The 72,089-nt window shown below is 37.5% G+C and overlaps 1 protein-coding gene and 2 long non-coding RNA genes across 8 annotated transcripts; all 3 read right to left on the bottom strand.

Annotated features, from left to right (window-relative positions):
- Positions 1–36,328: 36,328 nt before the first annotated feature.
- LOC110934075 lies at positions 36,329–38,510 on the bottom strand. Its single transcript, XM_022177269.1, has 2 exons — positions 37,505–38,510; positions 36,329–36,375 (listed from the first exon to the last, which is right to left on the bottom strand). The coding sequence occupies exons 1-2, from the start codon at positions 38,508–38,510 to the stop codon at positions 36,329–36,331; spliced, it is 1,053 nt and encodes a 350-aa protein (XP_022032961.1).
- A 1,246-nt stretch (positions 38,511–39,756) lies between these two features.
- On the bottom strand, positions 39,757–40,600 carry LOC110935193. The gene is made up of 3 exons (XR_002588938.1): positions 40,574–40,600; positions 40,243–40,296; positions 39,757–39,803 (listed from the first exon to the last, which is right to left on the bottom strand). It is a non-coding gene; the product is annotated as an uncharacterized LOC110935193 (long non-coding RNA).
- Positions 40,601–64,052: 23,452 nt separating this feature from the next.
- On the bottom strand, positions 64,053–66,522 carry LOC110937648. 6 transcript variants are annotated; one of them, XR_004871666.1, is made up of 5 exons: positions 66,053–66,522; positions 65,430–65,830; positions 65,280–65,331; positions 64,339–64,884; positions 64,053–64,245 (listed from the first exon to the last, which is right to left on the bottom strand). It is a non-coding gene; the product is annotated as an uncharacterized LOC110937648 (long non-coding RNA). The 6 variants fall into 6 exon arrangements; XR_002590935.2 differs by having other exon boundaries at positions 64,060–64,245; positions 65,430–65,523; positions 65,598–66,518; XR_002590934.2 differs by having other exon boundaries at positions 64,060–64,245; positions 65,280–65,328; positions 65,430–65,523; positions 65,598–66,518.
- Between the last annotated feature and the right edge of the window lie 5,567 nt (positions 66,523–72,089).

Raw genomic sequence — 72,089 nt, 5'->3', positions numbered from 1 at the left:
AATACTACTAAATACCACTCATTGTAAAACGCCAAAAAATTAAAAAAATCAAAGATGACTAATATGCTTTTTGGATATCCATTATTGTTCTTCGTGAAGTTTCACTGAATGGATTGTTAGCTGAAAGGAGTAACTCAGAAAGATTTTACTGCATGAGATGGACAAATCTTAAAGAAAAAGATACTGATGACAATCGAATGTCATTTTGTGTTCTTTGTTCTTGAATAAGGCTTGGATGAGGAAAAGAGATCAATGACACTGAAGAGTGGGATGATTATGAAGATGAAGATCAAGATGAAGAAAAATCGAAAAACCCACCCACACGTCATAGATCTATGTACCCAAACATCCACAAAAATCCACTTCAACAGACGAGCAAGCAAAATAATCAAACCGATGGGTTTGTTAAGTTTTACATAAAACGCCATATATTTAGTGACAGTTCTTGTACTATTAAAGAAGAGAGAGACCGATGACAGTGAAAATTGTGAAGAGAGATCCGATTAGAATTTTTAATTTATATTCTTCGCTTCTATTTTTTTCCCTGTGGTTATAATATAATCTTACAATTGTAAAACGCCAAGATACCACAAACGCCAAAATGTATATAAAAAATAATAGAACAATGAGCCATCTTGTTTAAAAAGCCTTGAAAAACGCCTTTCAGATAGATTTCCTCACCCCCTGGGGTTCCAATGGCACACGATTTGAAAAACGCCATAAACGCCAAAATGTTAATACAATGAAACAATTAAATGCCATTAATTATTGAATTTGGTTAACACCAAAAATAAAACAATAGTGGGAAAAGCGGAACTGGAAAAGCAGAAGATAAAAGGACAAAAAAGCCCCTCCGCCCTTCTCTATGCCGCGTGACACGTGTTGGGCCAGGATGAATTCTCACTGTTCTCACACTTTTGAACGTTTTCTCCTGATCCTGTTTATATATATATATATATATATATATATGTATATGTATATGTATATACATATACATGTACATGTATATGTATATACATGTACATGTACATGTACATGTATATACATATACATATACATGTATATATATGTATATACATATATATGTATATGTATATCTCTATATGTATATATGTATATGTATATATATATATATATATGTGTATATGTATATATATATGTGTGTGTGTGTGTATATATATATATATATGGTAGGGTTCATGCGAAAACCACCTTTATTGCGAGAACCACGAGAACTAATGTGAACAAACAAAATAAACCCACTACACCACCCAAAACCTAAAAAAACATAACCCCCCACCCCCCAAAAACCTAACCCCACCCCCACCCCTCACCTAAGTTAAATGCTAAAAGCTAAACCATATAGCTACCCCCCCCCCCCCAAAAAAAATCTAAAAACACACAATTTTAGTCATAAAAAAATTATTAACGAAAAGTAGCGATTTTTTATAAAAAATATTAAAAAAATTGTGTGCTTTTTAGATTTTTTTAGGTATTTTTGGTTGTGTTCATATTGGTTCTCGCGTTTCTCGCAATAAAGGGTGGTTACTAACGGATCCTTCTCAATATATATATATATATATATATATATATATATATATATATATATATATATATATATATATATATATATATATATATATATATATATATATATATATATATATATATATATATATATATATATATATCAACTTGTAACAAAATTTAAATCCAAGTTCAAATTTAAGTGATGTCCTTTCTCACATGATTACAGATATACATATGCACACATTTAAACAAATGTCTTCACGCAACATGCATGTTTTATGTTTACGTCCAATATATTCATGCTTACGCATAGCTCGTGGAGTTTTGAATTGCCTTATCGGTTGTTTTACATATGCTATAAATTGTAGTTAGTCGTTTCCGAGTGATCACAATTGAAAGATATTTGGCATGAAGATATTGGTTACTCTTCTTCTTATCACTTGTATGGCTATAGGTACTACAAACTTTTTGGCTTGTTATATATATATATATATATATATTATATATTATATATATTATATATATATATATATATTATAGTGGGGATCCTACGAAAAGTGTGTTTTTCCTAGAAAGTCTATGAAGCGATCTGGGCCATCCAATGGGTGTGTTTAAAGGTTGAGATCATCTTGGTGGCATTTTGGTAATATGTGTTTCTTAAAAATAGGATTATTTAATTAATCAGGTGTAGATATGTCATTTAGCTATTTAAATATGGAAATAATTGTCATTCCATAACCACCCCACATTTCTTGTGATTTTCTCTCTCTCTCTCTCCCTTTCTCTCTCTCTCTTCCTTCTATCCTTCATGAAGAAACACATCTAGAAAACACATCGTATTAATCTTCTTGCTAATCTGCTTGCTGTTAAAACACAGCGTCAAGAAATCCTCCAGCATTACCAGAATTGATGGTAAAACACAACGTATGAATCTGCTTGCTGTGAAAACACAACTGTATGAATCTGAATGCCAAAACACAACTGTATAAATCTGCTTGCTGTTAAAACACAACTGTATGAATCTGAATGCTAAAACACAACTGTATGAATCTGCTTGCTGTTAAAACACAACTGTATGAATCTGCTTGCTGTTAAAACATAACTGTATGAATCTGAATACTAAAACACAAATGTATGAATATGCTTGCTGTTAAAACACAACTGTATGAATCTGAATGCTAAAACACAACTGTATGAATCTGTTTGCTGTTAAAACACAACGTCAAGAACATTCTGGTGGTTTCTAGACATAATTAAAAACCGATACAGACCAGATAATAGTAAACAGAAAAAGAAGTGTATTTGCCATATCCGCAATCAAGAATTGTGTTTGAAGCCATAACTATCTATCACGTAAAAAATGATTTACAAATAAGGTTGATCAAGATTGTGAAAGGAACGAATGCGAATTTGATTGATATTTACGTCTGGTAGTAATTCTCAAATCATGGAGAATCAGTTACCATAAAATCGTGCATAGTTAGTTAATGAGATATAAATTCCAAAATTAAAATAAAATGTCAAATTACACAATTGCCCTTTTAGTTAAAATCATTCAATGCCACATGTCACGTTCTAATTGCTTCCTAGACTTTCTAGGAAAATAAGGCTTTCTACCCAACTCCTACTATATATATATATATATATATATATATATTAATTTATAAATAAACAAGCCAAAAAGTTTGTAGTACCTATAGCCATACAAGTGATAAGAAGAAGAGTAACCAATATCTTCATGCCAAATATATATATATATATATATATATATACATAGGGTTATGGATCATCCGATCAAAACAATCTATGGACTAGATTGGCGCGGTGACTTTTTCGTAAATAGCACCAATTTTATTAAGTAGACGCGCTTCATTAAGGGTAAAAAGGTCTTTTACCGCTCAAATTCAAAACGGCAACTAAAATGAGAACACGCCATTCAAAACAAATAAAACACCATTAATACAAAACGCCAAAAATTAGTGATAAAACACGTTGGAGATTTCAGGAAGATGAAACAACACAGTAACTGAAATTCAATTATTAACATTTATTAGAAGAAATTCCCTCCTAAGTGTTTTTCCTTTCGCCCATTCCTTCCCTTTGTACTGGCGTGGAGGCTGCTGAGCTTTCTTCAAGTCGTTCTCCAGATTGGTTAACATTACCGGTTTGTGCATTCTTCATTACCTTAGCCACTTCCACAACTATATTGTGGATATCCTCATTATTTAGATGCATGCTTGTACTAGACCGGGACCTGAAACTATGAGAGGGAGTTCGAGTCCTATAAGAATCTTCCTCTCTCCTTCTGTTATTCTGATTATTTCTAGACCCTTGTTCATCTCTATGTTCAGACATTGTCTCCTTCCTATAGGAATATGAGTATAAAGAGTTACTAGTATGTATGATACATCATTATAATATAACAACTATATACATCACATAGATATATAGATATATATATACGTGTATATATATATGTATATATATAGCACATAGAAAGGCACAACATAGTTTACTTCTTCTAGCGTTACTCAACTGACTATGCAAGTACTTTTCCTGAGAACATGTTATTTGGCCTAGTCTGAGTGTGCTATTTAATCTTTAGAGAACTACTGGTTAAAGCTTAGGCATTCCTGCAATACCTAATTCGCTAAAACCTCGGGCTCTGATACCAACTGTAACACCCACCCCATAACCTGGGTGATTGTGCACAATTGATACACTTACAGCGGAAACAAACTAAACTTTCATTAAAACTTATAATAGTCTGAGTACAACACTTTATTTATTTACAAACTTTTGGCAACTAAGAACTCCTTGATCTTCTAAAACTCCACAACTGTCAAGTAGTTCCTATAGCTTTCCTCATGACTCACCTGAGATAAGTATACTCAAAACGACGTCAGATATATACTGGTGAGCTCATACTATACAATTTTTATAAAGACAGACCACAATTTACATTATATGCATACACAATATGGGCATGTGACCACATTATAGTCAGGTTGGGCCTCATTGAACCTTATAGGTCACGTTTGACTTGTCACAAGCCACCGTACAAGAGACATACTGGTCCTCCAGCTGTGTCCCCCTACGGCCGTCACATAGGTATGAGTGTGTGTCGCTGGACCTTATAAGCACGAAGTGCCTGTGGGTACAACACCTTATTACCCTTCCCAGAGTAACACACCTCATTAAGCATAATAGGATCCCATATACCCCTACTGACACATGCATACTGCAGCATTCTCATTATTACCAATTATGGACGAGTATACTATCACAGTTTAAAAGACAAGTATGATGACTCACCTGATTAGCAATTGCTTAACTGCCGCTAGTACGACTGGGTTATGTCTCAAGGTCCTGACACAATTACATAATCCTAGGTTAGGTAATGGTACACCTAACTAGTCATTATCATGGTTGGATATTGGTTAACCCTACCTTGTTTAAGCATGGGTGATCAGTCCATGCCTAACTAAGGCTAGGCTACCCAATACCCGCCCCTGACAATAACCCTAGTACCTAAAAATAATACTAACACTACTACTACTAATGTATTATTACTAATAATAAAACTAATATTAACTACTAAAATAAATAATAAATAACTAAACATAAACTTAAACGAGAGCATACCTTAAAACTATCTACGGCACGTTGATGTAGAGTTTCCCTACTCCTGCTCCTACTCGTGCTCCAAGAACGACTACTAACAACACCCAACGGGGTATCGTATACTCGGGATTCTCAATACTAGAGCGTTCCCGTTAAAATTTTGGTGTATATAAAATCCTACAATTTAACTCCTATATATATGTGAAGCAAGCAAGCACCTCAATGGCTTTCTGGGCGATGTGGGACAATTGACGTGCTAGCTAGCTAGCTTAGTTATATTAATTTAGCTGTTTCTCTCCTTTTTCTTGTATAACTTTTAAAATGTGACGTTTTATAAAACGACGAATATGTCATTAGAACGAGCATATTTTTATCTACGTTTTAACCTAAGTTTCATTAAAAACGGAGTAAGGTAAAAAAAAAACAATATATTTAATTATTAATTGTAAGTCCCGTTAACCGGATCTTTCAATGATATCAAACAATCACCAAGTTTGTGCGGAATCCAAACTTGGTGAGATTCAAGAACAAACACGAAAATTAGAAAATACGAAGAATAAAGAACAATACCGAATCACCTTTAAACACTTGCACACGATTCTATTACTATGAATTAGCAAAACCGTCTAGTACAAGTGCTCACAACTACCAATCAATCGCCTCCCTCTCTAGAGAAATTGTAACAATGAGGTTCCAAGAAGTTCAACCCTAAAACAAGTTAAAAACTTGTTTATATACATAGACAAGCCCACTTCCCACATGGGCTCCCCTTGGGCCTGCTTGGCCCACATGGCCTAAAGCTTGGATCAAGTGACCTATAAAGGTCCAAAACCTAAATAACTAACCCGGTAAGACCCAGTTCGTAACCATATCCCGTTGTGTTAATTTGATGCGCCAGTCTCACACTTTAGGGCCTAAGAATCTCCCCCTAGACTGATGCCATCAAATTGTCTTCATAACATGAATTCTGGAACGTCTTCAACGTCGTCTATGGTTATCGCTATGCTGCAGATGTTGTGGAAGTTTTTGACTTCAGAACTCTCAGCACTGGGTCTCTTTCTTCAGATCTTGTGGTTAGCTTCATACTAGGATCACGATCAGCATCTTCTTGAAAGTCTTTGTTAAAAAGAATGTGAGAGGAGGATTCTCAGTAGCTCTTTTCTTCTTCAGTCTTTTTCTTTCAAGTAGGTTCACAGGTACTTCTTCAAATGTACTTTCATTGTCAGATGGCATTTCGTATCCGGTTCTTCTGACTCAGGTACATCTTGTTGTTTTGATACTTTAGGCTTCTTCAGCAACTAACAGCATCTCAGTCTTCATCAACCCCTGTTCTTGATTGAAATCAAGTTCTGCACATGCTCACAAACTCATAAGCAAACATTTCTTATGCAACAGGGAGAGTACCATATGAATACTAGGTACATCCAAGTACTTGTACTCGAATTTCACAATTTAAATTCTTTCAACTTTTGATGATCAGTCAAATCTTCAAGAACGGTTACATTTTTAATTTTAAGAAAAAACAAATAAGCACTCTATTTTTGGATTTTTGATTTTATAGAAAAACAAGACACTATTTTTGTATTTTTGAATTTTTCTAATTTTTTTTATTTTTTATTTTTAGAACTAAAAACAAATAAAAACTCAAAATATAAACAACTCCCAAGGGCACCGTACAAGAGGATGTTTGCGCAAGATCAAAAGGTCAAGTCTAACCGATATCATTGTTTAGAGTCAATGACGACTGAAAAGTCTAAGACAGTGAAAAACAAATATCGCAAGATTGAACCTTCTGATCAGGATTGGAATGCAGCCAAACGTAGAAATCAAAATCAACAAAAAGATTTTTCAAAAAATCAATCTAAAGCGTTTGGTCATTACAACTCTAAATGGTCGAATAAGCATTGGAAACCTAAAGCTAAGGCCACGCATTCCAATTCGTCTCATACATCTCATCAAAATTCTGCCGTTGAAAATCCTTCGAAATTTTTAAATAAAGACAATTTGGTATGGCAGAGAGTAACTTACGTTGATGCACAAGGGAAACCCAGATCCACTATGGGCTGGGTTCCTAAATCTAACTGATCCCGCTATTCGTGCAGGAACAGCTGTGGAGGACTACCGTGCGCCTCTGGTACATGGATAGTGGCTGTTCCAGGCATATGACGAGAGACTTGTCTCAACTGGTCAATGTAAAAGAATTTGACGGGGGATATGTCTCTTTTGCGGGAGGAGAATCTGGAAAAATCACGTTGAAGGGAACAGTGAAAAACGGCGTTTTAAGCTTCGAAAATGTGAATTATGTCCCAGAACTGAAACATAATTTGCTGAGCATCTCACAAATTTGTGACCGAGGAAATTCAGTTCATTTTACAAAGAAAGGATGCTATGTATTGAAGCCAGGGATCGTTATTCTTGAAGATTGGTTTTTGATGACAGCTGAGAGACGGGGAAATGCGTATGTCATTGATATGAACAAGAAGCCGTGTAAAGAAATTACTTGTCTATTTTTGAAGATATCAGAACATGATGGTTTATTGTGGCATCGTCGCCTTGGACATGTGAATATGAAGAATCTGAATCGACTTGCCAAAGGTCAACTGGTCCGTGATCTGCCAATCAAAGACTTTATGTTGGTAGAAAAGTGCGTTGCTTGTGCTAAGGGAAAAGCTCATCGGAAACCTCATAAATCCAAGCCTACACCCTCAACTAAAGCTGTGCTAGAATTACTTCATATGGATCTGTTTGGTCTAGTGAACGTGTTAAGTATTGACAAGAAGGCGTATTGTCTAGTGATAGTCGATGACTACTCACGCTACACCTGGGTGTACTTTCTAAGTCACAAGAGTGAGGTTGCGGACTTGATCAAACAATTTATTACTTTGGTGGAAAATTAAGCTAGTACGAAAGTGAAGGCTATTCGATCAGACAATGGGACGGAATTCAAAAATGTTACCATGGATACATTCTGTGCAGAAAAGGGAATTGATCAACAGTACAGTGCACCACGAACTCCACAACAAAATGGAGTGGCTGAAAGACGAAATCGTACTCTTATAGAGGCTGCGCGTACTATGCTGGCTGACTCAAAGCTTCCTAGTTTCTTCTGGGCTGAAGCTGTTAGCACGGCCTGTTACGTCCAGAATCATGCTTTAGTAAACAAACGTCATATGAAAACTCCATATGAGATTCTGGAAGGACGTAAACCTTCGGTTTCACACTTTCGTATCTTTGGTTGCCCATGTGTGTTACTACTTATGGACACCAATGGAAAGTTTGAAGTCAAAGGGGATGACTGTTACTTTGTTGGAAACGCTAAAGGTTCAGCCTATAAAGTATACAACAAGGTAACTAAAAAGGTCATTGAGTCGTGCAACATTGAATGGCTAGAAGAAAATGCTACTGATGCTAGAGTTGGACCAGATTGGTTATATGATTATGCTGCATTATTTAAATCATTTAACATGTTGTCAAGTGTCCCTACAACTGCAGGCATGTCTACTCCAAAACAACCGTTGTCATTTGGTGACACTGAAGAAGAAGAACAAGCTGAAGGAAGATCAAGAAATCATACCATTGACCCACCGGGAATGGTTTTCACTCGACATTCTATGCCTCAGCAAACGTCCCATCAATCCCCTGAAGGTGCTTCAACAGGTGGTACTGTATCTAATGGTTCAGGATCTGCACTATTTCCTGAATCCATTCCTGAAGATTGCATTGTTACCACTCCATTCGTTCATCATACTGCAGCATCTAATGAGGGGGAGTCTAGCAACACCACTGCTGATAATCAAGATGCTTCTCCTGAAGACGAGACCGTACCTGACCTGGCAATACCTACAAGTGTCCAACGGAATCACCCTATAGAGAATGTGATTGGTGCTGTAAATGCAGGAGTTTTAACCAGGAGCCAATCAGGAACCATCAATACATGCTTATATTCTTGCTACATTTCACAAATCGAACCTAAAACTGTTGATATAGCTTTGCAGGAACCAGGCTGGGTAAATGCTATGCACGAAGAGCTGAACCAGTTTGAGAAACTTGGAGTATGGAAACTTGTCAAGTTGCCAAAGGGAAAGCGCAAACTTGGAACTAGATGGGTGGTTCGAAACAAGCAAGATTCTGCAGGGGTTATAGTTCGAAATAAAGCAAGGCTGGTGGTTCAAGGTTTTCGACAAATAGAGGGTCTGGGTTATGATGAAGTATATGCTCCGGTTGCCCGACTTGAAGCCATCCGGATCTTCTTAGCTTACGCGTCATATATGGGGTTCACTGTATATCAGATGGATGTCAAGACAGCGTTTCTATATGGAGATGTGAAGGAAGAAATTTTTGTTGAGCAGCCACCAGGTTTCGTGCATCCACATCATCCAGAATATGCCTACAAGCTAGACAAGGCATTGTATGGATTACACCAAGCACCACGAGCTTGGTATGCTACACTAACTGAACATCTTTTGGCTCATGGGTACACACGTGGCACGATCGACCAGACTCTGTTTATCAAGAAAGTGGGCAAGGATCAAATCTTGGTTCAAATTTATGTCGATGATATTATCTTCGGATCTACAAGTGAGGAGCTCTGCAAGGAGTTTGAGAGAGTTATGAAAAAGAAGTTTGAAATGAGTGCACTTGGGGAAATGACACTATTTTTGGGTCTACAAGTCAAACAGAATTCTCAAGGCATTCTTATTCATCAAGGGAAGTATGTGGATGATGTGCTAGCCAAATTCAAGTTTTCAGACGCCAAATCAGCTGAAACACCAATGGCAGAGAGACCGTTATTGACTGAAGATGAAGAAGGATCTCCTGTTGATCAACGTCAGTATAGGTCTATGATCGGGTCGTTGATGTATCTGACAGCTAGCCGTCCGGATATCATGTTTGCTGTCTACAACTGCGCAAGATATCAGGCTAATCCTAAAACTTCTCATCTTACTGCTGTTAAACGAATCTTTCGGTACCTTAAAGGCCGACCTCGGTTTGGTCTGTGGTATCCGAGGGATTCCAATTTTGACTTGTTTGTGTTTTCTGATAGCAACTTTGGAGGTACTGATAGTGACAGGAAATCTACATCAACTGGATGCCAATTTCTGGGTGACAGGCTCATTTCTTGGCAATGCAAGAAACAACAAACGGTGTCGATTTCTACAGCTGAAGCTGAATACGTTGCCGCTTCTGCATCTTGCTCCCAAGTGTTGTGGATGCAACATCAATTGCAGGATTACGGTTTGACTTATCTCAATACTACTATTTACTGCGATAATGATGCTGCAATACAAATAGTTAGAAATCCTGTTTTCACTCCAAAACCAAGCACATAGACATAAAAGTTCATTTCATTAGAGACTGCTTCGACAGAGGTCTTATTACACTTGAGCAAATCGACACAGATGCAAATGCTGCCGATTTGTTCACCAAACCTATCAGCAGCTCAAAATTCAAAGTGCTTGTGGATTTTCTGAAAATGATCCGTTTCACTGACTGAGCATGTTTTTGTTTCGTAGGTAAATTTGTTCATAAAGTTTTCTATTCTTAGGTAGTTTTTATTTATGCTCAAATTTAGGGGGAGAAAATTTTGAAAAATACAAAAACAATAAAAAATTTGAAAAATACAAAAACAATAAAAAATTTGAAAAATACAAAAACAATAAAAAATTTAAAAAATACAAAAAGATGCTTTGAATGACATGGGAGATGATATGAATTTTCACATTATGGTCAAGGGCTGACTCATGTAAGACCAGTATCGAAACAGTTTGACTCTAGTATTGATGTGTTGGTAGGCTCTATTCTTAGGATTGGAAACATTGGATGTTTCTGTTCAGAACTAGAATAGTACATGACCCCGGGAAAGAAAATCACTTGGAATTAGCTCATGTCTATTTGAATGTCTGTATGTTGTCCCGATACACACAATTTTGGTCTGACTCTGAAATCTTCTCTGAAAAAGTCATGTACCTCCTCTGCTGCATCCAGATACATGCTGACCTGGAGGTGCTAGGCAACGCAGCTTCTGCTGCATCCAGATAAATGCTGACCTAGCTGTACGTTGTTGCGCTGTAGATCTAAACACCCGAAAGAGGCCCTCAAGTGCCCAAAAGAAACCCCAAGAAACCTATATCAAATTGAGAAAAACTCATTTGATCTGTACATTATACCATCTCTGCTTAAGATCTATTCTGTTCTTTTCTTAATCTATTCCCAGTTAAGTTTTCAGAGATTTGGATTGGACTTGTGAAATATGTGGTAGGGAAGCTACTTGCATGATAGAGTGTGCTGTTTATACTTCCGGGATTTGATTAGTATTTGCTTGGGTGTTCATTGTTAAGAAATCAAAACGTGATAAAATTTGTTACAGGCAGCTATATGGAAAAGGTCTAGGGAGATGAGTTTAGGTAGACAAATATACTGGCAATCGTCTAGATCATTCGGTAGTAGATCAGTGTTGATAAGTGAAGTTAAGCCCAAAACCTCGTGATTTGATCCCTGAGTAATTTTGTTTATTTCCTAATTTATTTTTGTAAATAATAGTTTTTATTATTTATTTTTGTTTTAGGTTTTTGCATTCGTAAATTATGCTCAGAAAGTTTAATGGGTTGTTGAAATTATAACTGATTTTTAAAGGAGATTTTTATTCAAAATTAATTTATCAAAGAAAATCCTTTAAAATTGTTTAAGCCCAAATGTTTGGTCTCGGCCCAAAGTCAAAAGGCCCAGTTCACTAAGGTTTAAGGTATAAAATACAGGTCTCGAGTCGAGACCTCATTTCTCACTCGAGACCATTTGATATTCTCTCTCAAAAGTTCCGGCAAATCGCTATAGTTTCCGACGTGTTCTCCGGTTTCGGTTCATCATATTCAGTTTCCGGTCTCAATTCATCGGTTTTTAAAGGTATTTTGATGATTTGTTTGAAGTTTTGCAGGTGTTATGAAGATCTGATGATGTTTTGATGAAGATTTGAAGATGATCAAGAACCCTAGTTTTAAATATATTTTGGTCTTCAAATAAATCATAGGGTGTTATGGGGTTTTGATCCAAAAAGTTGAGAAGATGAAGTGTTTATGGGGTCTCGACTCAGATAACACATAAGGACTCAAGACCAGTAGTTACGAGTCGCAATCTCATGGTCTCGACTCGAGAACTCGAGGTCTCGACTCATGGTCTCGACTCGAGAACTCATAGTCTCGACTCATGGTCTCGACTCTATAACTCATGGTTTCGACTCGAGAACTCATGGTCTCGACTCATGGTCTCGAGTCTACAATAACAGTCTTGAGTCTAGATTTATTATCTGAGTCATGATGCTGTTGTTTGGTTCTGACTGTTGTTTTTAAAGTTTGAGATTTCTAATAAACTTGTGTTTCATGCAGAATATGGATTTGAAGTTTATCTCAACACATAATCAAGCAGGATACTTAGCACCACCTCCGGAGAAGCATAAGAAGGTGTATACTTCATTGATGAAAGGTCTCAACAGCTTCCGTATTGTTCACGCATTACGAGAGAATCCAGTTATCTACGAAAATCTTATTCAAGAATTTTGGAAAAATGTAAGAATTGAAGTTGTTGAAGGAAAGGGAGTTATTGTTGCTGACATTCAAAAGAAGGTTGTTACTGTGACAGAGTAGATGATTCGAGAAGTATTACAGTTCAATGACCAAGAGACAGATTCAATTGAACTTCCAGCTGGCACAGTTGAAGCAACATTGCCTAGACTGAGTTATGAAGGGAAGTATCCACCTCTGGTTAAGAAGTTTGTGCATCCTTATTGGCGTCTTTTATTGCACATGTTTATCTTGTGTATGACAGAGAACCGAGGAGGCACAGATCAGTTGAACATTACTAAGTCTGCTGCTCTTGTCTGTGTGATAACAAATGAGCCTTTCAATTATTCAAAGTATATTTTGGAAGCGATGAAGAGAAATGTGATTGGAGTCAGAAAGGACAAGTTTCTTATGTATCCAAGGTTTTTGCAAATGATTTTTAATGCTCGCTATCCAGAGTTGGAGAGATTTGGAAACACATTGGAATTGAAGCCTATGGGTCCAACTTGTTTTGGTGCTCTCACTCCAAAGAGGGGTACTGAAAAGAAATTTGAAGGATTAATTCCGTTAGAGAAATTTGCTCAATTTGCAGAGACTGAAGATGTTGCTGCTAATCCAGTAATAGTGCAACCTGTTCCAGTGAATGATGCGCCTGCAAATGCTATTGTTGCTGAAGAACATGATATTCAAAGGGGTGTTGAAGATGAGCCTGAGACAGAGTTTTTAACAATTGATTCTGACGATGAAGGTATTGAGATTATGTGTGATTCTGGGGAAGATGAAGAGCTTCCTCCTGAAGCTGAAGCTGATACTGCTGTTTCTGCTGTTCCACCTGTGATTTCTGCTGAAAGTTTGGCTTTGCTATTAAAGTCTGTAACTGACAAGATGGGAAATCCTCCTTTTGATCTTTCAGTTTCAAGTGAAGAGCCTCGTGAGAACCCAAAGGATCCTGATTCCCTTCCCTTGAAGCGGAAAAGGAGGGATCCTCGACTCGGAATGTATGTTAAGCAAAACAAAGATCAATCCATGAATATTGCTGAGGATGATGATGGTCTGTATGACTTCGATTTTGAGAAAAATGTCACTGATTCCACCACCGTTACTGAAGATATCTTTGAGTTTGATGCTGACACTCAAAGAAATGATATGGATACCACCACTGTTGATGTTCAAGTTACAACTGTTGATACTGATTCTGTTGATATTATGTCACTTGGTGTTTCTGAATCTGCAGGTCCTTCTAAAATTGTTCATGACTTACCTAGCAGTTCAAGTGGTAAGAGACCTGAAGAACCATTGAGGATGCCTTTTGATGATGACTCAAGTGATGATGATGAGTTTATTAGTATGAGAGAGATGAAGAAAAGATTGATTGTACTTGAGCAAGATTCAATTCACAAAGATGCCAAGATTATTCAACTTGAAGACATGATAGTGAAGAAAGATCAACAGATTGAACAGCTTCAAGGAGACGTTAGTTTGTTGTTCAGTACGGTTTATGATTTACGAGGAAAGTTGGAAAAGAAGTCTGGACAATAGTTTTCTGATCCAACTGATGTTGAAAACAGAAGAAAAGCTTTCGCTAAGGATGATGCTGAGAGAAGTGCTGCTATGGAGCAATATTTCAAAAGAGTTACTAATCCAGAGGCAGACAAAGAGAAGGCTGAAAGAATTAAAAAGAAAAGGGAGTTTGTAATTTTGAAGAACAAGAATCTAAATCCAGATGATGATGATGCTCATGCAACTCATCATTTAATGGATGTTGGTGAAACTCTCTATGATAAGGTTGGAAATCGTTCTGGTGTAGTTAGCTGGGGATTCGATCATGATCGCAAAAGATGGTGGATAAAGAGAAAAGTTGGTCCTGTCGAGTGGTACAAACATCCAGTCCAGTTTTAGTCTTTCACTAAAGTTGATTTGACAAATTTGTCTAAAGCACCTTATGTAGATAATAAGCCTGGAGGTCCTGGATATATATTTTTCGAAAGATTGAAGAGAGAGGTTCTTCGTAACTTTCCTTCGATGCGCATGACAGAGTCTTTTGTTAAACCAGCTAAAGGAATTAGAGATCCATACACAAACAAGCGTATGAAGATTGTGCATTGGCCTGTAACTGATAAAGAAAAGACGATTCCATTGGTGAAAAAGATTCCAAAAGGTGCTTTGAAGTCCTTACATTTCTGGGCTTATGATGAGCGTCTAGGACAGGCAGTGTTTGTTTGTGATGATGATGGGAATTATCGATTGGTTGATCAAGTTGATTTGCTGAATCTTGCTCTTGAAGACCTGGAGGTGTTAGCTCGAAATGAAATACGAGCTACTGAAAAATATGAAGAGATTGCAAAGGGATGGACTGCTGCTGTTGTTTCAGCTATTCATATTCGCACTAAAGGTTTTGTTGGTCTCAAGGATCGGTTGGGTGGTGATAGTGAAAGTTAAAGTCTCAAGCATCTCCATGCATAAACCTAGGGGGAGATTGTTGGAACCTTAAGGTTTATGCATAGAGTAATACAATAGTTCAGGGTTGATTTTGTAAATGTTTAACTAGTATTTGGGTCGATATTATGTATGGGTTGGGTTGTTTGGCTGGTTGTCGCATGGGCCTAGGTTAAGAGTCCATATGTTAGTATTTAAGCAAACCTCAACCCTTTGGTTGAGGTTGATCAGTTTGTTGCGACTAGAAGGCCAGCCGAAATCATCAAGAAGTCTTGTATTAGTCATTGTTCAACTTTGAATGCAAGATATTCTGGTTTGTGTTTGATCATTATTGTTTTGTTTATCTTTTGTTGCGACTGTTTTTCGTCTTCACCGTTTATCATCGGATCACGATATTGTGTTCGGATTTTCGACACCGCTCAACCGTCACCATCTTGCATTTACAGGACCACCGTTCACATCCTCTATCATCAACGTTTATCATCCTGTGTTTCATGATCATCTCCGTCCACCAACCTGAAACTACCGGTCACCTTCATCATCCTCATCACCGTCCAACTTTCCGGTGACCGTCCTACTTTTCGTCGACTTCAACTCCCCGGTGACCATCAACCTTCCGGCTAGTATCTAGTGGCGGCTGAGTTAAGATATTAGGGTTTTGGATATTCGGGTTAACGAAGAAGACGACGTACAGTTATGCTTTCAATGGTATTTTAGGTTTTAATATAATAATTATAATAATCATAAGGTAATCATTGCATAATCATTAATTATATAATAATAATAATAATAATAATAATAATAATAATAATAAATATTTCGTTTAATAAAAAAAGGGTTTTTTTTATAAATAAAAAAGGGGGGTTTGTTTGTGTGTGATAAAGTTTTTGACAGGTTTTGAGGTGCGGTTCAGAAAGCGGGTTCATTCGCGTACAAAGGGTTTGAGTTGGCAAGTACACGGGTTCTTGTTTGGTTTGTGTTTTGAGGAGAAGAACATAAGTATCAACCACCCGCTGAAATTATGGCATTCATATTTCACAAACCTGTGGTTCAAGAAATGACTGTTGAAGATACACTTTCTGCTTTCTGTACTCCTGAGTGTAGACAAAGAGTTGAAGTTTATAGAATACACAACGTTGAGCTAATTCAAGATTATCAAGATATCAAAAATAAAAACTTTACTTTATCAAAAAACGAAAAACTTTATAAAGAAAAGATTGAAGCTTAGCGAAAAGCCATCGTCAAACTCAAGGATGATGTAAGTGTGAAATCAAGTCAACTCTTTTATGTTCAGGAGAAACTTTGCACTGTAACTAAGGAACTGGAAGATATCAGAGATAGATATCAAATAAATGAGCTTAATATTAAGAAATTTAATTCTTCCAGCAAATTAGTCAAAAACTTGTGTGATCAACAGCTCGCGTACAAGGAAAAGAAAGGGCGTGGTTTGGGTTATAATCAGACTCCTCCTCCCTACAATGATAATTTTACTTATTTACCAATGACTGAGGAGGAGATGATAAATGAAAGTAAAATGACTTATGGTCCCACAAACAATAAGTCATCATCTACTGACAGACCAATTGAGAAGCAGAGGTCTACTCAAACAAATTTTGTTTCTAAAGGCTCAATTGATCCTAACACTTCGTCTTCATGTGCAGATAAATGTTCCGAAGTAAAGTGTGGAGATGTTATTGGGAGTGAACCAGTTGTTCATTCTAATATTTCTGAAAATTATTTTGAACAAACTGAATCTGCTATTGCTTTTGGTCGGTCTTTGTTTGCGTCGTTTTCTGCTTATGTGTCGTCAAGTGAGCCTGATGTTTGGGGCAAAACTGATGATGTTTGTGTTGAAATCTTGAACAATAATTCTGGTGATGAATTTTTGTCTGTTAATGTTTGTGGTTGCGATGCTTCTAATTCTTCAGTTGATGATAGTGTTACAGGTGATGTCCCACAGGGTACATTCAGTGAAACCACTGAAACTTATTCTCAAGAAAATCAAGAATGTCCTGATTCTTCTTCTGAATCGGTCTCAATGGACGTCCCTAATGTTGAATCTAGTGGGACCCCATTGGAAACCATGGCTGAAAGCAAATCTCAAGAAGATTCACATGATACATGTGTTGACGAAACATGTGTTGATGAAATTTCAATTTGTTCTAAAATTGAAACTGAATCAGAGTTTGTTAAAGAAGAAAAAGTGGTTGAAATAAATGAACAGTCACAACAAAACATTTCTGAAAAGGAAGTTAAAACTAAAACAAAACCAGTTTTTCGAAATGATCATGATAATAACAAGAAGGATGAATCTCATCATCCGTCTACATCTCACGTTTGTGCCAGTTCTGATCAACAGGTACAGAAGAACTCAGAAAAGGCACATGGAACACAAGCAAAGCAATCTAAACAAGCTCATTCATCAAAATCTATCAAGATTGTTGCTAGCTCTCAGAATCTCCATACATTGAAACGACAGATATGTTTCAACTGTGGAATTCCTGGACACATTGCTCGAAATTGTGTTCATCGCCCAAACGTGCAACAAAACGTTAATACTCACTCTTGTGCTGATGTTTGTGAGCCGGTTCACAACACATAGAAGGAGCCAAAACGAGTAGATCAAACTTAGGGATATAAGAAGTCTGCTCATCAAGGACAATCACAATCTCGTAAGGCTCGTGGCAAGGTGAAGAAAAGCTCCAATCAGGGAGAAAAGACGAAGAATGGTGCTCAGAGATCGTCAGAGAAGATGATCGGAACAAGAAATGATCAGAGATGGACGTTGACTAAGAACACAAATTGTCACACCCCCAAAATACCACCTAGGGATTGTCCCTGCTAGGCGTGTGACATACCAACAGTGAGCCACTAATTACATTGAACCCATACAAGTTTCTAAATAAAATTCTCAATTATTAATGAAAAATACCATCAACAAGTTTAAATGAAATCCATCGTGTTCAGCGGAAGCAAATAGTAAACCAAAGTTAAATTGTTTCAAAACCAATATATAATATCAATAATTCAATCACATGAATCCCTCCAGTCGACCCATGACCACTCCAGCTACTCCAGATAGCAAGTTCCAATCCAAGACATTTAAGGACCTGCGAGCATGCAACAAGTATATTAGACAACGCTGGTGAGTTCATAGTTTTACGAAAACGTTGGTTACCAAGTGTTTAGTTAATCCATTGAATTTAAACCCGAAAGTAATGTTGATAATATCTCGATACTGAACAAGACGGCTCCTGATGTATGTTTTGCCCTTTCCCCAGTGCTCCTATCAAAGCACTGGGCCCGACTAGGTAATTAGTTCACAACTGTCCTCCCCGGTACGGCGTGAGGGTGCCAAACCTAAGTAGCGCTACCAACTAATACCCCGCTACCACCCACGATAGCAAAAGATGGGACTTAAGAGATAGAGAGTGAGAATATTATCCAACATTCCAGTTTTACCCAAAAGATTCATCCCTCCCCGGGATACCCACTGACTGTCCCAAACCACCGGGACGCATGCTCAAAAGTAATGAACTCACCTTGATTTGCTCGGCAGAGTGTGTCACTTGTTTTAAATATTTAAATTGACCGCATCCTATTATTGATTCCATATAACATTAGGCTCGTGTTCAAGCATCGTCACATATATAATTATATAACACGTAGCGCATAAGAATCATGTATTAATCATACCGTATTTAGACGTTACCTATTTAACACATGAGTCATTACATATCTAATACATCATATTCGGTCATAACACATTCACAACTTAAGTGTGCAGTCCACTCTGGGCTCATGTGGCCCAACAGATGGAATCCATTAGTGTCATGTGTGATCAAAAGTTAATTCAAAAATCTAGTGTTCATGTGCATGAAACAATTAGTGGGACCATGCTAGTAGTGTGCAATCCATATGTTGTTTGATTTCTCAAAATAAAATACAAATGAAAAGAATTCAGACATTGAATGTGGATGGCCCCACTGTACTATTCTTGATCAGCTTTCCTCTGTGAGACATGTATGTAACAATCATTCATAATATAAATCACATTATCCTCCATTGAGTTGTAACTTATGCATGCACAGTGGTACATTTCCTAACAAACTTTTCAAGTGGCAACATACTCATTTAGATTAAACAGATAAGACAAACAATATTTTACCCATAATATTTTGAACAACCCAACACATTTTTGTTGTACCCTGTGCTTATAAACTTGTACATCTCCATTAAAAAGAAAACCCAGCTTCTAAACACTGTGAATCCTCATTTATCAGTCATTGTTTTGATTACTATCAACTAACTATTTAAGCAAGTCATATAAACATCGAGTATGTGAATGTCAAATAGAAGCAGAGGCATAATCTCCATTTAATCAACATCAATTATGTCATCGAGTAATACTCATCATAGAATTACGATTTTTTCCAATCTTTAGGACCTATCACCCCTTCGAATTACCAAAAATCTAGATTAAGTCTATATCAACAATTAAATATCATAATACGTCTGACCCAAACACTCATACGACCACCATCTACTGATAACATATCATTGTCTTAGCAATAGTTGGTTTGCATGGGCTCTATTCCATATAAACACATCTTGTTTCAATGCACAATCACTATCCATGTCATACAAAAACATCCTAACATATAGAATCATCGAGTGGCAATAGCCATGCAAATTTTCATGTTATTACACATAGATAAACATATCAATCAAGACTAAATAGCATGCTAGTACTAACCAAGAGGGGCTCGAATAGGGATGATAATGCTTCGAATAATTCTTCTGCCACCGCTAGTTTGAGAGAGGGGGGTAGGGTTTGTTTTTGGTTTGAGATATTGATAAGTAATCATACGTAAATCCCTACTATATATATGTATATACTAGCCCAAATAATCGGCCCAACTCTAACTATATTTTTTTTTGACAATTAACTCTAACTGTATATGTGTTTATACTGAAGTCAAAAGCCGGCCCCCAGCACATGTGGTATTTGGGCTTCAGGAGTGCGGACTCACATAGGCCGGCCCAATTCTTAAACCCTTGATTGGGCTCGAACAGTTCAACCTAGGATAACCTATGCGTGTGTGTGTTTCGAGTAGGTGTGCGGCCCAATATGCATCATGTAGCTCGCGGCCTAAATAGTTTAGTCCCTTAAATTACTAAACGACACCTAGAAACGTTTAACGATTCCTTGCAGTTAATCAGTCAAACACACGTACACATACTCAAAAACGTTATACATTTAGCAATTACATTTCAGTCACAAGTGTTCATCAATTTACATCATCGCAAGGGACCTGAAAGAGGAGTAATAAGAAAAACAGGATCACGTGACTAAGAGGCACTGACCATGGAAATTCGAGTTGTCACATCATCCCCAACTTGAAAAAAATTTCGTCCCGAAATTTGACAAGTAATCCAAAACGACAAGATGTTAACTCAGGATGACTGTGGATTTTCCGCGGGTACCACATCATCCCCAACATGAAAGGGAATTTCGTCCCGAAATTCACTGGTTGCGTCAGATTTAGGTTGGTCGGTTGGGAATAAGTGATGGCACTTGAGCCTCATCAGATTCTCGCGTTCCCACGTGAACTCCGGTCCACGTCTTGAGTTCCAACGAACTCTCACGATTGGAATTCAACTAGGTTAACGAACCTTGACTTCCTGGTCCATGTGTTCGATTAATTCCTCCAATAAAGGTATCACACGTGTTTTATCAGACAACCATTGCCTTAAATCCGAAACATAAATGATATCGCGCACGTTACCCGATTCATCGGGTAACTCGAGTTTGTAGGTTGCGCCACCGATTCTTTCCCGGACTGTTGAATGGTACATCGTGACGTCAGTTAAGCTCGCCGTGCTTCCCAAGCATTCCACACCCTCCCAGGGTGAGACTTTCAACACGATACGATCGCCTACAGCGATCTTCCAACATTTCCTAATCTTAACAGCTCTCCTGACGGTCACTCGTTGCCGCCAAACGATTTCCGATCCAAGCAATCTTCCCAAGAGTTTCGAGTTGTAAGTAGACCAGTGACGAAATCCATGGTAGTCTATTCTCATTTCCACATATGTGTTTCTGATTGCTGACATAAACCAAAAGGTTTCTGATGTTCCACCTTGACTTTCGCACAAGTCAAACGTCGTTCACATGCTTCGCTGCGCAGGCCTTCAAGTGCAGTTGTCAGTACGAGATCCTTAGATCCAAATACATTCCATCAAAATCCAGATGACTAGAATATCATGGCCGATGCGCTTCTCTCCACACAAGTCCCCTTGGATTGCTGTACAGTGGAATCCGTAGTCGTTCCATGAAGTAGCGAATATCGTCCAACTTGTTAGAAGTTGCTCCTCCATGCCCCGCATGGGTCCAAATTGAAAATTCTCTTCCTTCAGCCTTTCGGTGTAAACAGGACGAATCTAATTGGGTATGCTAGAGTCGATAGTGAGTTACAAAGCTCGTACTTGTTCAGGTTTCACAGTCGTAATCATCCAATAGCTCCATCCAGCGATGTCGTTACGTGTTTAGCTCCTTCGAAACAAGGTTATACGGGAGGCCCTTGTGATCGGTCTAAGTAGTGCATTCGGTACCGTCCAAGTAATGCCTCCAACTTAAATCCAAGGCCCACGGTTTCCACCGCAGGTTGTGTGTTGTGCAGTCCCTCGTTGTAACTCCATTACGTACGCCATCACTCTCTCGTGTTTGCATCGGTGTGTAACTGGGACTCTGATTCGAACCGTCATGGTATACCACTAGATCGCCCGTACTCTTAGGTAAAGACGATGCTTAGTGCATTCCAGAGTTGGGATTTAAAAGCTTAAAAGACGTCCTCCTGTTTTGTCTTCCACAAACACAACACCTTGCTGTGCTAAAGAGATTTAGGCTGCACGATCTTCGAAAATCCTGTGATGAATCTGTGATGGTGCCTAGTGAGGCCAAGAAATTGTTGTATCCTTGGAGGGATCTTTAGTGTGGATCAGTTTCTAACAAAATGGATCTTAGCGAGATTCACGTGTATTCCCACTTCATTGTTTTTATGACCAAAATGTCCTCTCGAATCCAGAAGTTACCTTTTAACAAGACTTCGCGCGGTGTGACTTCTCCCTCAGGAGCTCTAGAATAGGATACATATGCCGCCCATGTTGTTCCTTCCTCCTGGCAATAATTCAAAACATCATCAACAACACGGTCGATTCTTGTGGTCCATAAAGCTGCTGGTGTGATGATTAGCTCGAAGGTCTTGGAATACATCGTCGAAATGGCCGCACTGTGCTTGGTATGCCGTTGCAGGCACATTCTCCCCTTAGACTACCTTCTGACAATAGCTCGCTTGTTATTCAATCCTCGAATGGAAGCTCGACCCCCGCAACTGGTCGTCAGGTTGTCAATATATGGTCGTGATAAACGGTTCTCAACTGTCGCCTTATTGAGTTCTTGAAAATCAGTACACATACGAAAAGGCTTATCTTCACGGATATAACTTGGGCTCCCCAACGCGAAAAGCTAGGTCCGACAAAACTCATGTTCAACAATTCCTACAGTTGATTAGACAGCTCTTGCAACCTTCCCGGTGCAAGACAGTAAGAGTGCTTGTAGTCAGGGTTACTTCTAGCGCGAGATCAGACTGAGATTTCGCCTAACAGTTGTGGAAGTAAACCCGAAAGTCCCTTGGGTAGCACACCGAAAGGAATCACGAATGATTGGTGGATCCTCCATCCTCTGTTTCCTTAGCCCTAACATCAGTAACGGTTATTAGTATAGCGGAGCAATCCCTCCGTAGACACTTCTGGCCTTCATAGCTAAAATGGCGCTAATCTTTGCACCACTCTGACGCTTTAGAACAAATAACGATTCTCCACACAAAATCTTCTCCTCACTGGTGTATCTGCGCGATCTCTGGATAGCCAATCCACACTAATTACTGTATTGCAACCATCAGGGGTAGTAGAAGGAAGGTTGACATCGAACACTTGTCTCACAAGGTCGAGTTTTCATCCCAGAGGACATATGAGGTTTCATTTGACTTGCCATCTGTTGCTGCCACAACAAGTTTGGTTTCAAGAAACATCAGGGCAAACAGATCAGAGACGAAGCGAATAGCTACCCCTCCAAGCTATCGTGTTGCTATTACGCCTGGTATAGCCTATGCCAATACTAAATGTCCTTCCATGAGCTTCATTTCCAGTTTTTGTTTTCATCACGAGAATTTCTAGTACTGTCGTCGTTCCCTTGGTTGTTGTCACCTTGACTTAACACAGTCAATCCTTGCCGAGGTCACCTTCGTTTCCATACTGTAAGCTACGATCACGAGTACCTTGATGTTGTCGCGACTGTTGCCTCTAATATTGTTGCCTGTAACGGTGTCCTGCGTCCTTTCACTAACAAGGTCCATCTTTTCACATTCCTTGCCACGTCCTAAGGCACTACTCATGGTGTGGGCGGTTACACATTCCGCTCTACTGTCAATCGTCATCGATTTTGTCCCGATCGGTTCGTAAGAGTCGACTCCCATGAGTCGCTGGCTGGGCTTAAGGATTCGATTGGAGTCAAATCGCTGTTGTTCGTTGCCGGTAACTAGGGTCGTTCAAATGCTGAAGTCGGTAAGGTACTACGTTTACCCTCTTGTCCATCGTTCTTGCAAGTTGACTGGGTAATACATGATATGTCGCGAGAGTGTTGCAAAAGTGATCGCACTTCGGGATTTAAGACGTCAATACGTTAAGTTCCAGCAAACGAAGAAAAGTGAGAAAGGTATAGACCAATCATTGTCGTTGTAACATCCAACTCAAGGATGTTCGTACAAGCACCTAACATTCTACACAGTTCGCTAGGCGTTCAAATGGGTGTCCAGGTACGACTCGATAGCATCGAGGTTCGAAAGGATTCAGAGAGGAGTGAAAAGATCACGTTCAAGTAGGAGACAATCACTACCACGACTCCTATAGACTGTTGTATTTCACATCGATCAAATAACAGAACGGAACCCCTTTTTCACTTGTTAGGCCTCACTAGGACTCGCATGCACCCCACATTATTATTATGTGTGCACCCACAATAATATTGTGATTTGCATGCTCATCTCAGCTCCTCCTAACTCATGTCAAATGGTTCCTCAAACTCGAGTAGCAAATAAAGAGCATCACGAAATGTAAGTCATGAATGTTTAGGGAAATACCACCCTATCAGTCACATAACACATGCAAGTAATACATGAATTCATACTGTTGTGCTAAATGTGCAATCACATGCAATATCATATGTAAGTGTTCACTAGTTATGCAATATCGAGTTACAAGTAACTCTTTGTGGTAATCCAAGTGAAGCAGCCACTACAACTGTTGAACCTACAGGTTTACAGTTGGGCAGTGGTTTCATTAATAAGACTTCCTTGGAGGCGATTCCTTACATAGCACCTCTGCCAACCACCAGTGGATTTATATATCCAACTGGCATCATCAAAAGGTTGTCAAGTGTTGAAGGAAGAAGACCCCAGTACCAAGAAAAAGGGGCATCAGTGGTTAATGTTTGGAATAAATTCCCTACATCTGCCACTGATAAAACCACTGTTAGTGGGAAATCAGATGATCCCATTAAATTGGGTGATGATTTAAAGTACCAGAAATTGACGGATCGTGTTGAAAAACTTGATAACTCTATTGCAGAGCTCAAAAATATGCTCCAGCAGTTGTTACAGGTACAAAAGGTACAATCCACTGTTGTTCCACCTCAAGCACCTGCTCTACAACAAGCACCTGCTACAAATGAGCTCTGGAATCTCTTTCAACCTTATCTCCATCATCAGGCACACCTGGCAGATCAGCAACATGAAAAACATGTTCAACAGCTGAGAAATGCTATGGAGTCTAGGTTCAAAGACACTCAGGCTGATCTAAAGGCTCTCAAAACTCAGATCCTGCACACCACTGGCACTGCTCCTCCACCAGTATTTTTCATTGATCATCTCCCTGAAGATAATGCCAAAAAGGGGGAGAAAATTCAAGAATGGAGAAGAAAGGGAATAACTGATGGTCTTTACCTTGCACCAGAAAATTCAAATATGACCAAGCAGATCCCTTTGCCAGATGGTAGTAAGAAAATTGATGAGACTACAAATGCACTTGCAGAAGCACTTGCTTGTGTAAAAAGGGATAGAGAGGCCAAAAAGAAAGCCAAGGTGGATTATCCGGATCAGGGTACTTCAGGGTCAAGAGATGATGAAAATCTTTTTGATGAAAAGAAGAAGTCTACTAGAAAAGTAAGGCTACCCAAATCCATTCCGGTCAGGCGTTCAAAGTCTGTTCAAAAACCACCTCCCAAAACAGGTGTTGTAACCTCTTTTGTATCAACTGATGTTGGTACCTCAGTAGTTTCAACATCTGCTCCCACTTCAACACACACCACCTCAACACACACTTCATCTACTTCTTTACCACCATCACCACCAAAATCACAATCACCTCCTGTCAAAAGGCAGAAGACAGCAGATGTTAAAACATCTGTTGTAAAGACAACAGTGGTTGGAACACCAGTTGTTTCAACAGCTGTTAGTCTATCACAAACCGCTGCCACTACAACCATCTTTCCATCCAAAACATCATCAGTCCCTCCTCAAATAAAGAGGAGGAGGCTAACTCCTAAAGATGATGTCACTTCACCACCCCAAACATCTTCAAAACCTTTAGCTCTTGTCAATATACCAAAACCAGTTCCACTTTCTTCTGTTCCAATGCACAAACCTTTACCTCCTGCAGGTGTTCAATTTCCTTTTGAACTAGAAGTTGTCAGAGAAGAGATAAAATCCTTCTATACTGAGGATGACCCTGCCAAAAGGAGTTTGCCCTCAATCAAAGGATATCCATGGCCCAAAAACATTGATAAATATTTGAAAATAAAGGCCAAACAAGCAGAGGATATCTCACAAAGAAACTCACAAGGGAAATCTGACAAAGAAGTTTCAAGATACTACCAATATCTGCTTACACAAGTCAATTCCCTGGAACGTTTTGCAAAGAATGTTAGTCAACAAATTTCTGAAAGAGCAGCTGAAACTCTAAAGAAAGACTACATTGAAAGCATCATGTTTTACAAGAAATACAAAGAAGAGAGACACATGTACAAAGAGTGGACTATCCCAGAGCTTGAAGCTGAATCAGCCAGAATTCAAGTTATGATAAAAAGGAAAGTCACTCACACTCCTCCTGATTGGGCAAAGTTCAAAAAGAATGTACCTGAAAAGCAGTTGGAACTGAAAAGAATGAAAGAAGAATTGGTTGTTGCTGAATTTGGCACCAAAAGACAAGTAGCTAGATGGAAGGAAGATTTGGTCAGGTCAACCTACAGAAGGTTGGAGGAATTAAGGAAGAAAGATCCTAAAATCCCTCAAAAACCTGACTACCCTGAAGCAGCGGTTTCAAAAGGACCATCAAAGCTGCAAATCAGGAGATCCACTGCTCCAGCTGGTACTGCCTTTTACAAAAGAAGGAGTCAAAGCCAGCTAGGTGCTGAAACAGTTCAAGATATTCTTACTGGCAATGCTGTTGTAAAAGAAGGCCTGTTAAGAACGTTGAAAGAAGAACTTGAACAAGAAAATTCTGCTCCCACTGCTCAACCAGTGATGAACCGGCCAGCCTCTCCAAATACTTCTGCAAATAAGCATCTCCCAAGAAACCCACCAGGCTCAAAAATACAAAAGTGGGTAACTGACAAACAGACCCGCGTATTGACTTTGCTTAGGTCTGGTGGAGAAGTGAAGATAATATCAAGGGAACAAGCTCTTGGCCTGAGTCTTGAAGATTTGCAGGATCTCCTTGATCTTCCACTTAGCAGGGATGATGAAGATACAGATGCCCTTAGCTTTGAATTGCAATTTAAAGGCCAGATAAGGGAGCTGTTGATGAGGCAATAAAATATCCACAATAATGAAGAGTTTTGGCATTTTCTGTTCCAGGGGGAGATTGTTGGGATTGAACCCTATCAGAGGAACAGATAATGTAAAGCCAAAACTGGATCAGCTCAGTGGATTCAAAATAAGCAGATCCTTATATACATATCTCTCCCCTTGAAAGTGATTACAACAACTGATGACCTCCTATCTGCTGATCTTACTAACTGCTGCCAATAACTGCTGCTCAATTAAAGATCTGATGAAGACTCAAGTCCTGCTGATTCAATCTACTGCCTTGAGTCAAGCACTGCTGATCCGGACAAGTGCTGCTGGGTTCACAGCAGTAGAAGGTTGCAGCAGTTGTTCTATAGTCTGTTATGTAATAGAATGTAATAGCAGTAGTTAACACAAGCAGTGTCTGTATAGATCAGAGGTTAGAGTTTGTTAGGAGGTTAGATGTCACTTTCATGGTGACGTCAGCTAAAGATGCTCAGTAGTTTGCAAGTGCTTATAAATGGTATAGTACTTTGTACTGTTCTATTAGCTCTTCACATCATTCGTCTTCTTTGCACGAACAAACTACTGAGCTCGGGCTGAGGGGGAGTTTGCATTCATACATCATCATTGTAATCGTGTTTGAAATAAATTCAATCATTCGGTTCTTTGTGTAAAGATGTTTGATTAAAAGTATTACTCTCATTTGATTGTATACAAAGTTTGTGTTCATCTTAATTTCCGCTGCACACTCATTCATTTCCATCTTATTTTACAAACAAAAGTACAATCAAAAGGAAACTCAGATCCAACATATCCCGATGTGAGGAAACTAACCTCGCCCTTAACTGGGAAAAATGCCATTTCATGGTAACAGAGGGAATAGTACTCGGTCATAAAATCTCAAGCGAAGGTATGGAAGTTGATCGATCAAAAATAGAAACTATTTCTCGATTACCTCCACCATCCTCCGTTAGAGCAATCAGAAGTTTCTTAGGGCATGCCGGATTTTATAGAAGGTTTATCAAGGACTTTTCAAAAATTTCAAGACCTCTAACAAAATTACTTGAAAAAGATGCACCTTTCATCTTTGACAAGGATTGCAATCAAGCATTTCTAACCCTCAAGGAAATGCTAGTCAATGCACCTATCATGATAGCGCCTGATTGGAAATTTCCTTTCAAAATCATGTGTGATGCAAGTGACTTTGCTGTTGGAGCAGTCTTGGGACAAAGAAAAGAAAAGCATTTCCACCCAATTTATTATGCTAGTAAAACACTTAACGATGCACAAGAAAATTACACAACTACAGAAAAAGAGTTACTAGCTGTGGTATTTGCTTTTGATAATTTCCGTTCTTACCTTGTTCTTTCTAAAACTGTAGTCTATACAGATCATGTAGCTATCCGATACCTCTTCAAGAAACAAGACGCGAAACCCCGTTTGATCAGATGGATTCTACTCCTCCAAGAGTTCGACATTGAAATCAAAGACAAAAGAGGAGCAGAAAACACTGGTGCAGATCATCTTTCACGCCTAGAAGACCCAGCTTTGGAGGCAACAAGGGACGAGCAGATCAACGAAAAATTTCCCACAGAATCCTTGGAAATGATGGAGAACAGACAAGAACCATGGTATGCCGACTATGCTAATTATTTAGCTAGCGGTATAGTCACCAAAGGATGGCCGCATCATCAAAGAAAGAAATTCTTTGCTGATGTAAAGCATTACTTTTGGGAAGACCCTTATCTTTTCAAAATGTGTGCCGACCAACTCATCCGAAGGTGTGTCCATGGTAACGAAGCACGAAGAATTCTCCGTCATTGTCATGAAGGTCCATACGGAGGACATCATGGTGCCGCTAGACCGCACGAAAGGTATTTGATTCAGGATTTTATTGGCCAACCATTTACAAAGATGCACAAGATCTTGTAAAGACATGTGATGCTTGCCAAAGATTAGGTAATATTTCTTCCAAAAACGAAATGCCTCAAAACGGCATTCTAGTTTGTGAAATCTTTGATGTGTGGGGACTCGATTTCATGGGACCCTTCCCACCGTCAAAAGGAAACAAATATATACTTGTGGCAGTCGATTACTTGTCTAAATGGGCAGAGGCCGAAGCTCTTCCAACAAACGATGGAAGAGTAGTGGTAAAATTTCTGAAAAAAATTATTCTCTCGTTTTGGAACACCAAAAGCTTTGATAAGTGATAGGGGTACCCATTTTTGCAATCATCAACTCGAAAAAATCTTAACAAGGTATGGGGTCTATCACCGGGTCTCAACAACATATCACCCTCAAACAAATGGACAAGCCGAAGTGACTAACCGAGGTTTAAAACGAATACTTGAAAAAACCGTAGGGTTAAATAAAAAGGAATTGGCTGATAAATTAGATGATGCTTTATGGGCTTTTTGAACTGCTTATAAAACCACTATAGGCACAACCCCATATAAGCTTGTCTATGGAAAAAGTTGTCACTTGCCAGTAGAAATAGCTCACAGGGCCTACTGGGCAATAAAAAACGTAAACTTAGACTTAGAAACTGCAGGTAAAAATCGATTCTGTCAAATGAATGAATTAGACGAATTAAGGAATTATGCATACTCTAACTCCGAAATTTATAAGGAAAGAATGAAAAATTTACACGATAAATATATTAAGCCTAATGAATTTCGGGTAGGAGACCAAGTTCTGTTGTTTAATTCACGACTTCGATTATTTCCTGGTAAACTAAAATCTAGGTGGTCAGGACCTTTTTCCGTCACCCATGTTTTTCCTCACGGTGCAGTAGAAATTAAAGCTCGAAATGGTATTCCATTTAAAGTCAATGGCCAACGGCTAAAACTCTACCGCGGATCCATTGAGGATGAAGAGGAGGAGATCTCGCTTCAAACAATTAACGAATGAAAAGCACCCACATCATACCCGATATGTTACAAACAAGCGAGTATACATCGAAACCGGTAAGTCTTCTAACCATGTCTTCGGAAAAATGGGCACTCACATGAGCACAAAAAAAAATTTCAAACTTTTGCTCGGCACGAGGCCGTGTCCGCTAGACACGGGGCCGTGTCCGCTGGACACGGGGCCGTGTCGACGCAACTGTCGGGATAAAACCCTCATTTCATAACAGTTACCTCATTCCACACGCCCCGTTTTGCCGAAAACGCTCTGGTTCAAGGCGATTTTCCGCAGATTTCTGACGTTACCTCCACGTTTAACAACATCAAGGTATGATTCTATCATCATTAGTAGTTAGATTAGTTACTTGCATGTAGTTAAACATCAAAAATTTGGGGAAAAATCTAGGGTTCTTCAAGTTCATCCGGATCGAACTCCAAATTTTTGATATAATCTGTTAGTATTAGTTTAGATTAGTGTAATGGGAAGTAAATACACTTGAATTGTTGATAGATTTGCCCGATTTATCACTAAAACCTCAAACTCTTGTTTTTGAACCGAAAAAGATGAAATTGAAGGGGTAAACGGGTTGTTTTGGGAAAAACGGCACTTGGGGTTTCATTTTCGGGGGAAACCGCACCTACTTGGCCAAAAATTTTCGGATTTCTGGGACCGGGACGAAAAATGAAGTTTTTGGGTTACAGACGTCTGGACACGGGGTCGTGCCCGCTGAACACGGGGCCGTGTCCAGCCCACTGTTTGCAGTTCTTTCAAAATCTCACTGTTTCGTGCTAACTTTTGGTGTATTCTTTCAGATGGCAAAGTTCACAAGGTTCAATGCAAGTGAGCTCGATGCTAGGGCAAGATACGAGTTACTTCAAACAAGGCCCGAGGAGTACCCCAGACGAGCATGCACGGACCTGTTAACCTTGGTAAACCAGCTGGACCGATTCAACAACATCGTTACGGGACCACTAGGGGTTGCATTAAACACTCGGCTTCGGTCGGTGCATCGATGCACCATGGAGTTCTATAGTACTTTTACCTTCACTTCAAGGTGTGACCCGTTCGACAATGAAGGGGTTGCATTTCGGTGTGGCGGGACGAGGTACTCGATCTCTATGGCACAGTTTGGAGCTATAGTGGGACTGTACGGGGAAGAGGAATCGGGAAATGAGGAAAATACCGGGGGATTACGAGATTTGGATGAAAATGAACGTCAAGCCGCATGGGCCCAAATAGATGAAGGAATCTACAACGCTAGCAGCACTAAGAGTACTAAGCTGAGGGATCCACTGTATCACTACATTCACAGGCTCCTCGCCTACTCTCTTAACCAACGTCACGACAGTAGTGGCGTTGTAGGGTTGAAAGATTTGGTTGTCCTTCACTGTATCCACAACTGAAAGCCTCTCGATGTTCCATATCTCCTGCTACGAAACATGCATCTCAACCGCCTTGCTCGTGCTCCAACACCTATCTTCTTTGGAGGATGGGTGTACCGCCTCTTCAAGCACTTCACGCGCATCCCTAGGTCCTTTGAAAGAAGCCCATGGTCGGGACGAGTTGACTATCACATTTTCCGAGCCATGAACTTACTTTATGAGGCGGAAGACGGGTCAGTGAGCTTCCAAAGGACGCAAGGCCATGCATGGAACCCGCAGGAGGCCCTAGTTCTTCACGCACCACCTCCTCACTACCAGTATCAACCCCATGGTGATCCGGGTCAATCCTCCTCACAAGGAGGCGGTTTTCCTAACTTTCAAAGATTACATGATCTTTTGCAGGAAAACCTCATGTGTACCAGGAACACCTACAACCTTGCCAACAATACATACCACTGGGTCGGAGCTGTCGAACGAAACATCAACGATATACAAGACGATATCGGCAGCATTCGGGAGTATATGGCGGGTCAGGGGGATGGAGGTGATGACAGCGACGAGGACATGGACTAGGGGATTGAAGGAGCAGGAGCAGGTTGATAGCGAGCCCACAGGTTAAAGTCCCTTTATCTATCGAACAGTTTGTGGCCTGCGTGCCAAGTGTTGAACAATTTACTTCCCTTGACTACTTTTATTTTCCGCTTTATTTTTCTTTTACTTTATGCTTGGAACAATTAACTATGGTAATGTAGGATGTTTGTGTTGCTTGGTGTGGTATTTAGTGATGAAACAGGTACAAACCGAGGCTTAGAGTGCTAAGCCTTAGCACTCATAAGGCCAGGATGGAAAAACCGGAGGAAGGAACCTATTTTTCAGGGTTACAGACTGTCCACACGGGGACGTGTCCAGCCGACACGCCCCCGTGCTCACCTCCCAGACCTGCTATTTGGTTACTTTCCTGCAGATTTTTGCCAGACACGGGGCCGTGTCTAGCCAACACGCCCCCGTGTCTACCTTCTGTAAGTTTTCATTACTGGCAGTTCACCACGGGGTCGTGTCTAATGGACACGGGGCCGTGTCCAGGCTGCCAGTAACAGAAATTTTTGCTCTTAAACACCATGTTACACATTCAATCAACCTAAAAATTTATTTTTGGGACACATTGAGGACAATGTGTAATTTAAGTGTGGGGGGGATGCTAAAACCTCGAAATTTTGCAAGTCCAAATAACAAGCCTTACACAAAACTCTATTGGAACCGCTAATCATCCCAAATTTTTTTCAAAAAAAAAAATTTTCATTTTTTTTACTTGTCCAAAGTTTAAGTTGGGAATTCTAAGATTAATAAGGTTATATTTTTGCAAGTTTACAACCGATAGCGTCGTGATAAAAAGAACTAACATAAGAAAATTATGAAACGGCATGACAAGCTTAGTTAAAATTCGATTATATATACTTGATCACATAGAAAAACCCATTCCCACAAAAAATGAGTTTTGAGCCTTTGTTGAGCATACAAATACATATCTTTAGACTAAATGCTCATTTTTCGTTTCTTGTGTGAATAGCCGATTGGTTCTTACGACTCTAGAACTTGCCACGACGATTCATTCCCGGTCCTTACCAACTTAAACCCAAGTAAGTAAATGATGGAGGCATTAGGACTAACCCTTTTTCTTTCAAAACCATTATTTGTATTTTTCTTTTCACCTACCCAAAAACTCCCCCTAGTTAACCCCTTTGAGCCTAAACCTTTCATTTCTTTACCCTAAAACCCTTTTACCCACCAAAACCCTTTTTATTTTTATCCTTTATTTTAGTAACAACCTCGGTTTTCGTGTGATTGAAAAAAAAACCCAATGAAGTTAAAGATAAACAAACAAAGCTCTTAAAACAAAAGCTTGTTTGAAGAAATACTTCATTAAGAATAAAAAGTCACTAAAACAAAATGTTTTACGAAAACTGACGCTTTTTACGCTTTTCGCCCTTTTCTACTAACCACTAACCCAACTACCCACCTTTAGCCCAAGCCTTTACCCAAAAAGTCCTCTTGATATTTACAAAGGTAACAAGTTAAAAAGGAGGAGGATTGATTGCTTGGCAAGCCTATGGTAGGGATAAGTTCCACGCCGCTCTCGAGTGATTCACTAAAAATACACCTTCGGCCGAGTGTGAGTGATTTCTCCCGTGAGGTATGTGAACTTGTATATAAATGGAATTTAAAAAAAAAGGCATGCTATGCCCAAATAAGTAATTTTTTCCTATGAAACGTTCTAAATAAATCATAACGAATAGGATTGTAAATAAATAAAAATAAAACCAAAAAGATCTTGGATTCCCGACACTCTATGACAAGCCAAAACCTTCTCTTCTACCCATTCCATTTGGGAGTGTAAGCCACATATTAAAGAGTTTTGCTTGAGGACAAGCAAAAATTCAAGTGTGGGGGTATTTGATGTGTGTAAAATGCAACATATAAATTACATCAAATGAGGCATAAAACTAACCCTTTTTAAGTACTAATGTTGGAAAAAGAGTGTTTTTGTCTTCCTTTTGTATTTTCAGGATTAAATGAGCTCAAATTCACAAAAGAAGCAAAAAGACAGCTAAATCTAACATAAATACAAGAAAAGGAACATAAGTGGATTGCCCGACCCCTCAACAGCATCCTCCCTAGCAAAATAGAGAAGGCAGAAGACTGAACACGCCCCGTGCTCAGCCAGCACGGGGCCGTGCCCAAGAAGCAGCAGAAAAGACAAACCCATAGAAGCTTCTATTGCCCACCACGGGGCCGTGCCCAGTGAACACGGGGGCGTGGCGAAAGTACAGCAGGCGCATTAATTGTAATTGCGAATTATAATTAATGGAGAGAGAGAGTCTCAGCCTCCACTCATCCGTTGGCACACCACCTCTCTCACATTTCATCCACCACCCACCACCATCACAACACCATCATCCACCACCATCATCCATTGTCCATCATAGAGTGTGTGAGTCATCTCGGGATCCAAGATTGATCGTAAGAGTTCTTGACCAAGGCCATGTTTGCCTAAGTCTCTTACATCACTTGGTGAAGACAAGTGTTTAGTATAATACTTTTTATTTTCAATCTATTGCACTTTTTATTTGGTTTTGTATTAATGACTTTAATAACTAGTTGCTTATGTTGAAGGTGATCTTTCCTTATCGTTTATCCGTGGTGTCTTGGCATTATTTTACTGTCTATATAAAATAAAAGATTTTCACCATTCATATCTCCACAGTCTATATGGAAGTATGTTGGCTACCTGGTCGGGGGTTAAGAGAACGGTTTGGTAAGGGTCTTGCCCTTGTTCAGCATTTAGAGGTCCTGCAAGGGACCTGGGTCAAATTAGTAGGATCTCCTTCAATGCCCATAGGTATTGGATGGCGGGGATCCAAACTCTTTGATCCCCTCATAAGTTAACTACTATTAATACTATAACCCGGCTATTTAGGACTGTATCCCTGCTGACTCAGACTACTTAGTCGAGGGTAACGTCACCTCCAAAAGAGGGGCCTACCATAATTTGCATTAATAACTTAATTCATTATCTTTCAATAATCCGACCCTTTAGGATTGTATTCTTGCTGACTCAAACTACTGGGTTGAGGGTAACGTCGCCTTCAAAAGAGGGGCCTACTACAATAACTAAGATAATCTCTTAAACAAGTGCAAAAGTGCGAAAATAATCAAAGGTTATACTAATACACGAGTCGGATCCAAGTGATTCATCTTGTCTATCTGTTTTTATTTTTATTTTATTTTCAGCATTTAGTTAGTTTTTATTTTCTTAGTTTAAAAATCTTTTCTAACATTTTGATTTGGTTAGACGTTGAGGATAAACCGGTACTAAAAGCTCTTGTGTCCTTGGACGACCTCGGTATCTTACCAACACTATACTACGTCCACGATGGGTGCACTTGCCCATATGTGTGTTTAGTGTTTAGTGTTAGTAAATATCGTGTTTTATAAATTTAAAACTTGGCTAAAAGTGTAAAAAAGGGCTTAAAATATACATCTAAAATATATACACACTAGCACGCATCAGCTGGCGTGATAGCTATTATTGTAGGCGAATTTGATGAGTGGTAGATGAGTGTCCCAACTTCCACCAAAATCAATTACACAAGCCCGAAGCATATCTTCTGATGTCTGAATAGTCCGTTCACTCTGCCCATCCGTCTGAGGATGATATGCAGTGCTTAGATTAAGCTTGGTTCCTAATTCTTGTTGGAAACTTTGCCAGAATTTAGATGTGAAACGACTATCTCTGTCTGATATGATCGATACAGGCACCCCATGTCGCGAGACTATTTCTTTGATGTAAATTTGAGCTAGCTTGTTCATCTTATAGTCCTCACGAATTGACACGAAGTGTGCAGACTTGGTCAGTCTGTCCACTACCACCCAAATAGTATCATAACTGTGACTTGACCTTGGGAGCTTCGTGATAAAATCCATGGTGATTTTCTCCCATTTCCATTCTAGAATCTCTGGTTGTTGCAAGTATCCAGAGGGTTTTTGATGTTCTGCCTTCACCTTATGGCATGTAAGGCACATTTCCACATAATGGGTAACAGATCGCTTCATTCCCGGCCACCAATAATCTCTCCTTAAATCCTTATACATCTTGTCACTGCTAGGGTGAATGGAATACTTAGACTTATGAGCTTCCTCTAAGATTGTATCCTGCAGTCTTCCAAAATTAGGAACCCATATCCTATTGTTGAACCTAAGGATATTCTCATTTCCCATTGCCAATTGCTTCAGTCTCCCTATCATTCTTTCTTTTACAATATGATTCTCTTTTAAGGCTTCTTGTTGTATATTCTTAACTTGATCTAAGAGACTAGTTTTAACCTCTATTCTGGTTGCACGAATTCTTATTGGTTGAGGTTTCTCTTTTCTACTTAGAGCATCTGCTACTATGTTTGCCTTACCTGGATGGTATTGGATCTCACAGTCGTAATCACTTAATAACTCCATCCATTGTCTCTGACGCATATTGAGCTCCTTCTGCTCAAATATGTGTTTTAAACTTTTATGGTCACTATAGATAGTGCACTTTGTACCGTAAAGATAGTGCCTTCAAATTTTCAATGCGAGCACTATGGCACCAAGTTCCAAATAATGGGTTGTGTAGTTCCGTTCATGAATCTTCAACTGTCTAGAGGCGTAGGCAATCAGTTTGCCTCTTTGCATGAGTACACATCCCATACCATAGTGAGATGCATCACATTAGACGGTAAAATCTTTCGTTCCCTCAGGAAGTGACAATATTGGGGTGCTACATAACTTATGCTTTAACGCGTTAAAGGCTTCTTCTTGTTTAGGTCCCCAATTAAACTTAGAGGCTTTCTGGGTTAGTGTGGTTAATGGTGTTGCAATCTTTGAGAAGTCTTGAATAAACCTTCTATAGTATCCTGCTAACCCCAGAAATCTTCTGATTTCAGTGGGATTCTTCGGCACTTCCCATTTCTTGATGGCCTCGATCTTTGCAGGGTCAACTTGTATTCCACATTCATTTATCACGTTGCCTAGGAATTGCACGTCACGTATCCAAAATTCACACTTATAGAACTTCACATAGAGTTTTTCTTTCTTGAGCAATTCAATGACTGCTCTCAGGTGTTGTTCATGTTCTACCTCGTTCTTAGAGTAGATAAGGATATTGTCAATAAAAACATCACAAACTTATCAAGGTAAGGTTTACAAACCCTGTTCATGAGGTCCATGAACACTGCAGGTGCGTTGGTTAATCCAAATGGCATTACCAAAAATTCATAATGACCATACCTAGTCCTGAAGGCAGTCTTAGGTATGTCTTCTGGTGCAACTTTCACTTGGTAGTATCCAGACCTCAAGTCTATTTTAGAGAAATAGCTTGCCCCTTGTAATTGATCATACAAGTCGTCGATCCTGGGCAAAGGGTATGTATTCTTTATAGTGGCTTTATTCAAGTCTCTATAATCGATGCACATGCGCATCGTCCCATCTTTCTTCTTGACAAACAAGATGGGTGCTCCCCATGGTGACGAACTAGGTTGGATAAACCCCTTGTCAAGAAACTCTTGTAGTTGCTTCTTGAGTTCTTGCATTTCTATCGGGGCTAGTCTGTACGGCGACTTAGCAATCGGTGATGTACCGGGAACTAGGTCAATGCGAAACTCAACCTGTCTATCCGATGGTAGTCCTGGGAGCTCATCGGGAAACACTTTGGGGTATTCTCGTACTACTGGCATGTCCTCGACCTTCTGCTTTTCTGTAGTGTTTACAACATATGCTAGAAAGGCAACATACCCTTTCCTTAGGCATTTATGTGCTTGTGCTATCGTGATGAGGTTCTTAGTCTTATCAGTACGGTCTCCCGATACAGTTAGTTGTTTGCCATTGGGTAATCGGAGTCGGACGATCCTTTTGTCACATATAACTTCCGCATGATATGGTGTCAACCAGTCCATTCCTATGACTATGTCGAATTCTCCAAGTTCCATAGGCATTAGGTCTATAGGGATAACATGGTTCTTTAAGCTTATTTTACAATTCTTAACTATGTCAACTATCTCTCTTTGACTTCCATTAGCCATTTCTACTGTAAAGGTATGATATAGGGTTTGGGACGCCTGGTTCAAGTAAGGTCTAAAGGTAGTCGACACTAGACTTCTATTTGCACCGGTATCAAATAACACACGCGCATATACATCATTTACGAGATACGTACCCGTGATAACGTCTGCATTGGTCTTGGCTTCTTCCGTGGTGAGTACAAATGCCTGCCCTTTTGGCTGATTTGGTTGTGTCCTATCATTTCTTTTAAGTTCGGGACATTCAGATCTCATGTGGTTAGGGTCTCCACATTTGAAACACTTCTTCTTTTCCTTGCATTCTTGAAGAGCATGACCCGTCTTTTTACAATTTGGACAAGGAAAACGACATTCCCCTGTATGAAAGCGTTTGCAATTTTGACATTGAGGAAATGTTTTAGGCCTTTTAAAGTTGTTATTCCGGGTGTCCCCCTTTCTTTCTTCCCACTTCCTTTTTGGTGCGGGAGATTCAGCCTGCCGTAGAATCATCTCGGCAGCCATGACGGCGCCAGCCTCAACAGTTTCTGCAAAAGTCTTTGGGGATTTGGATTTGATAAACACCCTCATTTCAGAGGGTAGACCCCAAATAAACCTATTGATGAGTTGTTCCTCGGTCAATGCTAAATAAGAAACCAGTCGAGATATGTCGTTGAAACGAGAAACATACTCTCGATAGGTTTTATTTCCAATTTTTAACTGAAAGAATTCCACTTCCAGTTGCTCAGTCTCACTGGGATGACAATGCTTAGCAAGAAACTTATGAATAAACTCCTCCTATTTCATCTCCTTAACCTTTTCTTTTCCCTCTGTTCGGACCACAATGTTCCACCAGTGAAGGGCTTCAGCTTCAAACATATGTACGGTGAACCGTACTTTGTTGCGGTCATCACACTCACATATGTCTAATACTGACTCCCTTCTATTGAGCCAGTCTTGAGCTTCTAGTGCTCCCTTTCTTCTGTCAAAGGACTGAGGTTTACATGACATGAAATGCTTATAAGTACATTCCTTTGATTTGGAATATTCACCTTTTCCTTCTAGTGGCATGGTTGCAATAGTGTTTTTCCTTTCGCACATTCCTTCCCTTTGTACTAGCGTGGAGGCTGCTGAGCTTTCTTCATGTCGTTCTCCAGATTGGTTAACGTTACCGGTTTGTGCATTCTTCATTACCTTAGCCACTTCCACAGCTATATTGTGGATATCCTCATTATTTAGACGCATGCTTGTACTAGACCGGGACCTGAAACTATGAAAGGGAGTTCGAGTCCTATAAGAATCTTCCTCTCTCCTTCTGTTATTCTGATTATTTCTAGACCCTTGTTCATCTCTATGTTCAGACATTGTCTCCTTCCTATAGGAATATGAGTATAAAGAGTTACTAGTATGTACGATACATCATTATAATATAACAACTATATACATCACATAGAGATATATATATACGTGTATATATATATATATGTATATATATAGCACATTGAAAGGCACAACATAGTTTACTTCTTCTAGCGTCACTCAACTGACTATGCAAGTACTTTTCCTGAGAACATGTTATTTGGCCTAGTCTGAGTGTGCTATTTAATCTTTAGAGAACTACTGGTTAAAGCTTAGGCATTCCTGCAATACCTAATGCGCTAAAACCTCGGGCTCTGATACCAACTGTAACACCCACCCCGTAACCTGGGTGATTGTGCACAATTGATACACTTACAGCGGAAACAAACTAAACTTTCATTAAAACTTATAATAGTCTGAGTTCAACAATTTATTTATTTACAAACTTTTGGCAACTAAGAACTCCTTGATCTTCTAAAACTCCACAACTGTCAAGTAGTTCCTATAGCTTTCCTCATGACTCACCTGAGATAAGTATACTCAAAACGACGTCAGATATATACTGGTGAGCTCATACTATACAATTTTTATAAAGACAAACCACAGTTTACATTATATGCATACACAATATGGGCATGTGACCACATTATAGTCAGGTTGGGCCTCATTGAACCTTATAGGTCACGTTTGACTTGTCACAAGCCACCGTACAAGAGACATACTGGTCCTCCAGCTGTGTCCCCCTACGGCCGTCACATAGGTATAAGTGTGTGTCGCTGGACCTTATAAGCACGAAGTGCCTGTGGGTACAACACCTTATTACCCTTCCCAGAGTGACACACCTCATTAAGCATAATAGGATCCCATATACCCCTACTGACACATGCATACTGCGGCATTCTCATTATTACCAGTTATGGACGAGTATACTATCACAGTTTAAAAGACAAGTATGATGACTCACCTGGTTAGCAATTGCTTAACTGCCGCTAGTACGACTGGGTTATGTCTCAAGGTCCTGACACAATTACATAATCCTAGGTTAGGTAATGGTACACCTAACTAGTCATTATCATGGTTGGATATTGGTTAACCCTACCTTGTTTAAGCATGGGTGATCAGTCCATGCCTAACTAAGGCTAGGCTACCCAATACCCGCCCCTGACAATAACCCTAGTACCTAAAAATAATACTAACACTACTACTACTAATATATTATTACTAATAATAAAACTAATATTAACTACTAAAAATAAATAATAAATAACGAAACATAAACTTAAACGAGAGTATACCTTAAAACTATCTACGGCACGTTGATGTAGAGTTTCCCTACTCCTGCTCCTACTCGTGCTCCAAAAACGACTACTAACAACACCCAACGGGGTATCGTATACTCGGGATTCTCAATACTAGAGCGTTCCCGTTAAAATTTTGGTGTATCTAAAATCCTACAATTTAACTCCTATATATATGTGAAGCAAGCAAGCACCTCAATGGCTTTCTGGGCGATGTGGGACAATTGACGTGCTAGCTAGCTAGCTTAGTTATATTAATTCAGCTGCTTCACTCGTTTTTCTTGTATTTTTAAAATATGACGTTTTATAAAACGACGAATATGTCATTAGAACGAGCATATTTTTATCTACGTTTTAACCTAGTTTCATTAAAAACAGAGTAAGGTAAAAAAAATAATATATTTAATTATTAATATTAACGATCTCCTATATTAGTCAAGGTTTGTCAAGATATTTCACCTTTCACACAATCATCTTACTCGTTTAACAATATATGAAATATAAATTACATATTTCACACATTTATAACCAGCACATTAAGGTTCGGGGTATCACAAACCAAAATACCAAAAATGGCAACCATCGTTTCATGGAGATACACTCTGAGAATCAGAAGATTCGTCATACGTTTTGACAACAGAATGAGGGTGTATGTTAGGACAATCAAAGCAATTTTGAGAAAGTGCTGAACACAGATAAACTGCATCTTATGATTTAGCACCTTCGAACGATGCTAGATCCAGCGTTGTGAATACATTCAAGTATAGGATGCAACAAAGAAGAAACGAGATTATGGCATTATACGCCAATGAACAAGATGATGATGATGAGTCCGAGGAGAGTGATGAACAAAGCGATGGTTACATCTCTGATGTAACACCATCCATAGAAGACTATTAGTTTTGTTTGATTTCATCTTAGTTGTACTCTTTTAAATTACTAATGAATTTAAAAACGCCATGAATGTCACACCCCTTTCTGCGGCGGAAGCACGAGGTGTGATCATGAAAGGTTCTCATTGCATACGAAAGGTAAACATACTACATGCTCATGAAAATAACTTCAAATACCATAATTTGAAATCATAAGTTAGCGTTTACATCGCGAGTTAACATAAAACATTGTCTTAAAAGGTTTACACTTTATTTAAAGACAAACACAAGCGACATCCACGAGCATAAGTGAGACCACGCGCACATCCATCCTAGTTACCTGAAATACATGTGAGTTTTGGAAAAACGTCAACATAATGTTGGTGTGAATTCATGCCGTTTTGTTTTGCACTTTTGTATACTTTGTATGAAAACATATTTTGTGAATAAATCGAGTTTTCATAAAATCCAGTTTCATGTGTACACCACGTACTCATGTATGATTCAAATTCTTCTAGAGTACCCCACGTACTCAAGTATAATCCATGCTTTTCTCGAGTACCCCACGTACTCAAGTATTCATCAAGTTTTAGAATGGTATGAGTTTTTATGTAAATTAAGTATTCCTGTATGTATCAGGATTGTTAATGGGTTGCAAGGCCATTAACATGTGACACGACATAGGAAGTCACCAAACCTTAGGCATTTAATTGGTATATTCTGAGACACAAAAGCACTACTCGATACTCGCCCTCATCGAGAGTGTGGCTGCCCGGCACCCGTTAGATCTAACCTTTTGTTCTGCGGTCTAGGTATATTGTTGATTAATGGTGCTTCTGTACCCTATTCGTGACACGATTCCTCGCATCATTTTTCATAGCGCATCCTACTTGGTACTCGTTTCTCACCAAGCGCGCTTCCCGTATTCTTATATCACATCACACTTGGTACTCGTTTCTCACCAAGTGTGTTTTCTTGTATTCTTATATCGCTACACACTTGGTACTCGTTCTCACCAAGTGTGCGTTTTATTATCATACCATTTGTTATACATAAAAATCTTTGTAACATGTATTTCACCCCCGAGGTTATAAAACTGAAAACAGTTAAGAGAAAAAGGGGGAGCATGAACTCACAACTTTGCGTTCCTTGCGTCGTAAACTTCACCGGATTTGCTTAATTAACGTCGTAACCTATACGCGTTTGCTTAACGTTAGTCACTAGACTTGCGTTGCACAACTACAGTCACTCTCTTTTGTGTATATTTTCTTGTGTTAAAAATATTTTATATTTTTAACTAAATGTCTTACTTATATTATTTCCTCACAAATAAATATAAGTCTTTTGTGTTTTGCACTTTGCACCCGAATTATGTGTCTTGTATATTGTATGTGTATTTTCATGTTTATACTCCTCATGAGTATTTAGTGTATTTTTACGTCTCAATACGCTAGCACGTATAACACATACTATATACACTTAGCACAAAAGTTGGTGATAAAATAATATATATTTTTCTCTCAAAAATATACATACTTATATCCATTTTTATTCTTGAAGAAATCCTCATTTCTTATCTCCAAAAATTAGAGAAACCTTGGTAATACTCTTAAATACGTTTTTAGGGAATAAGTTTCTCAAAAAAAAACTTATATTTTTTTTCTAAGTGTCAAAATTTATAAAAATTTTGACAGAGTTTCCCCTAAAAATGGAGGTTTCCCATGTTTTCAAAACATGTGTTTATTTTCTTTTAAATCGTCATCAATCATCAACAACAATTATCAACAATAATCGTCAACAATAATCACTAATTTCTCCATTTCATGAACTTGAATATTTACAAAAATGTGTAGTAACTTACTAGCACATTTAGTAAGTCTCGTTATCTTTAAAAATAATTTTAGTTTCTTAAAAACTTTATTTTTAAAGAATATGAAGTCTCACAACTTCTAGTCGAGATTCGCAAAAATATTTCTTTGTTAAATTTTTCTTGTGACACAAGTGTCCACACACTTGTTTATTTACTAAAAACGCTTTTAGTTCGGATAAGATCCGGGTTTTAACAACACTAATATTTTTGCTTGGTTCTTCCGAAAAACCACTTGTAGATCTTTAGATCTACTAGTTTAGAACTCCATTTTGTAAGAAAAATCGTTTTTACACAAGTTCATGTTTATGTTTGAAAGGGTTCATCATCTAATAATTTTACGACTTAACATAAGGCTAGTTCATGTTCCAAGAACATGATCTAGCGTGGTTTGATGACGATCCCTTCCAACACTAGCAATCCACAACAATAAATAATCATAACAAAATTAGTTTCAAAAGTTTTACACTAACATTCATCCATTGACCACCATTTTTATTATTTTTAGTAGACTTTTAGTTTTGGTCTCTAGTGTTCATAATTTTTATCCAACAAATCTCTTATTAACCACTTTAGACAAGATTAATAGGATGTTTTAGAGCATTTACTACTAGCTCGAGGCTAGGGAAGAAACTAGACGAAAAATGGGTGGTTAAAAGCGTTATGGTGAGGTCCTTGGCAAACCGTAAGCACCGGGTCTCCTCGTATATGATCCTTCACCTTTGGTTGTATGTAAAATGCCTTGATCAATATTGAAAGATGGTGGAATGATGGTTGTGGTGTTCGGCCGTAGGCAAGACAAGAGGGAAGGAAAACAATTTTGGTTAAGTGTTTGAATAAATGAAAGTGGTGATCCCTCATGCATACATATAATACATGTCTTTTAATTATCCATTGTATAAAATGTAGGGAAGATATTAGGCAAACCTTAATTAAATAATCAAAATTGTATGGGTGGTTTCCCCTAAGGGAACCGAACGGTGGTGGGGGTGGGATTTTCAAATGGGATTTCAACCATTTAGTTAGTGGTATTTAGTTTAGTTAGGAAATAAAAATTAGTTACTAGTGTGTTGTAATTTATAACGGGTGTTAGGGTATTCGGGGACCCTAACTAGCTCAGAAAAAGAAACACAATGTTATTGACATTATTTTTATGTTCCGGAATAAGCCCGGTTGTTCGGTTAGACACCGTTTCGTTGAAGTGCTAATTTACGCTTTTTAGTGTCTTTTAAGTACCCTTCTTGTACCCTTTCAATTCCCAACACCTAGGGAAATATTCTGGATAATAAAACGACATTTTTGCATAATATTTCAGTGCCAAAATGCTGAATTATTGCTGAATTATATAAATTGTGTACTTAAAGTGCGTTTCGGGTGCTTTTTGGTGCTTATTTTTGCTTTCACAATGTCTATAAATTAAACCCTTATATGTATCCTTGGGTTTTAATGTATTCTTGTCGTAGGACCTACACCTAGGCCTCCATTCTAATGTCTGACTGCTTTCTGCAGTTCTGTTGACACATTGTGTCTTACCGGTGAGTTTTCTTAGTATTTTTGACGCAACGCTCTTGTTTATGCATGAAGCAGTATTTTGTAGTATACAACGTGCATGAATTCACTTGTTTAACATGTGTTCAGACATTGCTGACAATTAAGCACATAATTGTAGTCATTAAATAATAATTAAAGTGTACGGAAGTTACCGGTTTTGTGCCAGTTGTCACAGTCTCCCCCCGTTAAAAGAATTTCGTCCCGAAATTCAGGTTGAACTAACTCTCGCAGGAGTCTTCTTGAATAGGTGGGGATACTTTTCTTTGAACTGGTCTTCACCTTCCCATGTGTACTCGGGTCCGTGCTTAGAGTTCCAACGTACTTTGACAAGCTTCACACTGCTCCTCCTGGTCTTGTTGACCTTCCAGTCGGTAACCTCAAAGGGTTGTTCTGTAAATCGGAGGGCTTCATCAATATGCACTTCATCCATCGGGATGATCACGTTTTCTTGTGTTGGACTCTTCTTCAGGTTGGATACATGAAACGTATCATGTACTCCACTAAGTTCTTCCGGTAACTCCAGCTTGTATGCCACGGTACCAATTCTTTTCAATATCCTGAATGGTCCGATGTATCGTGGGTTCAGCTTTCCACGCTTTCCAAATCTGACTACGCCCTTCCAAGGTGAGACTTTTAACAACACTTTGTCTCCCACCTCTACTGATTTTCTTTTTGGATCAGCGTAGCTCTTTTGTCGATCTCGAGCCGCCTTAATGCGCTCTCGGATCTGCGCAATCTTGTCGGTTGTCTCTTGTACAAGTTCAGGACCAACCATACGTTTATCTCCGACATCTGCCCAACATAAGGGCGATCGACACTTGCGGCCATACAGAGCTTCGAACGGCGCGGCCTTTATGCTCGTATGATAACTGTTATTGTAGGAAAACTCAACTAAGGGTAGGTGAGTATCCCAGCTGCCGCCTAGATCCATGACACATGCACGAAGCATATCTTCTAACGTTTGTATAGTCCGTTCGCTCTGGCCGTCTGTTTGCGGATGGAATGCCGTGCTTAGATCTAACTGAGATCCAAAGGCTTCCTGAAATGATTGCCAGATTCTTGAGACAAAGCGTCCATCTCTGTCTGAAATGATTGAGATAGGCACTCCATGACGTGCCACAATTTCTCTTAAGTATATTTCTGCAAGCTTTCCAGTGCTATCCTTCTCTCGGATTGGCAGGAAATGCGCAGACTTCGTCAACCGATCAATTATTACCCATATCATGTCGTGCCCTCTCGGGGTCCTGGTTAATTTCGTTATGAAGTCCATCGAGATTTGTTCCCACTTCCACACGGGAATCTCTGGTTGTTGTAGTAGGCCGGACGGTTTTTGATATTCGGCCTTAACCTTAGCACAGGTTAGGCATTTTCCAACATAGACAGCAACATCGCTTTTGAGTCTCGGCCACCAATAGTACTCTTTCAAGTCTTGATACATCTTGTCCGATCCTGGGTGGATCGAATATCTCGATTTGTGGGCTTCATTAAGGATGACTTCTCGTATGCCACCATAGAGTGGAACCCAAATACGCTTCTTGAAGTATAAGGCTCCCTCTTCATTTGGTGCCATGTACTTCAATGCACCTCGGAGGTATTCAGCTTTACGGTTCTCTCCTTTAAGAGCTTCTTGTTGTGCATCACGAATGCGTGCAGTGAGGTTCGTTCGAATGGTCATTTCTAACGCTCGAACTCTTAGGGTCTTACCCCTTTCTTTTCGACTTAATGCGTCTGCTACAACGTTTGCCTTTCCTGGGTGGTACTTAATCTCACAGTCGTAATCATTTAGCAGCTCGACCCATCGCCGCTGGCGCATATTCAATTCCTTCTGATCAAATATGTGTTGCAGGCTTTTGTGATCTGTGAAGATTGTACATCGAGTACCATATAGATAGTGCCGCCAGATTTTCAAGGCGAATACCACTGCGCCCAGCTCCAGGTCATGAGTGGTATAGTTTCTTTCGTGCACCTTCAGTTGCCTTGAAGCGTAAGCGATGACTTTTTGGCGTTGCATGAGCACGCAAACCAAGCCTTGTCGCGAAGCGTCGCAGTATACCACGAAGTCCTCCGTGCCTTCGGGTAGTGACAATATCGGTGCATCGCATAGCTTGCTTTTGAGTAGCTGAAAAGCTTCCTCTTGTTTAACACCCCAGTCATACTTCTTGTCTTTCTGCGTAAGGGCAGTTAGCGGCTGAGCTATTTTCGAGAAATTCTCGATGAATCTCCTATAGTAGCCCGCTAAGCCCAAAAATTGCCGAACTTCAGTCGGGGTTTTGGGAGCTTCCCAATTCTTTATTGCTTCAATCTTGGAAGGGTCTACATGAATGCCCTTCTCATTCACAATGTGACCAAGAAATTGTACTTCGCGAATCCAGAATTCGCATTTCGAGAACTTTGCATAAAGTTTCTCCTTTTTCAGTAGTTCCAAGATGGTTCTGAGGTGTTGCTCGTGTTCTTCCTTCGTTCGCGAGTAAATCAGGATATCATCGATAAATACAATCACGAATTTATCGAGATATGGTTTACATACGCGGTTCATCAGATCCATAAAGACTGCTGGTGCATTCGTCAGCCCGAATGGCATCACAAGAAACTCGTAATGCCCATAGCGCGTTCTGAATGCAGTCTTTGGTACGCTCTCCTCTTGGATTCTCAGCTGGTGGTATCCAGACCGAAGGTCGATCTTGGAATAATAGCTTGACCTTTGTAACTGGTCAAACAAGTCGTCAATCCTCGGTAGTGGGTACCGATTCTTGATCGTTAGCTTGTTCAGTTCCCTGTAATCGATACACATCCGCATGGTTCCATCCTTTTTCTTCACGAACAAAACTGGAGCTCCCCATGGCGAGAAGCTTGGCCTTATGAATCCTTTATCCAACAACTCCTGGAGTTGTGTAGATAGTTCTTGCATTTCGGATGGCGCAAGTCTATACGGTGCCTTGGCTACAGGAGCAGCTCCCGGAACCAAGTCTATACGGAATTCGACTTGTCGTTGCGGAGGTAGTCCTGGCAGATCCTCAGGGAACACATCAGGAAATTCCTTCGCCACAGGAATATCTTCGAGTTTCGGCTCCACGGCCTTCTTATCTATAACGTGTGCTAGGAAGGCAACACATCCTTTCCTTAAGCACTTCTGTGCCTTCATGCAACTGATGATCCGAAGAGGCGCGTCTCGCTTTTCTCCATGTACGATGAGAGTTTCATCATTCGCCAAAGGGATGCGAATGATCTTCTCATGACAAATAACTTCAGCTTTGTTCTTGGATAGCCAGTCCATTCCGACTACTACATCAAAGCTACCCAATTGAATAGGTAAGAGGTCGATGCTAAACTTTCGCTCACCAAGTTCGAGTGTGCAGTTTCTAACAACTTCGCCCGATTCAACAAGTTTTCCATTGGCTAATTCTATGGAATATGGAACTTCTAATCTACTAGATTCTATTCCGAGTATGCGTTTAAATTCCACAGACATGAAGCTATAATCGGCGCCAGTGTCAAATAATATGGATGAAAAGTGATTGTTAATGAGAAACGTACCGGTGACCACGTTAGGGTCCTCGCGTGCGTTCTTTGCTCCAATCACAAATGCCCGAGCCTGAGCATTGTCTTTCTTTGGGCAGTCTCTCATGAAATGATCGTTGCTTCCACACTTGAAGCATCCTTGGTTCTGCCCTTTCCCGTTATCATTCTTGTTACCAGCACCGTTTCCATTTTGATTCTTTCCCTTACTCCAACAGTCTTCTGTTCGATGACCCAATCTACCACACTTGTCGCACCTTGGAATGCGACAAGCTCCATCATGATGATACTTGCATTTTTGGCACTTAGGCATGGTGCCTTGGTATCCTTTGGCCGAAGTCTTTGCCTCCTTAGAGGGGTTGGTGTCACGTTTCTTGTTGGAACCCTTGTTGTTGCGAGTTACTTGATTCAGGTTCGCATGTTTCCTTTTCTTGTCACCGGACGACTCGGCATGCGTCACGGTCTTTTCAGTGGGGTTCAGCGATAATTTCTCCATACGAACACAATCTTCAGTAAGGCTGACAGCCAGAGTTACAGCCTCGGTGATTGTTTGGGGTTTAGCTGAAGTTACCATGCCACGAAATTCTGGGGCCAGACCCCAAATGTAGCGTTCAACGCGCTTAAATTCCGGGGTTACCATGTAAGGAATCACCCTAGACAAGTCATGGAACCTTCGAGTATACCCAGTGATATCAGCACCATCCATAGTCAAGTGCCAGAACTCTGTCTCTAACCTCTGGAGTTCGGCACGAGAGCAGTACTTCTCTCTCATCTTCTCCTTCAATTCATCCCAAGTCATGCCGTACGCAGCCTCATCACCCAGCGTTTGAACTTGCAAATTCCACCATGTTAGTGCTTCGTCGACAAACAGCCCAGTAGCAAAAGTGACTTGCTGATCTGCGGTACACTTGCTCATGCGGATTGTGGCTTCAGTCTTTTCCGTCCAACGCACAAAGGCTACTGCTCCTCCAGTGCCATCGTAGTTCATAGGTTTGCAGTCGAGGAACTGCTTGAAGGTGCAGCCTGTAATTAACCCAACCAATTCACTTATGAGCAATCGAAGAAATAATGAAACAAAGACCGTTCAAAAATTTCTTCATGCTTAGTAAATTGTTCTAAGGTTACCTTGAACTGCGTTTCCACCGGACCAATCTCCATGTCCGTTACGCCTGGCACTGCTTGGCCCTCCACTGTCTTGGGTACGGTTCGCCTCGTACTGGGCGATAGCAGCAGAGATTCTCTCTTCCAGTAGAGCGTTCAGCTCTTCAGCAGTTCTTGGCAGTGGGGGAGGAGGAGGTTGATCATCATTGCGAGCATTCACAGCTTTCCTGGGTGCCATGTTCTGGCAGAACATAACGCGACAGGGTTAAATATTTGCTTGATATTGTCACCCTAGTCATTAATAGCATATATATTCACAGGTATATATACCACATAAGTGACATCAAACAATTTTTACTCCAGCAGAGTACATAGTAGGCTTGCACTGAAGGATTCTATACGTGACGAGACTTGCTGTGGTTTTTGTGCACTGAATTCCATAATTATGTATGCATCCATAATTATGTAACTCCTTGCACAGTCCACACAGTTCGTTTCATCCTCGTATCTCTTCCTTCAGATGGGCCATCGTTGCAGGCAAAGTCACGTATACCTGTGACATTCTACATCTAGTATATGCTAATTATCACACATAATTGCAAGTAATTTCTCAGTTAAAGACAAGTGCTACTCCTGTGCACCCTCAGTCTCGTTGTGTCTTTTCTAGACTCGTGTAGTCAGTTTCAGGTAGTGGATGTCGCGGGACGTTTTATGCAATGAAAACTCTTTGAAAATTGTTTTCGTGATAGGATCCTAGAGATTGTAGACTAGACTCGAGAAGGAATCCTGGTTCACTACAACCTGGCTCTGATACCAATCTGTCACACCCCTTTCTGCGGCGGAAGCACGAGGTGTGATCATGAAAGGTTCTCATTGCATACGAAAGGTAAACATACTACATGCTCATGAAAATAACTTCAAATACCATAATTTGAAATCATAAGTTAGCGTTTACATCGCGAGTTAACATAAAACATTGTCTTAAAAGGTTTACACTTTATTTAAAGACAAACACAAGCGACATCCACGAGCATAAGTGAGACCACGCGCACATCCATCCTAGTTACCTGAAATACATGTGAGTTTTGGAAAAACGTCAACATAATGTTGGTGTGAATTCATGCCGTTTTGTTTTGCACTTTTGTATACTTTGTATGAAAACATATTTTGTGAATAAATCGAGTTTTCATAAAATCCAGTTTCATGTGTACACCACGTACTCATGTATGATTCAAATTCTTCTAGAGTACCCCACGTACTCAAGTATAATCCATGCTTTTCTCGAGTACCCCACGTACTCAAGTATTCATCAAGTTTTAGAATGGTATGAGTTTTTATGTAAATTAAGTATTCCTGTATGTATCAGGATTGTTAATGGGTTGCAAGGCCATTAACATGTGACACGACATAGGAAGTCACCAAACCTTAGGCATTTAATTGGTATATTCTGAGACACAAAAGCACTACTCGATACTCGCCCTCATCGAGAGTGTGGCTGCCCGGCACCCGTTAGATCTAACCTTTTGTTCTGCGGTCTAGGTATATTGTTGATTAATGGTGCTTCTGTACCCTATTCGTGACACGATTCCTCGCATCATTTTTCATAGCGCATCCTACTTGGTACTCGTTTCTCACCAAGCGCGCTTCCCGTATTCTTATATCACATCACACTTGGTACTCGTTTCTCACCAAGTGTGTTTTCTTGTATTCTTATATCGCTACACACTTGGTACTCGTTCTCACCAAGTGTGCGTTTTATTATCATACCATTTGTTATACATAAAAATCTTTGTAACATGTATTTCACCCCCGAGGTTATAAAACTGAAAACAGTTAAGAGAAAAAGGGGGAGCATGAACTCACAACTTTGCGTTCCTTGCGTCGTAAACTTCACCGGATTTGCTTAATTAACATCGTAACCTATACGCGTTTGCTTAACGTTAGTCACTAGACTTGCGTTGCACAACTACAGTCACTCTCTTTTGTGTATATTTTCTTGTGTTAAAAATATTTTATATTTTTAACTAAATGTCTTACTTATATTATTTCCTCACAAATAAATATAAGTCTTTTGTGTTTTGCACTTTGCACCCGAATTATGTGTCTTGTATATTGTATGTGTATTTTCATGTTTATACTCCTCATGAGTATTTAGTGTATTTTTACGTCTCAATACGCTAGCACGTATAACACATACTATATACACTTAGCACAAAAGTTGGTGATAAAATAATATATATTTTTCTCTCAAAAATATACATACTTATATCCATTTTTATTCTTGAAGAAATCCTCATTTCTTATCTCCAAAAATTAGAGAAACCTTGGTAATACTCTTAAATACGTTTTTAGGGAATAAGTTTCTCAAAAAAAAACTTATATTTTTTTCTAAGTGTCAAAATTTATAAAAATTTTGACAGAGTTTCCCCTAAAAATGGAGGTTTCCCATGTTTTCAAAACATGTGTTTATTTTCTTTTAAATCGTCATCAATCATCAACAACAATTATCAACAATAATCGTCAACAATAATCACTAATTTCTCCATTTCATGAACTTGAATATTTACAAAAATGTGTAGTAACTTACTAGCACATTTAGTAAGTCTCGTTATCTTTAAAAATAATTTTAGTTTCTTAAAAACTTTATTTTTAAAGAATATGAAGTCTCACAACTTCTAGTCGAGATTCGCAAAAATATTTCTTTGTTAAATTTTTCTTGTGACACAAGTGTCCACACACTTGTTTATTTACTAAAAACGCTTTTAGTTCGGATAAGATCCGGGTTTTAACAACACTAATATTTTTGCTTGGTTCTTCCGAAAAACCACTTGTAGATCTTTAGATCTACTAGTTTAGAACTCCATTTTGTAAGAAAAATCGTTTTTACACAAGTTCATGTTTATGTTTGAAAGGGTTCATCATCTAATAATTTTACGACTTAACATAAGGCTAGTTCATGTTCCAAGAACATGATCTAGCGTGGTTTGATGACGATCCCTTCCAACACTAGCAATCCACAACAATAAATAATCATAACAAAATTAGTTTCAAAAGTTTTACACTAACATTCATCCATTGACCACCATTTTTATTATTTTTAGTAGACTTTTAGTTTTGGTCTCTAGTGTTCATAATTTTTATCCAACAAATCTCTTATTAACCACTTTAGACAAGATTAATAGGATGTTTTAGAGCATTTACTACTAGCTCGAGGCTAGGGAAGAAACTAGACGAAAAATGGGTGGTTAAAAGCGTTATGGTGAGGTCCTTGGCAAACCGTAAGCACCGGGTCTCCTCGTATATGATCCTTCACCTTTGGTTGTATGTAAAATGCCTTGATCAATATTGAAAGATGGTGGAATGATGGTTGTGGTGTTCGGCCGTAGGCAAGACAAGAGGGAAGGAAAACAATTTTGGTTAAGTGTTTGAATAAATGAAAGTGGTGATCCCTCATGCGTACATATAATACATGTCTTTTAATTATCCATTGTATAAAATGTAGGGAAGATATTAGGCAAACCTTAATTAAATAATCAAAATTGTATGGGTGGTTTCCCCTAAGGGAACCGAACGGTGGTGGGGGTGGGATTTTCAAATGGGATTTCAACCATTTAGTTAGTGGTATTTAGTTTAGTTAGGAAATAAAAATTAGTTACTAGTGTGTTGTAATTTATAACGGGTGTTAGGGTATTCGGGGACCCTAACTAGCTCAGAAAAAGAAACACAATGTTATTGACATTATTTTTATGTTCCGGAATAAGCCCGGTTGTTCGGTTAGACACCGTTTCGTTGAAGTGCTAATTTACGCTTTTTAGTGTCTTTTAAGTACCCTTCTTGTACCCTTTCAATTCCCAACACCTAGGGAAATATTCTGGATAATAAAACGACATTTTTGCATAATATTTCAGTGCCAAAATGCTGAATTATTGCTGAATTATATAAATTGTGTACTTAAAGTGCGTTTCGGGTGCTTTTTGGTGCTTATTTTTGCTTTCACAATGTCTATAAATTAAACCCTTATATGTATCCTTGGGTTTTAATGTATTCTTGTCGTAGGACCTACACCTAGGCCTCCATTCTAATGTCTGACTGCTTTCTGCAGTTCTGTTGACACATTGTGTCTTACCGGTGAGTTTTCTTAGTATTTTTGACGCAACGCTCTTGTTTATGCATGAAGCAGTATTTTGTAGTATACAACGTGCATGAATTCACTTGTTTAACATGTGTTCAGACATTGCTGACAATTAAGCACATAATTGTAGTCATTAAATAATAATTAAAGTGTACGGAAGTTACCGGTTTTGTGCCAGTTGTCACAATGAACACCAAGAAATTTACCTTGATAACATATATGAACTGTTGAAATCTACAAAACACCTAATGAATTTGGGAAACGCCATGGAGGAAAAGAAATTATAATTACTAACTGATTTTACTAAACGCCAAAAATGCCAAAATATTTACTATGTATGTGATCTAAAAAGACAATAAAAACGCCATGTATTTGTTGAATCTAACTAAACGCCAAAAAAAATGAAGCGGTGTTATGAGACGAATTGAAAAAAAAAAAGAATATAAAAGGACAAAAAAGCCTCTTCGCCCTTCACTATATCGTGTGTCACGTGTTGGGCCAGGATCCGTTCTCACCGTTCTCACACTTCAGGGCGTTTTCTCCTGATCTCGTACCTATATATATATATATATATATATATATATATATATATATATATATATATAGGATTCGGTTCAAATGAAACCACCACGAGTTGTGAGAAACCGTGAGAACTTTTTGATCATGCGCGAGTTGGGCCAATTTTTTTTTTTTCTGCATAAACGTAGATGAAAACATTATAAACACATCTGTAAAAAAAATTAAAAAAAATTTGTCGAAGCGTTTGTTTTGACTGATGCAAGTTTTTGTACGCGCTGGTGTAAATTTTTATTGCAGAAAACTATTTTTTTTATTAGGGCGTAAAAAAACTTGCATAAGTCAAAACTAACGATTCGACAATTTTTTTTTACAGATGAGTCTATAATGATTTCATCTACGTTTGTGTAAAAAAATTTTGACCCAACTCGCGCGGGATCAAAAAGTTCTCACGGTTCTCACAACTCGTATTGGTTCTCATTTTAACCCATCCGTATATATATATATATAGGGGGGAGGTTCATTTGAGAAAAAATCTTCTTATAAGAAGAAAAACAAATTAATCTAGACCCTATATTTTTTTGATCAATGGTTGTGAATCAAGATATAATTTTTATCTACTTTTAATTAATGTTTTAATTAATAAGGGTAGGATAGACATTTTGATGTGGAATATTAATAAATATTATAAAGAGTTACTCAAATCTTATTAATGTCACCATAATTTCCTCCTTCATCACCATTAATACACCAATTTTATTAGAAATGACAAAACTATTTAAAAGTGTTGTGTCCTACACATATTTTATTATAGTCGCAAAATTATTTAAAAATGTTGGGGTCCTACACATTTAATACCTTACACCAAAACATTGTCTTTATGGTGTAGGATATATTGTTTTTATGGTGTAGGAGACGTTGAATATGTAGGATCATGTGCATGATTGTTTTTATTGTGTAAGGTGCAAAACTATTTTGTAGGATAACTAATTAAATAATTAAGGTTCATTAATTTGAATAACATAAATAAATGATAGACTCATTAAATGGTTTGTTCAAATTACCTTTGTACCCTTTATTCTTTTTATTCTTAATTTGTAATTTCTTCTCATTTGAACTCTCCACTATATATATATATATATATATATATATATATATATATATATAGAGAGAGAGAGAGAGAGAGAGAGAGAGAGAGGACCGCCAAAATGAAAACCACCTCCAGTTTTAAGAACCGAGAGAACCACTTTCTATCTACTAGATCAACAAGATGGATGGACAGGATTAAAAGTAATTAAAAATAATATTAAATAATTTTTGTCTTACTATGTTTTTAAATTTTAGTGCAAAAGGGTAGTTTAGTAAAATTACTTTTTTTTGTCTTTTTGTATTTATTATTTTTTATTACTTTTTTATATTATTATATTAGTTTTTATTTCTTGAACAAATTTTTTTATTAAAAGCTTTTTAAATTCAGATTTTTAACAGATTTTTTAAACTTTTTTACGTTTTACATTAAATTTTTTACGTTTTACGTTAAAATTTTTACGTTTTACGTTAAACTTTTTACGTTTTACGTTAAACTTTTTACGTTTTTACGTTTTACGTTTTATGTTAAACTTTTTTACGTTTTCCGTTTTACATTAAACTTTTTACGTTTTATGTTTTTACGTTTTACGTTAAACTTTATACGTTTTTATGTTTTACGTTAAAAAGTTTATAGTTTAACTTTTTTTTTTCACAAAAACTTTTTTACACAAAACGAACGCACCCAGAAATCGCAAACTCGGTAGGTGTCTCAAATAGATTATTATCATCATCGACTGGGGAAAAAAATATAAAAAACCAACAACATCAAAACAATGTGTATCTCGAAAAAAACGGGGTTTCGCTTAGATTTTCCGATAATCAAAAGGCTGCAAAAGTGGGGTTGCATGTTCAAAAAACCTACCCTCCGCCGTCTTTTCCGTGCCATCATCATTAAAATCTACGTTTTTTTTGCATCACGCCCCCCAATCCAGCAGATCAAAACCCACAGAGTCAAAGAATACAAATGCATCATTCAAACAACTTGCATCATTTAAAAAACATTCAAACAATTGCAACTTACTTTTTCCAGATCCAAAAAGACATTCAAACATCAAACAACGTCAAGAACAGAACCAAAAACATCAAACAACCCACCAAAAACAGAGACACCCCTCCTCACCCCACCCCTCCACCCATCATTCACCGCCGCCATCGCCTTCGAACACACCACCCCCTAACCCACCACAACAACCCCCTTCACCGGCCACCGCCGCCAAGAAAACGTCAAGATCAGAACCAAAAACATTAAACAACGTCAAGAACAAAACCAAAAACATCACACAACCCACCTAAACAGAGACACAAGAAAATGTCGCTACCTTTGTCGACTTCCCACCGGCCACCGCCGCCGTAATCTTTCTCTCTCCTCAGACTCTCTTTCTCTCTCCTCAGACTCTCTCTCTACAACGTTTCTTCCTCTTTCTCTGAAATCTGGTCGTGTGTGTGTCGGATGCTACAAAAATGAAGGGTTTCATGGTGGTGAACGAGTGAGAGAGAGAGAGAAACAGGGGTGGGTGGCGGTTTCATCCTCACCATCAATCGTCATCATCATCATCATCATCATCATCATCATCATCATCATCGTTTAACCGGGCGGTGGTCACCGGCAGAGAGACCAAGAAATGGGTTTTCAAAAATGAGGGATGGGTTTTCAAAAGTGTGGAAAGAGACAAAGAGATCTGACATTAGAAAGGTGGGGCAGAGAGAAAGATCTGACATTATAAAGGTGGAGAGAGGTAGGGAAATGACATTTGGGGGTAAATGACCAAACTACCGTTTTGAGTGGCAGAATCTAATTGGTTGAGAGTGGTTCTCACGGTTCTTAGAACTGGGGATGGTTTTCATTTTAGCGGCTCCCTATACATACATACATACATACATACATACATACATACATACATACATACATACATACATACATACATACATACATACATACATACATACATACATACATACATACATACATACATACATACATACATACATACATACATACATACATACATACATACATACATACATACATACATACATACATACATACATACATACATACATACATACATACATACATACATACATACATACATACATACATACATACATACATACATACATACATACATACATACATACATACATACATACATACATACATACATACATACATACATACATACATACATACATACATACATACATACATACATACATACATACATACATACATACATACATACATACATACATACATACATACATACATACATACATACATACATACATACATACATACATACATACATACATACATACATACATACATACATACATACATACATACATACATACATACATACATACATACATACATACATACATACATACATACATACATACATACATACATACATACATACATATATATATATATACATATATATATATATATATATATGTTTTCACCTGCGATTGTGCAAAAAAAATTTAGCCCAACTCGCGCGGGATCAAAAAGTTCTCACGGTTCTCACAATTCGTAGTAGTTCTCATTTTAACCCATCCCTATATATATTAGGGAAAGGGTAAAATGAGAACCATCTTGAGTTGTGAGAACTAGTTGTTCCAAGATCTTTTTTCAATTTTTTTTTCTAAAAAATATTTAAAAAAATCATTTGTTTCAGCAATAAAAAATAAAAAAAATGTCGCATGTAAAAATTTACATTTCCATAAAGAAAATTTACATCAAGCGTAAATAAAATTTACTTTGGACGTAACTACCAACTCGACAATTTTTTTTACAGATGTGGTTATAACATTTTCATCTACGTTTGTGTAAAAAATGGTGGCCCAACTCGCGTGGGAAGTAGGAGTTCTCATGTTTCTCACAACTCGTGGTGGTTCTTAAGTGAACCGAATCTTATATGTATGTATATATATATAGGGTTAGGATCATGTGAGAAACACTAGGTTAATTGAGAAATTTGAGAAGCATTCTGTACCACACATTTTCCTTAAGCTTTTCATAATATAGACATATGTTTAGTTTAAAATTGACTATATACATATGTGTATAATTCAAGGTTTGACAATATACATATATGTATATAGTCAATGTTAAACTATATGTGTATATATTATGAAAAGCTTAAGAAAATGTGTGGTTCAAAATGTTTCGCAAATAGGGTGGACTTCTTTTAGGATTTCTACCACACACACACACACACACACATATATATATATATATATATGTTGGTTAACGTACAATTTATGTTAACATACAATGCCCATGAGATTGAGTTACAACATGCGGCTTTTTGCTCATAACCTGCTGGTTTTTTATAACATGCGGTTTTTAGTACTTTCAACATATGGGATTTTATTTATGGAACTTATAACGTGCGAACTTTCAAATAATGTACGATAAGGCATATTGTACATTACACTTTCATGATATATATATATATATATACACACACATAGGATTCGGTTCATAAGTAAACAACTCCCTTGATTGTGAACAGCAGTGAAATATATATATAGGGGACCGCTAAGATGAAAACCACCTCCAGTTGTAAGAACCATGAGAACTACACCGTACGAGGCGAGTTGGACCAAAATTTTTTTCATAAACGTAGATGCGTGTATTATAAACACATTTGTAAAAAAAAATGTCGTGTGTGTAGTTTTGAGCACCACAAGTTCGCAAATACAATAGTGTATTTTACGATTTGATGATAAGATTCTGGCCATACACGTGTGTAGATCAATGGCCAGGATTTTTTCCTTACCCATATATATATATATATATATATATATGAGTGGGGTTTGGCTACAAAGTCCATTTTTCCTACAAAGTGTACAAAGTGGAGATTACAAAGCGTTTTAGTAATGTCCACTTTGTTATTTGTGAGTTTTGAGTGTGTTTTATGGTTGGAATTGTGGTGTTTTATGACTTTTTACACTTTGTAGGAAAAATAGACTTTGTAGCCAACTCCCACTCATATATATATATATATATATATATATATATATATATATATATATATATATATATATATATATATATATATATAGTGGAAGGTTCAAATGAGAAGAATTTTTTTGTAAGAATAAAAAAGAACAAACTTCAACCAATAAGAATCCTTCATTTTACTTCATTTAATTTTTGTATTTAATATGTGTGTAAGGGTATATTGGTAAAATTAGATAGATCATTAATTGTTAGTCTTCCTTTTTAATAGCTAAATAAATTAAATTTGTAACTTATTTTAAAAAAAATATATATATTTTTCAAAGAAGAAAAAAAATTTTAATTTAAAGTGTAGGATAAATTATGAGGTGTGTAGGATGAATTACGAGTTGTGTAGGATAAATTTCAGTATGTGTAGGATAAATTTCAATAACGTGTAGGATAAATTTTGATGTGTCTAAGCAAAAATTTTAGTGTGGAGGATGATAGTCTTTATGACTAATTAGTTAGTCAAAAATAATAATAAATGAGATGAAAAAAAAAATATTTAATGTTTTACAATTATACCCTTTGTTCTTTTTCTTCTCAAATTAATTTTCTTCTCAAATGAACCTCCCCCTATATATATATATATATATATATATATATATATATATAGTGGAGATATATAGTGGAGATTTCAAATGAGAACAAACTTTTTGTAAGAAGAAATTTCAACCAATAAGAATGATTCATTTTACTTCATTTAATATAAGTATTTAATGTTACTATAAGGGTAATATGGTAAACCTACAAAGATCATTAATTAGTAGTATTCCTCTTTAATATCTAACTACATTAAAATTTGTAACTTATTTTCAAAATATATATTTTTTCAAAAAAAATAAAATAAAATAATTTAGAGTGTAGGATAAATTACAATGTGTAAATGATAAATTACGAGTTGTGTAGGATAAATCTCAACATGTGTAGGGTAAATTTCGAGAGGTGTAGTGTAACTTTTGATGTGTGTAGTCAAAAAAAATTAGTGTGAAGGATGATAGTTTTTATGACTAATTAATTAGTCAAATATGATAATAAATGAGATAAATGAAAAAGTATTTAATGTTTTACAATTGTACCATTTGTTCTTTTTCTTCTCAATAAAATTTTCTTCTCAAATGAACCTTCCCCTATATATATATATATATATATATATATATATATATATACACATAGGGTAAGGAAAAAATCCTGGCCATTGATCTACACACGTGTATGGCCAGGATCTTATCATCAAATCGTAAAATACACTAGTGTATTTCAACATCAAATCCTGGCCATTGATCTACACACGTGTATGGCCAGGATTAGTTCACTCAGTTCGCAAATACACTAGTGTTCACTCTTGAACCTAATCCTATATATATATATACATACATAGGGTAAGGTTATTGTAAAAAAGGTTAAAAGTGTGAGAAGTGTAAGAAATATTGTGAAGATGACATGTGACCTCAATCTAAATTAATTCAAAGGGGTAAACAAGTAATTTTATCATTTATTCAATTAATTCAAAACCTTCCATAACCGCCACCTTATTTATAGGAACATGATTTTTTTTAAAAGATCTCTATAAAAACACTACGAATAACACTGCAACCACCATCAGCACGTATATAACACCATTCAATAATTCTATAACATCATTCAATAAGTATATAACACCATTCAATAAGTATATAACACAATTTTAAAGATTTCTATAAAAACACTACGAATAACACTGCAAAATTAACATTCAGCACATATATAACACCATTCAATAATTATATAACACCATTCAATAAGTATATAACACCATTTGATAATTATATAACACCATTCAATTAGTATATAACACCATTCAATAAGTATATAACACTATTAAAGACATTACCTCCATTTCCAGAATGTGTTCTTAGTATAATGTTCATAGTATGGTTATTATACATGGTGTTTTAAACCTGCATGCATAGAGTTTTACATCTGCATGCTAGTAGATGTTCCAGATTCCATATGTTAAAACACCATGGTGTTTTAAAACCTACATTCCAGTAGATAAAAAAACACCACGCTTTCTAGTATGTGTTTAAAACACCACGCTTTGAATCACAATACAATTAAAACACCAGTGTATGAACATAGACAAAACATCTGATCAAAACATATTTTTTTCTCTATATAAGTATAGCAATATGGTGCTCATATTAAAGATAAAAACACTCGTTATTATGGTGTAATTTTTTTTTAAAAGTTACGTATAAAAAGTTATTGACGATTAAAAAAGACGGGGGACGTTTCATGTGCATTAATGTTAGTTTTTTAATTGAAAAATGTTAAATTTACCGGTATACCCTTAATCTAGAAAATTAATATGTTTAATAGTAAACATTATTTACAATTTTGCCATTATGATCTCAACCATTAGATAAAAAGATCTAACGGTGTAGATTCTTTCTTACCTTTCTCACAAAAAACTCCTTTTTACAGGAACCTCTACCTATATATATATATATATAGGGTATGGTTCATTTGAGAACCACCTTTATTGCAAGAACCGCGAGAACCAATGTGAACACAAAATAAAATCTAAAAAAAAAAATCAAAAAAGCACTCAAAAAACTTTTTATTTTTTTTTAATATTTTTTTAACAAAAATCGCTATATTTAGTTACCAAAAAAAAAAACCTTTTTTTTTTCGAGTAACAGTTATCCATGCACTTGCATATGTATCATTACTTCAACAAATTTCGTAATACATTATTAGTAATAGACAATTGCACTTTAATTACAATACCATCTGTAATACACTACTTTTTACATTACCAATATTTAAAATGCACATGTGCATCATTAGGTATAACCATGATATAACATGTTTTGGTACAAAAAGTTTGTGATTTTGAATGGAGAAGTAGGCCCATATACATGTTTTTTTGGTTAGTTATATCTAGTGGTTGATGGTTTGGCTATAGTTGTTACTTTATGATGTAATATGATGATTGGATGGTATAAATGGTGTTGATATACATGTAATAAAGTGAAAATATTGGTAATGGTATTGTATTATGGATGGTAGGAGGTAATGATATTGTATTATGGATGGTAGGAGGTAATCGTAGTGTATTATGGATGGTATGATATATGAAACGGAAAGTGTATTCAAAGTAGTATACCAAAACACCATATTTCATGTTGATACATATAGATGCACATGTGCATTTCTAATATTGGTAATGTAGAAAGTAGTGTATTACATATGGTAGTGTGAATGAAAGTGCAATTGTCTAATATTTGTAACGAGTTACGAAATTTGTCAAAGAAATGATAAATATACACATGTGCATCTTTGTATATTATGGATGGAATGATAGATGAAAGAGAAAGTGTATTCAAAATACTGTACCAAAACACCTTATTTCATGCTGATACATATAGATGCATATGTGCATTTCTAACATTGTTAACGTAAAAAGTAGTGTATTACACGTGGTAGTGTAAATGAAAGTGCAATTGACTAATATTTGTAATGAATTACGGAATTTGTCAAAGAAATGATACATATGCACATGTGCATGGATAACTATTACTCGAAAAAAAAGATTTTGATTTTTATTTTATTTTTTTATTAACAAAATATAGCGATTTTTCCAAAAAAATAGTAAAAAAATTAAAAAAAGTTGGGAGTTTTTTAGATTTTTTAGGAATTACTGTTTGTGTTCACACTGGTTCTCGCGGTTCTCGCAATAAAGGGTGGTTCCTAACGGATCCTTCTCATATATATATATATATATATATATATACTAGTAGGAAACCCGCGCGATGCGGCGGGGGCGACAATTCACAACTCAATACTCATTTTTCAGGCAATGGGCTAAGTTACCAAAGAAAGAAATTAGCATATATTATCCGAGCCTCTCCATTCCATTCCATTTATAAAAATAAAATCTTAATGCTTTTCAATTTTATATCCCATGCTTTTTATGTGGGATCATTATAAAGTGCTATTGCACTGCCACATGTTATAATAGGGATGAGCAAATAGTAGCAAATACCGTCCCGATCCCATGCTCAGTGTTAGACCAGGCAAAACGGGCAGTGTAGGGCAGGAAGCATGCCGAGTCAGGACGTGAGTGATATATTTCTTACAATCAAACGCTAGAATTTCGTCTTGGTACAAAGAACATAGTAAAAATATGATATCTTAATAAAAAAAGAATATCATAATTAGAAAACATACAAAAAGTTGTCCATTATAGACATTTGTTGTTTTTTATTTTAATATGTTAGAAATACAATAGTCAATTAACTATAATTAAATCAGCCATTAACAATGTTCACTAACCCTTAACTGAATAAAAAAAAAACTGCCATTTGCAAGAAAATCTAGCTTAGCAACATTACAAAATAACTACAGTCGATACTGTGTTAATCATATAATAAGCACTTGAATTCCCAACATGTCACCTCACCAGGGTTTCCAGTCCCGAAACTATCGGTGCTTAGGTTGGACCAGGACCACCAACCTAGGCTTGACTTGGTGAGACCGCTAGAATTGCTTGTGGAGGAACCCAACCAGTTTTCAAATCACCATGACCTGCTTGCAAACCCCGTGAAGGTATACTATAGAAAGTAAACAAAATTTGGGTATACTATAGAAAGTAAACAAAATTTAGGTATACTATAGAAAGTAATAGAGAGGTGATGATGGGAATGCTATAAGCTTTCACAAGCTATCTAACAATTGAAACAACGTAGATACCATTGACCATCCAAGTAACATTTGTTGAATGAATATTGACTTGAGCATGATTGGAGAAGATTAACCGTTCATATAACATACAATTATATTTATTTAATTTAATAGTATTTTGAGATATATTCCATCGTTAATGATAGATAATAGTGGTACAAGATAAGTTGGCCAAGGAAAATCCATAGTTACACAAATATACAAACCACTAATGGGTGATCGTTTACTAACAAAACAAACATACCAATATGGATGAACTACTCTTGGAACAGGTTTTGAAACCTAAAAAATAAATAAAAAGAGAAATAAATGTTAAAGAAAAAGTAATGGTTACATGCCAAAAAAATCAATTATAATTTATAAGAAACGTTGTACCTTTGTAATATAACCAGTCAATAATGAATCAAAGACCAAAATCTGATGAGATTTTGCACCACATGTTTAAATAGAACTTCACAAGTTCTGTGCAACTGAAACATGTAAGACGTGTGTACTGTTCAAGGATCTTAACACATGGAACTAATACTTAGGCTACTGGGTATGGTGACGGGATGAAGAGGGTGACGGGATGAAGACCGGGGGGGGGGGGGGGGGGGGCACCTGTTTGCTCCGTCGCAAACGGCAAAGAAAGGACGAAGAGGACGGGACGGAGGGGGGGGCAGCGTGGAGGGACGATGACACCGTGGCGGCGCCGGGGTGGAGGACGGGACCATACCCACCAGCCTTATGAAGTGGTGAGGTTTTCAAAAGTTAATACGAGCTCAGCTTCCTGTAGTGTATTAACATCAGCCTCCAGAGCTCTCAGCAGCTAGCGTGAACACAGGTTGAAGAATGCGGGAGGAATCATGCAGAGAGAAGAAACGATCTGGTAACAAAAGCCATTTCTCGCCTTATGGTTCCAGCAAGAATCTTTTCTACCACCTGCACGAATGTTAAAACATTAATAAGACCAATAAACATAATTAAAAAAAAAACAGATTTGATTTGTTAAAATCATACATGTGGAAGAGATGTAACAGTCTGCTCGTTACTGCTTCACATGTGATTTTGAAAAACCCAAATGTAACTGGCACACACATTGCATACATATACACACATACACGCACAACACAATCATCAAGTAGGTTAAACAAGCCAATTTGAGGCATTTCCTTTTAGAAAATTGTATGCATTAGCAGGTCTTAGGTGACCTTGAATATATAGCAAAAGAGACATACAATAAGATAAAAGTGTCTTCTACGTATTACACTGCCAATACATATTATTTTCTAATTAGATAATAAGTGTAAAAATAGATTGAATAAAGATTGATGTACCAGCTGGTTGCTGCCACTATGCCGTCTATGGTATGTGGTCCAGGGTGTACTGCTAGTAGAAAAAAAACAACAAATATCAAAACCAAACTATGATGTTTTCAAAAGTAAAATCAAGAGGGCTGATAATAATTGTCAATCTGAGCAACAAACCGCATTTAATCACTTGAGTGTGAGCTGCTTGTACTTCTTTGAGAACCGTTCCTTTAGAATAGACTTTCTTCTAGCAAATGTTGACTCAAAAACTCTGTAAAATACATCAATCAAGCATCAACAGTTTAGCAAATAACATACAAGTGTCTCAAGCTTAGTTACATGTACCAGTATAAGAATCAAAGTAATTTTGGATCAGAATGCCAAAACCTGAGCTTCAAATTTTAATCTCAACCCCTAAACTCCATACTCCCAACCACAATAAAGAATAAAGTACAAAAACAGATTAATTCATAGCTTTAGCCCCTTGCTTTATCCAGGAACCAACGGTAATCAAATACCTATGCATCCAGCTTCTCTGTTCAAATTGGGCCTTGATAGATCTTCAATAACATCTGTAACTTGAACATTCATTATATCATCAAATTAACTTATAGATTCACAAATTTGATAGACGATTTAGGGCTTGTGAAGAGTAAGGAGGTGGGGTCTGAGTAGAAGAGAAACTGAAGAGTTGTAGAAAGTGTAGTTGCAAATTGCAACCACCATCTGTTTGTTCACAAATAATAGAAACATATACACAAAAAAACAAACAGATTTGTCCATTAACCATGTACACATACCAGAAATCTCGCCGAAAACCTAGTGGAATCTGTTTATGGCGCTCGTTTTCACTGGTGGTTGCCGGAATACTTAATGCTGTTAGAACCCAAGCAAAGCATACTACCACCACTTGAACCATAGCCACCATTGCTACTTCTTGACACAGAAGAACCGTTGCTGTAGAAAGAGGATGGAGTGGTGGTGGAAGAGAGCCTTGTCTCAGATTTGAGATTTGTGGAGCTCAAACCCTTTTCAAAATTCAAAACCCGAATCTCAATTTGTGGAGCCAAAAGTATAGAGAGAGAAAGAGGGGGCTCAGGTATACACCCTTGATTTTAACAGAGCGGGGGGAGGGGTGAGGGTTCAGATTAATCAGATTGAGTCATTTGGATTAAAGTGAACAAAGTGTTTCAAAAGAACCCAAAAATGTTTCTACATATGGTATCTCTTAAATTTCAACATTCTCTTTCTTATATACATTATATATAGTAATAGATATATATATATATATATATATAGGGATATTGTACATTACACTTTTTTATAGATGTGTTTATAATATTTTCATCTACGTTTATGCAAAAAAAATTGTGGCCCAGCTCGCGTGGGAAGTAGGAGTTCTCATTGTTCTCACAACTCGTGGTGGTTCTTGTTGGTGCATACGTCTGTCGACTTCGTCTTCTATCGAGTCTTGTATTGTATTAGATAGATCAGGGCACGAAAAACAAGAAAAATGTCAAATATAGGATAGGAGGTCATTTCGCACGAAATCAACCGGTGATTTCGCACGAAATGGTGACTTCGTGTGAATGTGATTTCGCACGAGCATGTTCGTGCGAAATAGGCACGCCTATAAATACTTGAGGTGCCTTGTCATTTGTAACTTTCCGGTTTCAGTACTGAACTGCTGCCGAAGTGTCTACTCGCTGTAAAACTTTGTCAAATCAATCAAAAAACAGTTTAAAGTGAATTACAAGCTGAATTACCTCAATACGTTTGTTTCCGCCTCTCGTATTGAGCAAAAACTCTTCTGATCGACTCGTTTGGGTCAGAAAACGATCCTACAAGTGGTATTAGAGCTCAGGAGGAAGAGTTCTTACCAATTCGGCTGCAAATTCTGATTTCTACACCTTCTTCTTCAAAATTAACAAATTTTCACGGACAAAATGACTTGAATTTTACACATAATGTGCGAAACAGTGTTTTAACAAACCCTGGAAAGTTTCAGACTTAAAATCGGACAAAAACCTGATCAATTTTGACAAAATCAACTCGAGATGATGACATCAGCAGCATTTCGCACGAAATGAGTGTTTCATTTCGTACGAAATAACATTCTCAGGTTCATTTCGCATGAAACCAAGTTTCATTTCGCACGAAACCAAGTTTTATTTCGTACGAAATCAGTTCATCATTTCGTACTAAATCAGTTCATCATTTCGCACGAAATCAGTTGTTCATTCCGTTTGAAAAGGCCATTTCATTTGAAATTGTGGTATTTCGCACGAAAACAGTCATTTCGCATCAAATATTATTTCGCTTGAGTGGGTATTTCGTTTGAAAGATAATTTTGTGAAATTTTGAAAACCAAAACATGGAAGAGGAATTTTATAACGCCTTTGCTACTCCGATCAGTATTGCACAGAACACAATGTTAGAAAATGAAACGGGCACCATGCAAAAACCGCCAAAGCTCATGAATATCGAGGAGTATAAAGGATGGGAGGAGAGATTCGAAAATTGGGTTCAAGCGAATTACTTGGATGCTTGGGAATGTGTTGAAACAAAATATGTTAGACCGGTGAATGATGATGAAGAGATTATTGCAATTAAAGATCTAAGTGCAGAAGAAAAAAAGAAATACAAAGATGAAAAAATGATGACTAGTTTATTGCATCAAGATGTTAAGGAAGATATCTTGGTTTTGTTGCAACACAATGGAACTGCTTATTCAATTTGGAAAACTTTAAAATCAAAGTTTGTTGGAAGGAAAGAAATGATCAAGAACAAAAAATCACTTTTGAAAAAGGAATTTGATTTATTCCGTGGTTTGAGAACTGAGAGCACTAAGCAGATCATCGAAAGATATTGCAATCTGTTAGTCAACATGAAGAGGGTGAGCATCACAAAAGATAATGAAGAGTTGATTGAGAAGCTTGCTGATGCGTTGCCACATGAAACTTGGGGCACATACCTCATGATGTTGAGAAACAAGAAAGATTTTAGCAATTTGACACTGAGTAAGTTCATTGAGAAACTTGAAGCTCAGGAGATGGAACAAAGGAAATTCTCAAGAATGAAGGATTTTGATGGTGAACAAGATATTGGTCTTTATTATAAAGGAGGTATCAGTGATAAGACCAACATGTCACCAAAGGTTGAGACTGCATTCAATGCTAAGAGTTCTTCTGGAGGGTCATCTAAAGGATCAAACAGCAAAATGAGTTTTTCTTCATATCCATCATTTGATCCAAACGTGTAAACAACAAAGAATGGCAAAGTTATCCAATGCAACATTGCATTAAACCTTGAAAATGATCAGAATTACTCAGAAGAAGTTGCAAAAAGTCATATGTCTTTGTTAGTGACTGTATTAGAGTCATATGGAAGCTTAGTTGCAGGAAGGATCGAGAATCCAATGCTGACAAAAGAGGATTATGATCAGATTGATGCTGAAGAAATGGAGTTGATGGATATAAAGTGGTGTTTGGCAAGTGTGTTGAGGAGAGCCGAAAAGTTTAAATAAATTACGGGAAGAGATGATTTCTGTGATGCAAATGTTTCTACTTTAGGTTTTGATAAATCTAAAGTTACTTGTTTTCGTTGCAGAGAAAAAGGACACTTCAGGAGAGAGTGCATGAATCGCGAAGCAAGTGGAGCTCAAAATCCGTTCAACAACAATGACTATTATCAGAAAGCAATTTATCATCAAGTTGCTCAACAACAACAAGAACCACAAACTGCACATGCTAAGAAAGAAATCGAGCAGTCATCAAAGAGAGCTTGTATGGTGAATCAAGAGGATAAAAAATCAACAAAAGGATCCAGTTGGAATAAGTATATTTCAGCTGATAGCAAAGCATTTTCTGATAGATCAAGATGATGAAAGATTACCAGAAGGTTTTAGCTGGGAAAATTTTAGTTGGGATACTTATTGTCCGGATAAAGAGATTTTAGAAGCCAAAGCTTTTGTCGCTCGAGTTGCTGAAGATAGTGATAATGATGATGATTATTATGCAAGAAGAATGGAATAGCACTTAAGAATGATGGAGGAGAGTGACAGTGATGATGGAAAAGTTAGAAAGAAAAAGAAGAAAGTTAAAAAACCAGTCAGCAGTGATGATGAAGAAGTTCCTGTGATAAAGAAAAAGGTAAAAGAAGTTCCAGCTTTCAAAGTTGATGCAGAAGCTGATGCTCAAAAGATTCCTGTGAATTGTGAGAACTGTGAAGCAGTGAAAAAGCAAAACAATACTTTGATTCATAACATGAACAGATTGAAAGAATCTTATGATGTTCTAAACAAATCTATGAATCTGTACAATCAAACAAGCAGTGAACAAGCAACAACCATGAAGACACTTCAAGGAGCTTTCATGACAAAGCAGAAAGTCGTCAACAATTACATTGAGAAGTGCGCTGTTCTGGAACAAAAACTGGAAACCCAAAGAATTGAAACAGAAAGAGTAAACAGGTTGTTAAAAAGTTACTCATGTACTTCTTATGTTATTGACAAGATTTATCCAACCGTTGAAGGCATGAAGGCTTTTAAAGAAGAAACATCTGAAGAGAAGAAATCCAAAACAAAAAAGGATACTTAAGTAAAAATTTCTGGTAAGAAACAAAGTGTCAGTTACAACAAGTGTCCACCCCCGCTTGAAAATGGATATTCTCCACGAAATCCAAATTCAGAAAGAGTAAAAAATGCGACAAATTTACAATGGGAGTCTGAGTCTTCAGAAAATTTGCCAGACAACATTGATGTCACTTTTACATCATCTGACACTGATCATGAGTCAGAATTAATAAAGAAAGTGGTCGATCAGGTGTTGGATAATGATGAAACCGAGGAGTCAAAGTCGGAGTCAAAATCAGAGTCAAAGTCTGAATCCGACACGTCAAGTTCAAAAGTCAAACAGGGCAAAAGAGTATACAATAAAGAATTCTTGTTATCAAAATCTAATTTGAATGATGAAACATTCAAAGTTGCTTATACTTTGAATGATTCTGACAAATTATATTCTGATGAAGAATTTCCAATAAGAGGTGTTAAAATTGAAATGATAAAAAAAGGTTTTCAAACTAACAGAAATTAATATTTCTGAAATAAAAGATGTAAATCTTTATGATAAACCTAAAAAAATACACCTCAAGAGTTCAACAAAGAGAAAACAAGAAAAAGGGTTACGGTTCTGGTTCAGGTTATCGAAAGAAACCAAATCATAATGGTAATTTCAAAAAGAAAGGTCTTGGCTTTATTCCACCAGAAAATCATAAAAATGAGAAAAATTATAAACCAAAAACTGTATTTGTTTCAGGAGCAAGCTTTGAAGAAGAGGAGAAAAGCTCATTCTGGAAACAAACTAACAAAGAATTCCTTGCAAAGAAGCAAGAAGAAATGAAGAATGAAGTCGTTTAGAAAAAAGAGACAAGAACTTGCTATCAATGCAAAACAATTGGTCATATTGCCAAAAATTGTCCTAAGGCAATCCAAACGAAACAGGGAGTGTCTCTTAAAATGAAAGAAAAGATGGTTGAAAATGAACCACCAACTAAACCTTTTATAGTTTTCAAAAACTCAAAATTTGAGGTTGGTGAATGTTCAAAAAGATTTTACTAGAGGAAAGCAAATCTTGACAATCAAAAATGGGTTGTTAAGAAATCTGATGATAGTTCTAGCAATGATTCTGATTCATCAAAATCAGAGGAGCTATCTTCGGGCGATGAATCTGATTCCACAAAGTCAGAGGAGCCACAAGTTGAATCAAAAAGTGAAAAATCAGTACCTCTAATGGATGATGCAAATTTTCCACCATTGAGGGCTGAAAATTTTAAACAAAAAATTGGCAAAGTTGAGATTTCAAATCAATTCTTTTCTGAAAAGAAAGAATTTGATGTTGAAAAAGCCTTTAACCCCAAAGTGAAACATATTTTGGAAAAATGATTGATGGAAAGGCAAAAGGAGTAAAAGAATTCTATGAGAAAAAGATGAAAGGAAAGAAACCGAGTGTTGGTAACTCGGAATCTCCCAAGATCTGTCAGGCTTGGGAGAATCTCTTTAACTGAAAAAACCTGACTTGCCGAAACTCCCAGGTGGGTAATTGGGGAGTAGGAATCGGCATCTTTCTTGAGAAATTCACAGGTTGGTAACTGTGAAATTTTGATCTACAAGTGGTTAATCAGGGACATTAAGTTGTACTTGATTTCCTACAAGTGGTTGTGAAGAAAAACAAAGTGATGAAGTAATCCCCAACCTACAAGTGGTAAAATCAACAAAACTTATTTTCCGGAAAAACCATTTTGATTAAAAGAAACTTAAGTGTTTTGAAATCATAATGGGAAAATAGTTTGTTGTAAGGGGGAGTTCTGATTGTTTAAGCCAAGTGAATGGCGAATTGAAGCAATTCAACAGTTGTCATTTTATTGTACAGTTTGTTTTCAAATTTTCTCAGAAAATCAAAATTGGAAAATATTTTGATTTTAGAGGGAGTAAAAAATTTAGAAAATTTCGAAAATTTGAAAAATCCAAAAACATGATAAAATCCAAAAAGTCAAAAACATTGAAAAATGAAAAAGAGTTTTGTTGTGAAACAGAGGAAATGATAGTACATCAGTAGACTATCACAACACGCTAAAGAATTGGAAAGTAAAAATGTGATAAACAATCTCACTGCGGATATGCCAGTAGGTTTTTACATATTTAATAGATTGTTGTCGAGATATAAACATAAATTCAGATACTTACTTATCTCGTGGGGAACATCTCTCGGATATATGGGTAACCCCCGAAATCTTTTTTGAAAGATTTTTTATTTCTGACATACTAGGTATTTGTGCGTG

This window comes from Helianthus annuus, chromosome 11 (assembly GCF_002127325.2).
Source record: "Helianthus annuus cultivar XRQ/B chromosome 11, HanXRQr2.0-SUNRISE, whole genome shotgun sequence".
In the NCBI taxonomy this organism is placed as follows: Eukaryota; Viridiplantae; Streptophyta; class Magnoliopsida; order Asterales; family Asteraceae; genus Helianthus; species Helianthus annuus.
This window is presented reverse-complemented; position numbering and strand designations above follow the sequence as displayed.

What these genes read in the sequence shown, in the direction of transcription:
- LOC110934075 (XM_022177269.1), bottom strand. Translation starts at nt 38,510, where the DNA reads ATGAGGGTGTTTATCAAATCCAAATCCCCAAAGACTTTTGCAGAAACT. An exon ending in TCGCATTGACCTAGTTCCCG is followed by an intron (nt 36,376 to 37,504) that starts GTACATCACCGA and finishes ATATTTGAGCAG; the next exon opens with AAGGAGCTCAATATGCGTCA.